This window comes from Miniopterus natalensis, chromosome 12, assembly GCF_054644295.1.
Source record: "Miniopterus natalensis isolate mMinNat1 chromosome 12, mMinNat1.hap1, whole genome shotgun sequence".
NCBI classification, from domain to species: domain Eukaryota; kingdom Metazoa; phylum Chordata; class Mammalia; order Chiroptera; family Miniopteridae; genus Miniopterus; species Miniopterus natalensis.
Genome location: NC_142092.1, coordinates 47,684,198 through 47,736,065, shown reverse-complemented (window position 1 = coordinate 47,736,065; position 51,868 = coordinate 47,684,198). Strand labels below are relative to the sequence as shown.

Genomic DNA, 51,868 nt, shown 5'->3' with positions numbered 1-51,868 from the left:
AGACTCATCCTGAATCCCCCAGATAAACCTGAGAAGGGAACCTGAATGGGACTATGTTTGTGTGGGGCTCTAGCAAGGTTAAGGGTTGCTCTGGGCATGGAAAATGGGGCCCAGAGTAAGGTTCTTAGGTTCCATTTTCTTTTCCCTTCCCCACACTGCCCCTCTTTACCCACTACTTCCACATTTGCTTGTCTGGACTAAACCTTAGAAGGGTTGGTAGAAGGGAGGCCTAAAGTCACTTTTTCTTGAAATGCTGTAACATTTATCTGGGAGCTCTTTCTTTACCTTTCCTTGCCTTACCTGGGCACAGCCTTCTAGGGAATTCAGAGGCTGAGCCCCTGAAGTGAGAGTGGAAGAGCAGGTTTATGCTGTTTTCCCAGGGACTCTAAGCCCTCATTACTAAGTTAGGTAAAAACAAGGGAGGAAGAGCAATGACTGAATCCTTTGGGGTTTTCCTAAAGGCCTCTACTTTTTACGAGAGCAGCTGTTTTTTCTTGGGCCACTTGGACTTCATAAACTTGCCAGAAGTGATGAGGGGCCCAAAGCCCTGTTTGTGGGAGAATGCGTAGGCAGAACGTCGAGCGCCTGTATTTTTCGTTTTCTTCAGGACTGGGAGTGGCAGCGGATGTTTCATGCCATGAATTGTGTCAATAACCTATAGCCAGAGCAGGAGGAACAGGGTTTTTATCCAGAGGCAAAGGTAAAGACGGTCATGATTTAATTATATCTCAATAGATTCCCTGTTCCACTCACCTTATCCACATTGAAGGGACATAATAGTGGTTTGAGAAACTGGTACCCAATGGCAGGCAACATACAGAGGACCAGGCTGAGGACAACACTTAGCCATAGTTGTGGCACAGTCACAGTGTTCTTTACCACACCTGTAAACAATGAGCCAGAAGGGGAAAGGCTGAACCAAAGCCTAGAGGAAGGGGGCTGTCAGCAAGAACTTAGATACCTCTGCAGTCCAAAGAAGGAAGTTACTGATTTGGAGACAGTTTAGCCTGCTGGGAAATGATATAAATGCAAAAGAATTGCAGTGAGGTCCTTTACACTGAGGCCCTACCACTGTGAATTCACATGCCTTTGTCTCCCTCTAAAGGCCGGGCAGGGCAGGAGAGGTGGGGGTTGGTTATAGGAATCGAGGGCATTGGACTGGACACAAAAATGGGACAGAGGACTTTGGAGGGGGAAAGGAATGGCTTGAGGAGAGGTGGGCGCCAGCTACATCTATGTATTTGCTCCCTCTGTATTTTGTCTTCATCGGAGTGGAGAGAGAGACAGGGAAATTAATATGGGAGACAATACGCAGGGTGCCATGGTGGCAAGGATATTGGACTGGGAACCAGGAAACCTAGATTTGAGTCATTTAAATTTTAAAAACCTCCAGTCTCTAAAATGGTGCTAATAATTCTTGCCCTCACTGACCCAGGGGATGCTTGTAAAGATCAAATTAGGTTAAGAAGCTTGAAAATATCTTAAAACTCTATAAGGTAAAATATTTCCCCTAGCTAGATTTTGAGTCCTTTTAGGGCAAAGACCATGTCTTATTCCCATCTATCTCCACAGAGCCTAGTACATAGTAATAGCTTCTCAGTAAACATTTATTAAGCAAATATACTTAGTTCACACTTCCCACCCCTGCCTCCCAACCCCTTGTCGCATCCTGAACAAAGCCTTACCTAGGAATTGGAAGATGTTGGGGAACATTAGGCACAAGCCATCACTGTGCAGGAAGAACAAGATGCAAAAGTAGAAACCCAGGCTACCCCAGGTGAAGAAGTGGTTTATAAGTGTCCAGTAGGTTGTCTGCAGGGCGATCTGTAAAACACCCTCTTATGTACAATATTCTATAACCTGGGACCTATCAGCCGTCTCCCTTCTCCAATTCTGTAATAGAGGATTCTCCCTTCCCACCTTCCCTCGCTCTCTTCCAAACAGTCTCCTCATCCAATCCCCTTACCCCACCACTACTGTCCACACCTGCATTGTGACCACCCAAAGCAAGGAGGTCTGCACCATCAGGGAGAAGGCCTGGTAGTCAGAGATTTCCTTCCCATCACTGCGCACTGAGTTGAGAATGGTTCCCATGGGTATAAAGAACAGCACGAAGGAACTGTAGATCCCATGCACTAAACACTTCACAAATTCCCTCTTGTTGAAATAGAGGTTGTGCTGGCCTGGCTCATACAGCTCTGGGAAGCGTAGGCTCCATGTTTCATTCACATCCTGGAAACACCAGAAGGTAAGGAGGAAGGCTCAGGAAGGTCCCATCTCCATCAGAATAGAGGCTTCTCCCCACACTGAGTCTGCTGCCAGGCTGCCTAGGACCTTCCTCATGGATTACTTGAGAAATGGAACCGGTGAACAGATCAGTGACCACAGATAGTTCTTGAAGTCCTACTTTCTAGGCAAGGATCTAGGTAGTGGAAGAAAACTAGGAGAAGGTCAAGATGGTGGGAAGGACCTAGAGGCAACAAGGATTGGGGACTATCAGAAAGGAGGCAATTAGGATTGGGGCAGCTAGAAGGGAGGATTGGATCTTGGGGTGGGAAAGGCAGTTGGGATATGAGTCCCTAGTTTTAAGTGCTCCAGTTGGAGGAGAGGGGGAAGTCAATGGGGACCAGTGAGTTGCTTAGAGGTATCCATGTTCTGTGATGCTCCTCCCATTCCCATGATGTCCCCTTTCTGCTACTTTATTCCTCTTTGGAGACTCCTTTTCTATTCCATGTGCCCAGGACTGGAGGTTGGGGTAGAAGAGGAGGGAAAGGTAGGGCAGCAGGACCCCCCAATGCCCAGGAAGTTTCTGACAGGGACAGATGGCTCCTCTGGGGTAACTCCCTATAATTCAAAGGTGTCATACCCATACTCCCAAGCTTGGCCTTCAAGAACCCTCAACTAGGCCTCCCTGCATTGGCTTATCTCCTTATCTATGGATGGGTCTTTCCTTTCTTGAAGCCCCTTGCTTTACCTAGTCCTGCCCCAATGACTCTATTTCCTTTTACTACTTTTGTACATACTCAATTTACTATACAGCACAATTTCCATGTTTCTCTCTACAAAGATAAAATGGTCCCAAGAAAACTTGGATTTCTAAAACTGATGATTATGCTATGTGGAGGAAGATTCTTTACTTTCCCCCATGATACCTCTCTAAGTGATGAGCTCCCTTCCTTGCTCTAGAAATTATTCCATTTACACTTGACTTTGTAGACCTCAGCTCTTTCTGGCTTCTTCACTTTTGGGAATACTCCTCAAAGGCTCAGAGGCTTCAGTCCTGACCAAGGCTTGCTGCTAGTCTTACCTGGTCAAACAGACTCAAACCCAGGATGGGGAGGCAGGTGTAGACCAGGTTGTAGAAAGTGATAAACCAGGTATCATAAACTGTCTGGAAGAATACCAAGGAGATTTCTTAGATTCTGCTCTTCTCCAAAGTCCCAGCTCCACCTCCCAGGTCCAAGAGAGCCCCTTAACCTCCCCCTACCCATCACTACACTAACTTAAGAGTAGCATTTGAATTTCAGAAATTTGACTGAGAAGGCTGACTCTAGTTTGTATTTGGTCCTACTCTATTTAGAACTCTGGCTACCAGGCTGAGACAAGGCTGTATCAAATCAAGTTTGTTTGTGGCCAACCTTACAAGGCTGATTTGGACTAACCCTACCATGACTTGCACTGCCCCTCCCTGCACAGGAAGGACCCAGAGTGGGTACCTGGGGATGCTAACTATACCTCTGCACTCCCAGGCATGTAAGCTTCTGGTCTTTTTTCTTTATCTGCTTTATGGCATTCAGTAGCTTCTATAACACTGGACACTTTTTAACACTGGCAAGCAGGATAGGCCTAATGACCCTTCCCTATCTAGGTGCTCCATCCTAGGGCTGAGAGAGGGCTCCTTTCCTTATAGTCACAGGAGGTCAGCAGCAACACATACATACACACACCTATACATCCCACAACCCAGACCTGCTTTGTTAGACACTGTGGGTATACAAGTCTACTACTGTCTGCTGTCAGTCCTTTTCTTGTGGAGCTTAAGGCAACAGAGGTAGTGGGGATCTCCCAAGAGAATTGTTCCTGAGGTTATTTCTCTTTGAGAGACCCCTGAAAAATTTCTCATAGGAAAAGGAACAGCTTGTGGAATGTCGAAATCCAGGTGTCACCTCTCCCCACTACCTAGAGGGAGATTTCATATTCAAATGTGGAATTAATTCATTAGAGCAGACCTAGATGCACAAGAACAATAGACAGAGCTTGCTTAGAAACCTTTCATTAAAGAAGTTATAGGTCTGGGGTGTGACTACCCACCATGACCTGTAGTAGGCAGTTAGGCATGAGCTGAGTAAAAACAATAGGCCAGGGGCAGAGGGTCACCAGGGCAGAAAGCCCTGGGTGCCTAGCAATGGTCAAAATTACAAGCCCTTGCACAACCATTCCCTTAACTGTTAACTCCTGGAGATGACATCTAGCCTTCAGCTGTGTTTCAGCTTCAGACCCAGAAAAGCAGCAAAGCCAGACGGAGTAATTGTAGCCATGGCTGACATCAGGACCACCTGCATTGACTAATGACCACCCCCCCCCAGCCTCTGGTGCTGACCAATCAATGGAGACTACGACCCTGAGGAGGCACACCTGGAAAGCTGATGAATATTTTATAGAGATTCTCCCTGTAAGACTTCAAATAAAAGTCCTCAGGATGGAGGACCCAGTGGGGCTCTCTCTATGGAGCACTCCCAAGCTTTTCCACACCCCCTTCCCCCCAGGTGCTCCAAGAGCCCTTCTTTTGCCTCTGTAACTTGTTCCTGAACCCATTTCTTCTACAGCTCACTTCTTTTACCTCTGAGACTCTCTAAATAAACTTTCTCTTATAGTTTGAAAAAAATTTATTAGAACAACAATAGCGTGTGTTTTCGGGGTGCTGGTGGTGGTGGCGGTGTTGGGGTTGGGGAAGGAGAAATAAAGGAAACTGTGTTTCCAAGTATGGCTATAAGTGAACACCATAACCAGCCTGTCTAGCAAGACCCAGAGGCTCCTTGAGGCTTAGCCTGTTCCATAAAGACTACTTTGGATGCTTAAAAAAATAGAAGGAAGAAAGAAAAATCCCCATTACATATGTCTGGAAACTCTATTGTCTCTATGTCAGGGAAAAAGTGAAAATATCTTATGGGAAAGTTCTGAAGGAGTTAAGGCCAAGTCAGAGCCAGGCCAGATAAGTTAAGGTTTGGAAATCTAAGGTTAAGTGTAGGGTTAGGAGATGGGATAAACATGGTGAGGAGTTTTACAGATGGGTGGCAGCATGTCATACATTTGGTCTCTAGAGGAGAAAAAGAGTCTGAGTTGGCTGAAGTGGGGTGACTAGAAAAGACCCAGTTGACCAAAGTGGGAAATGCCACCTGACCTCCTACCTGTGCAGAGAACCCACTGTAGAAGGAATACCAGAAGTGCACCAGAGTGAAGGCAAAGTTTTTGTAAAAGAAGTAGCTGAGAAACTTGCACATGCGATTATAGGACCAGCGGCCATGGACCAAGAGTAGACGCTGAAGATACTGGAACTGGGAGAAGGCAAAGTCGCTATTGAGCATGGCCTGCATTCCTTCTGGGCCACTGATGCCGACCCCAATGTGGGCAGCTGCAAAAGAAACCCCAGAAGCTTCTCAGCCACAGATCTTGTTTGCTGGGCCCCCAGCCTGTAAAGTGTACAAATCCGTACAAATACGGATGCCGTACAAATCCCTTATTTTACATTTGGAAACACTGTTAGGCCCATCTCAAAATGGCACTTAGTGGAGCCTTTTCCCCTTAGTGGATTGCCCCTCCCTCACAAGTCAGAAAACAGCTCCATCATCCTTGCTTCGTTTTGGATGCTGCTGCTCAAGAATGTCTGGCATGTCTAGTTCTGGAAAGCTATCCTGAATGGCTTTTGCACCTACTATAGCCATATGGGCTCTGTCTTACTCTCCAGATGCTGAGATAAAAATTTCTTCATATCTCTTAAAGCCACTTAAATTAACTAAAAATGCAGGATGGCCCATCTGGTGCAGCTCAGTGGATTGAACATCAGCCCACGCACCAAGAGGTCCCTGGTTTGATTCTCAGTCAGGGCATGTCCCCAGGTTGTAGGCTTGATCGTCAGTAGGGGGCATGCAGGAGGCATGCATTGATGTTTGACTTTCATAGATGTTTTTCTCTCTCCCTCTGCCTTTCTCTCTCTCTAAAAATCAATAAAAACATTTTTTAAAAATGCAGGATAGATGCCAATCTAACACAATATTTAAGTTTTTCTAAGGAGCTAAAATCCAATTGTTGGGAGGAATAAGTGATGTATTACTTTGTTAGTGTTCTTCAGGAGGTCTAAGGTGACTTTTTCTAGATAAAGCAAGGATTACACTTGATAGAAGATAACACTTAAGTTCCTAAAACTTAGTCTGTTGTAGTGCTGGCCAAATTCATTGATTTTTCTGGCACATACCTATTGCATTGCTTAATGGAATAAATGAAACCTCTAAGGCCCTAAAAAGCAAAAAAGTTCTAGAAACTGGGGAAGATAGAAATAACACTTCCTAGTATTGAGGTGGAATATCTGCTAGTGTTTCCTGTATGGAGAGAGGCTTGCCCTGACTCCTCTGGCTGGAGGACCTTGAGATGTTGTCTGTATCTCACAGAACTACAAGTTGCTGGAGGCTAACAACATTCAGCTGAAATTAAAACCAGTTTTCACCATTTGCTTCTATTGGTCTGAAGCACCCGTGAGTCTGCTCTTCTCCTCCAGCCAGGGGAGTCAGGGCAAGGTCTCTAGAACACTGCCTTAGGGAGGAAAAGATCCCCGCATTGGGCCTCACAGCTAATTCCCTAGTTGGGCTGCCCTGTCTTCAGCCTAACTCTGCTCAGGCCTACAGCTTTCAAAAAAGGAACAGATTATGACTCCCGCCCCAGGGTCCCTTCTATGGGCTTTGATGCTATCTCAGAAAGAAGGTGTGGTAGTAGCACAGCCTGTTGTTGTGTATATATGCACGGGTTCTTATGGGAGCTGTGTGTGTGAGTGTTAAGTGAATGAATCTAAATGTGTGTGCATACCTGTGGGTATGGGCTGATATATGCATGTGTAAATAAATGGGAAATGCAGGTATAGAGGAGCATGAATGTAGGTGAAAAACAGTATCAATGTATAATATATGATATGAAGTAATGTGAGCCAGTAAGAGTGTCACCCAGATCAGTTCTGCCCATAGAGGAAGGAAAGGGCAAGCCCATGCCTGGGGCTACTGCCCACCACCCCTCACATGCCTTTGATCATGGAGACATCATTGGCTCCATCCCCGATGGCCAGTGTCACCACCTTCTTGTACTTCTTCACCAGCTCTACCACCTGGGCCTTCTGAAGGGGTGTCATCCGGCAGCAGATCACCCCTTTGCACATGCATGCTGTTCGTAGCAGTTCCAACTCCAGGTTCCCTTCTAGAGCACAGGCCTGCAGCACCAGAACACACCCACACTTCAGGCTTCCCAAAAAGGTTCTCAGGACAGGACCTTCCTAGGCCCCCCTCGCCCCCCATACTCTCCTGTATTACAGAAGTCAGGCACAACTATTCCCAAGGTACTCTACCCCCAAGGGAGGCCAAACCGCCATGCCAGTTCTAGGCATCCTCACATCTGACCCAGCCTCCAATGGGAAACCGGTCAGGGTCTCTCACTGGGTCTAATCAGCTGACTGGGTGATAAGGCCAAGTTTCCTTTTGGAGGACGTGGTTCTGCTCACTTCCCCTCTTCCCCTAAGTGACAGGTCACATCAGTAGTGAAGAATTTGGATAAGGAAGGAATATGCTCTTGGCTTCTCTTTCCTAATTATTCCTGCCTAGAGAAGGCTTGGGAAAGGTGTTTGTCAGGCAAGGGCACCTGAAAGGAGAGGGAATAGGGTGACTCAGGGGTCTTGAAATTTCCCTGAAGTGGGCTGGATCTAGGAAAAAAGTTCCTTGGAAGAAGAGAACAGAGTTGTAGCTCTGTGTTGCCCACCAGACTGTAGCCATTGATGATCAAGCCATAGTTGCCATTGGGCACCTCCTCAGGTATCTTCAAGGACATTTTGTGCTTCGTGGCAAGGTAACTGTTTATTGGGTCTGATTCCAGTAGAGACTCGGGTTTCATCTGGTGCATTGCTGACCTGAAAACCAAGAGTAGTGGTTAGTGTCTGACCTGAAGCCCCAGAACTTAGGAAGGAAAATGTGCCCCAGAGTGAAAGTGGGCAAGGTGGATACAGAGCCTCTGAAAAACACCAGCTAGGACCTCCGATTTGACTGCCTCCTGAGACCTGCCACTGCCTTAGGTCCCTGACCATCCACACACCACACTTCTCCACCTCCCCACCCCCACACTCCAACCTCTTGAACTCTAATGCTTATTCACAAAATTCTCTCAAATATTTTTGTGGTTTTTTCCCCCTCCTCCATTTCTTCTCTATTCCTTCTGGTAGTGTGGGGGTCATATCTGGTGAAGAGGCGGGTGGGATCTTGTGTCCAGGGGTGGGCTGTGGCAGCTCTCTCATCTGTACCTGAGTTCTTGCTGAACGGTCTGCTCATCCTTGCCTTGGATGATAAACAGCCCATCCATTTCATCCTCAAGTATGTTACAGGCATAGGCAATGTTCACAGCAGTTTCTGCAGGGAAGGGGGAGCCCACAGGTCGCATTTTGGCTAGAACAGGGTGCTTTCACAGTATACAGCTACACAGACACTAACAGTGGGCTGCAGAGCCCATTTGTCCATATTTGCCATGGATGCAAAGTGTATTTTTCATGAGTCAGTGGAGACCATATTCAAACATCCACAGCAGACTGTCTACTTGGTACAGACTTGTGAGTTATTTATCGATTAAGTAGGATCATTCTGGTTTAGCCTTCTCTACAAAGCCTTTCCCTGTTTCTTAAAGCAATTCCAGTTTGTATCCACTTCTCTAGGCAATCAGGATGCATTTCCTTGAATAGAAATCGTACACATTTCTATGCTGGATTTTATGAGAGACTGAGATATGTTTAGGTTGCAGTCTTTCCTTTACATCAAGAAATCTGAAATTTAGAATAAATTCATACTAAAGAAAAAAATTTTTCTTAGATTAAGTCCTGAGCCCTGGTTGCAAGTGATATTAATATTCAGAAGAGAGTTGCAATTGTCAGAAAAACTTTCCTGGAAAAAGGATTTGAGGATGAGTAAGACTTGTCTAAGGGGGAAAACCCCCCACATTTCAAATGGTGAAACAACCCAAACAGAAGCCCTAGAGCAGGAATTAGATTGTTTTGGGACATACTGAAGATAATGGTCACATTAGGATGGAGATAAGAATGTGTAGTAGGCAGCAACATTATCAAGATGTTGAGGGCCAGACAGTGGAGTCCAACTACCACATATAGTCACTGTAGGTACCTGAGCAGAAGAGTAACATCATAAAAGTAGAATGTTTTAGGTTGTTTGTGGGCTATACTGAAATAAATAAGGGCAAGAAACAAAGAAATCAGTTCAGAAGTTTTTACAGAAGTTCAGCCACCAGGGGACAAAGGCTGAACTAGGATGGTGACATAGCTAAGGGAATTTTCAGAGGAATCGGTGCGACATGGTGGGAGAATAAATCTTTGGGACAACAGAGAGGATATAATCAAAGGCAACTCAAATTTTTAGCTTGTGAGCTCTGGATGACAGGCATCTGTGTTCTCCCTGCCTAATACAGTATCTGGCATAAAATATACAGTTAGCAAATTGTATGTATGACTGGGAATGGAATTAACCTGTAAGGACTTGACCTGGGTTATAAGGTACTTTTCAAATAAATGGATAAGAAAAAAAGACAAGGGAGAAATGGCTACGGAGACAGGAAGGATGGCCAGTGAGCTGCGGTACTCCCCTTTACCTTGCTTATCTCCAGTTAAAACCCAGATTTTAATTTTGGCTTTGTTCAGTGTTCTGATTGTCTGAGGTACTCCATCCTGCAGCTTATCTTCTATGCCTGTGGCCCCTATCAGCTTCAAACAGAGACAGCAATGAGTGAGGAAAAAGGAGAGTCACAGCATTTAGTGCTACCCAGCAATTCCACTGGCACTTCAGCATCCTCTTTAGTAAGCTGGCTCTGTCCTGGCATGAGGACCCCAATGATATAAAACTCAGCACACTCTACCTCTCAGTAGATGCAGCTTTTCAACCACATGCTGAAATCCTATTTGGAAACACAGAATATTAGGGACCAAAGAGGGAAGAGACTTGCCCAAGTAATACACGACGCTGTGTGTGCCACTTCTAAACCATCTGTTTCTCAACACTTTCACTTCTCCCTTGATTCATAGCATGCTTCCTGGCTTTGATCTCCAAAAGCAGTGGGTTCCAGATAAAGGATCCCCTACAGCCCATTCCAGTTTTTCTTTCAGTCCTACAAGAGCTTGGGTGAATCTCTTTTGTTTGTACCTACTGCAGCCTTCTAAGGTTTTCAAGGCTTTTCCCCATGAATAGGGAAATAACTAGATTAAAAGCTTCTCAGTCCAACACAGTGCTTTCTCTCTATGACACCCCAACAGTGCTGACTACAGGGATGGGCACCAGAACTGAGTCTGAGGAACTGACAAACTACTAACTAATTTCTGTTAGGCCTCTAGACGGACAGTCTAGAAATACTAACCACAGAACTGACTATGGAAGGAGATTTGTAAACTTTGGTATCTCTAAATTTTCCCATTTGGTATCAGTAATTTCTTCTTTTATAGCAGAGCCAGCCTATATCAGTCTGGTCAAAAACTTTGGGGTCATTCTTAACTTCTTTTTCTTATATCCTATAATCTAATCCATCAGCAAATTCTGTTGGCTCTACCTTTTAAAAATGTACAGAACTTGACCATTCCTCACCACTTCCACTGCTTCTGTCCGGTCAAGCCATTATCATCTCACAATTATACTATTACAACTACCTTCTAATTGGTCTCCCTGGGTCTGTGCTTGCTCCCCTTCAGTATAATCTCAACATGGCAGCCAGAGAGACCATTTTAAAAGCTATCACATCGCTTCTCTGGGTGAACTCATCAGTGGTTTTCCACATCTCAGTATAAGTTCTCATATTGGCCTATGAGGACCCTCTACTACTGTCTCATGTCCTTTCATTCTCTCCTCCTACTTGCACTGTACCAGCCACCCTGGCTGCCTTGCTGTTTGATTAACAAGTGAGGCCTACTCCTGTTTCAGGGCTTTGTTCTTGCCATTCCTTCTGTTAAGCTAATCCCCCAGGACCTGCTTGACTGCCACCTCAAGGTCTCTGCTTAGGTGTGTCCTTCACAGGGAAGACTAAGCCGCTATGCCTTGTCCTCTTCAAAACACACATGCACACGCCAATACCCCCAGCTCTCTTCCTGGCTTTGTCTTTTCCCACAGCACTTTCTCCATCTAACATACTATATATGTTACTTTTTAGTCTGTTTTGTCTACTGCTATGTGCTTAGGGCTTAAAACAGTGCCTGGCACAGAGGACGCACTTAATAAATATGTCAAATGAATGAGAGAATATTTTGTCTTGTGTATTCCATCAACTGTCCTGGATTATCTAATTGTGCATTATCCAGATCCTGATTTCTCCCAGATCACTTAGCTTCTGTAAGCAGATTTGGGATAAGAAACATTGCCAGAAAAACAAAATTTATAACTAGTGCATTTTTTCACTATTTATGGATTTCAAAGATCCAGGATAGCCTGAATTAGCTTGGATTCCAGTGTCTAATATCCAGAGAGAGCCTGAAGCTATTGATTTTGCTGGCAGCCCCTGTCAGAGCCCTTGCTCAGTCTGCTGACCACCATCCTCATTATGCCCCAGTCTATTCCTCGTTTCCTCATACTAACCATCAAGTCTTTTTCGATCTCTTCATAGACACTTGATATTTTATATTCCCGATTCTCCACAGACAGGCAGGCTTCACTATGTTTCTTGTTCCAGTCGTGGAAGAAAGAATTGTCCAGTTCTCGGTAGGCCACAACAAGGGTGCGAAGGCCTTCACTGGCAAACTCCTGGAAGACATGTGCATGCACTGAGTGGACCTGGGCTGGGTTAGGGCTGAGTCAAAGGAGTGGCAGACTCACCCCACAGGCCCCATCTGCCTGCAAAATAGGGATTAATGATTACTACCATGCGGCTAGTACCTAGCCTAACCAGAAAGCAACGGTTGAGCTTTCTCAGCAAAATGTCCTAAGGATTGGGCCAGCGTAACTGGGGTAAAGTATGAGAGTACTTCTGACAGAAGGTTTTAGCTTCTATCTGTAATTAGGGAATTTGCTGTGTGACCGTGGGAAAAACCAAGCCTTCTAGATTTCTTTCTTCTAAAATTGGGATAGTAATTCAGCCCCTACAGAAAAGTTAATGATGTCTATAATATGAGAATGGAGTAAAAAGAAAGAATTGTTATAAAAAATAATGAAAGGTATTACTATTTTTTACAAGTATACATTCATTTTTTTCTTCTGTCTCTGCTTTCCTTCATCAAGTATTCAATGGATATCTCAAATAGCACACATATTATATATTTGTCTCCAGCTGGTTGACTCAGCACTGTTAAGTGAGGCCACTGCTGAAATGCTCTCTGGGTGAGCAAGCATCTTTCTGCCTCTTGGCCACTGAGATATATCCTAACCATAGCTTGCTATCTTGCAGAAGTATATTCCTGCTCACAAGGAGGGCTAGGTGAGAATGTGGGTTGTTTAGGGCAGAATTCAACTGCCCTAATGTGGGTTAGAAGCACATTTTATGTATTGAGAATTGCATGTGAATAACAGTTCTACATAACTGTTTTAGTGAGCTTCAAAACAATTCACTTTGGCATTATAAGAACAAAGAGAAATGGAATTTATCATCTTGATATTTTGCTCTTAGTTCACTGTTTAACTCCTGAGTGTTGGATGTTAGCTGTTGGGTGAGATTAACATAAGGCAGTATATGTAAGGAGGGAATGCCATTTTTTAAACCTCTGTAGTGTTGGCCAGTGAAGCTATGAAACAGAAGCCTAAGAGAAGACCTTAGAGAATTCTTAAGAAGGAAAAGATATGGCAGAAACTGATTTTGCATAGGATACTGGTAACAGGAGTTGGCAAGCTTAAGAATACACTGACAGATTCTTAATCCTTCAACAAATAACTTAGCAGCCTGTGTCAACAGTATTTCTTACATATCCCTTTTGTTTTTTTCTCTTCTGGTGGTCAAACTAGGGCCCTGGGGCCAGATTCTGACTGCCACTTATTTTTATATGGTCTGTTTGCTGATCCCTGTCCTAGAGGTCCTGGAGCTATGCTTCTGCATGAGTGGGTTTTTGGAGCTTGACTCATAGGTTTATCATCAGTGGTTGACAAATTGTGGTGTAGTCAGGCTCTACTATGGGTTTCTGTTAAGGTTGGTAGTAGGAAGCAGGTTGAAAGATATGAAACAGTTTTATGACCCCCCCCTTTCTAAGCAAGTCTATGGAAATGCTCTCTGAGAAGATAACCTTCAGTGTTCTAGAAGGAAAAACACTTGAGATATAATGTAGATACCATAAAATTCAGCCTTTTACAGTATATAATTGGTGGTGTTGTTTTTAAAATTTTATCCATAAAGTTGTGCAACCATCATTACTATCTAATTCCAGAACATTTTCATCACCCCCACAAGAAACCCTATATCCATTAGCAGTCATTCCCATTCCCTTTTCTCTAGCCCTTGACAACCACTAACCTACTTTCTGTTTCTACAGATTTGCCTATTCTGGACATTTCATATAAATGGAGTCATACAATATGTTGCCTCTCGTGCCTGGCTTCTTTCACGTAGCAAATGTTTTCAAGGTTCATCCACATTGTAGCATGTAGTACATCATTCCTTTTTTTTAAAAAAAATCCTCATTGCAGAGCATGCTTATTAATTTTAAAGAGGGAGGAAGGGAGAGACAGAGAGAGAAAGAGAGAGAGAGAGACATCAATGTGAGAGAAACATTGCCTCCTGTACATGCCCCAAGAGGAGGATCAAATCTGAACCCAGGTATGTGCCCTGACCAGGGATTGAACCTGCAACCTTTGGGTGGATGGGATGGTGCTCCAACTGAGCCACACCCGGCCAGGGCTACATCATTCCTTTTTGTGACTGAATAATTCATTGTATGGATATACCACATTTTATTTGTCCATCCGTTGCTGGGCATTGGGGTTGTTTCATAGAACATTCATGTACGAGTTTCTGTGTGGATGTATACTTTCATTCCTCTTGGGAACATGCCTGGGAGTGGAACTGCTGGGTCACAGAATAACTCAATGCCTAACCTTTTCAGGAACTGCCAGACTGTTCTCCAAAATGGCTACATCATTTTACATTCCCATCAACAATGCATGAAGGTTAAAATGTCTCTATATCCTTGCCAATACTTACTACTGTCTGGTTATCTTTGCTATTTTAGCTATCCTAGTGATGTGAAGTAGTATCTTATGGTTTTGATTTGCATTTCTCTAATGGCCAATGACACTAAACATCTTTCATGTGCTTATTGGCCATTTGTTCTCTGACTTCTGACTATGTGTTAATATAGAGGCAAGCCAAAGTGCCCTAATTAAATAGCATTTTCTCAAATCTCTTTCTTCTTTAAAACATTTTTTCTGATCTACCTCTTCCTCATCCTATTCCCTGTCCTATTCCCCCAACCCTCTATATATCTAGGTATAAGGGTAGAAACCCCAGAGACTATGGATCTGGTTTTCCTTCCTAGTGCCAGCACACTGGAGCCACTCTCTTTCTATATATCTCAAATCCTAGAGGGTGGAAGTGGAGTAGGGTAGGTAGGGGGGAGGTACCTTTGGGGATTCTAATTCTGTAGATAACAAAGCATGGTATCAAACAGTCCCCTACAGCTCAGGCCTTGTGCTTTCCGCTCCATACCCTAAAAGCAATCCATTCTCATCATGGCTCATGGGGTGGGGCCTCCCATACCAGCAGGCCCTATTCTGAAGCAAATTCTAGGTCTGACCATGGGAGCTCCAAAGCCAGGAATCAGAGAGAACTATTCCAACTGTGTAAGTGATCCCAGAGACAAAGTCCTTGTCATGCCCCTGGGATCCTGTGCCATCCAACTCCTTGACAATATGATCAGTGAGAATCCCACAGAATGAGGTAGTTTTTATTCTTCATCAATTTAAGAGACACAGACACCAATATATACCTACATGGAAACACAATGACAGAGGGACACATGTGGACACATATCCAGATACACAGAACCACCCATAGCTTCCCTCCCCTACAGCCTACACACTTACATCTAAATGGTCCATGGTCACATCTCTGAGGGATGTACAGGATGGATGAAGCCGCTGACAGAGGATGGTGTCTGCTCCCTTGCAGAACAATATTACCCGATCTTCAGGTGTCCTCACTAAGGATAAGCAAACCAAGCAAAGCAACCATATAGGCCCACTGTTACAAGAACTTGTCTGGGCCACTGAGGGATGGCAGGAGGCTGTTCCCATGACACTTGTTTCTGATACATTTTGGGGCTAAACACAAGATAAGTGATGTGGTGAAGGCTGGTGAGAGTGAGAGAGCACCTTATGGAACCAGTTCTTCCATTGGTTCAGTATCACCTGTGGAAGACTGATGCAGAATCACGTTTAGCATCTCAAGTCCAAGTTCCATACCAAGGCTCACACTTAGTAAGGACCAAGGATGAAAAATGACCCAAACTAATTTAGAAAAAGATAGCATAAATTTCCCCTATATTTCTGCCCCCCTCTTACTCCAAGTTCAGGCTTTATGGATTTATTCTCTGTTCGTATCTTAGCTTTAGGGGTTCTTACAAACCACTACTCAGGAACACTACAGAAGGACCCTAGCATATGGTAGTAAGCCCCCACTGTGTATAAAAGAAAATATAAAGATATGTGACAGAGAAGGTGGGAATGGCTGTGTGTTTGTATTTGAGGCATAGTACCTGTGAGAAGGCATGTGGGTGGGAGAAAACATCTGTGTGTAAAGAGAAAGTCAATGTACAAAAGTATATGAAAGACAAATACGGGGGGGGGGCCTATTGGGAGGGGCACCCACCAATAACAGACATCCTCTTGCGCACATTGCTGAAGTCCAAAATAGCCAGCAGTTGGTAGACTTTGGTTTTTCCCATTTCGACTATAGTGATTGTCTCAGGCGTACGGGAAAGCAACACAAAGCCAAAGTTCCTGGCAGCACTGACCAAGGCACCTTCATCTGGGGACTGAGCCTGGTACACCAGCTCACCTGGCAGGAGAGAAGAGGGCAGCCAGAGCCCACAGAGATGTGCAGCTGAAGTCCACCCAGAAGTGACACTGTCTTCCAAATGGTTTACATAAAGATGGAGCCCAAGAGGGGCATCTTTCTTCAAAAATTCCTCATGGTTTGGCCCTAAAAGGCCAGGTTGTATAGAACAAGTCAGGTTTTTTTCTTTCTTTCCAATATTTTCAACTCATTTTACAGACCTGAATTAATATTACAGAGGTACATGGTACATGCAATGTATACAGATGAACAAAACTCTCCAACTTTAGTGGGTAAAGATGGCCCAGATAGCTTGTTAAATATGCAGATTCTTGGCTCTACCCAAGTTTACTGCATCCAGAATCACAAAATCTGGGAGGAGGGCCCAAGAAATAGAATTTTTAACAGATTTCCTGGATGAGTCTCATGCAGGTGGTCCTGCATAAAGTGTTCCTTTATAAGACTAGCCAAACTTTAAATAAATACCACTAAGACATGGTAATATTGATGTTTTAATAAACAGTTAAAAATTTATATGAATGAGTACTGCCACTTTTGAAACTCTTATCCTGGGGTGCTAAATGACTCACTTTGTTGAATTAGTCTTTTAATCTAATATTACTCAAGACATTTCTTGAGCTTCTCTTTTAGAATATCACCACAACCTGAGATCTATTTTAGATTATTTCTCTTCAGAAGGACAATTTAATTTTTAAAAGCAGTTTCATAATCAGAGTCTTATACTTGTGAATGAACTGGGTGGGGGAGTATAATTTTAGGTCAGACATAAGATATATCTATGGGACAATAAGACTATTTTCTAGTGTGTTTTCTACCTTGTCACTCAAGGTAGTAAAGAGACAAGTCCAAATATGCTTCAAATAATAGGAACTTGTTGGAATGTGAGGCCCAGAGAGGCCTGTGGTGGGGCGGGAGCTCACGAGGCCAGGAGACATGAAATTTAAGTTCTTATCTCCGCCATTCTTAGATATAGGATTTTAGGCAAGTCCTTTAATCTCTTTTAGCTTCAGTTTCCTTCAAAACTGAGATCAGTTTTCATTTTCTGCTTACCTCAGAGGGCTGTTGTGAAGATTGTGGGAGATAATATAAATGAAAACAATTTATAAAACTGTAAAGTAAGCCCAGCCGGCGTGGCTCAGTGGTTGAGCATCGACCTATGAACCAGGAGGTCACTGTTCAATTCCGGTCGGAGCACATGACTGTGCTGTGGCTCAGTCCCCAGCAAGGGGTGTGCAGGAGGCAGCCGATCAATGCCTCCCTCTCATCATTGACGTTTCTATCTCTCTCCCTCTCCCTTCCTCTCTCTAAAATCAATAAAAACGTATTAAAAAACCCAAAACTGTAAAGTAATATACAAATATAAGGTGTAGTATTATATAAAGAGTATATAGATTTTAAAGGATGTGATTTATTTGGTTACCTAAATTCTTGTTAAGAAAAGAAGTCCTCTTAATTTATAATTGGTCATTTCTCATTGTTTCTAAAAAAAGTTTGGGTATCATGGATGATATAGCTACACAGGGTGGAGCAAAAGTAGGTTTACAGTTGTTTGTATGGAAAATAATACAATGATTAATAAATAATAATCTGTGTTTCACATACTCACATCTACTGTTTCCCCACCCTGTATTTGGTTACTAAAGAAACTAGGATGTGTGGGGATACCTTTTAATAGTAAAGTAACAAAAGGACAAATCCATTCACGCTTCAGGAAGTCTTGTCAGAGACAGTGGAGCTGATCTTGGGGATCATTCAGATGGACTCTATCACATAACATCACAAAGTTTCAAGATCAGAAGCTCCCTAGATAGCACCAAGTTTGACCCCTATCTAATGACTGAATCTTCTTTAAGACTAAGAGGTTGTTTTCTACTTGAATATTTCCAGTGACCAAGAGCTCACTACTTATCTTGACTGTCCATTTCGCTGCTAGGCAATACTTCCTATTAGAAAGTTCTTTCTTAGATGAAGCCATTACAAATGATATCAAACCACCCCCACCTCCAACCAGCCTAGACTCTATGGCATATTCTCAGTCCCTAAGGACTTAGGTCCCTTCTCACCTTCTACTTTCTCTTCTGACATCACAGTATGACACAATGAGAGTGAGAGGAAAAACAAGTGTACCCAGCGATCTCCCCTTTTTACTGCTTCCACCAAAGTCTTGTCATAAAATGAAAACTTAGGATCAGCCCATTTGTTGTAGGAGAAGTCAACCTTTTCTGTTTTCTGGAATATATAAGCCAGAACAAACTTCTCAGCAGCAGCTTAACATTGTAAAAGGTCAATTTGGGAGCAATTTCTGTAATGTGATAAGAACTCTTAGGAGGATTGGAAGAGAAAAGTAAGATAAATGAAGGAGACCCTGTGCTGGTTTCCAAGGCCTTTTTAGCTCTGACTTGGACCATCCATTCATTTTGGGCCAGAAAAGATCCATCCCACAGGAGACAAGCTGAACACTGCTTGGCAGACTCTTCTTACTCCCTTTCCCCCCACCAGCTATCCTGAATGATGAATGGCCAGCTTCAGTCTCTACTGTTCCAAGTCCCAAATCCATGATAATCAAACCTGAGGATATGAGGGGGTAACTGCTCCCTATTAGTAAATGGTATCTGGAAAAAGTCTTGTCTCTGGCTGTCCTCTGCCTGATTTTGGGAGCTGGGAATGAAACTGAATACTGATATCATACCAGTTACACTATTCCTATTTAACTTCACAGGGGACTAGAGAGGAATACTGCAAGATAGAGGCAAGGCTGCATTACAAATAATCTTCAGTACATAGCACTTGTTCCAGATTTCATTTTGAACCATTTCACTTGTCCTGTCAGCATACCTGATTCCTTTCTGTGTCTAACTCGCCCCCGTGGTACTTGACTTTGCCTCAATCTTTGGACTTCTTATTAACTACCATTTTCCTGGCTATGACCTTGGCTTCTTTAGACATTACTTTCATTCTCCATTTCAGCTAGGCTGCTGGTAGCCACCTTGGGTAAACATTTTTTTTCTGGTTCAATTTGGCTTTGAGGCTCTCTCATTCCACCCTGGAGTGTGACATTAATAGATTTCTTCAGTCTATACCAGAACTCTCAAGGATATTTCTCTAGTTCTTTGTAGCTGTGGTACTACTTGGGCTGGGCCCCAATATGTCAAGTACAGACACAATTGTCCTGCTGGTGTTATGTTGGGGTAAGGGAAGTTTGTAGTTGAGCTATATGGGCTCTTTTCTATATTCCACATAGAGTTTTGTCATAGCAGCAAAGAAGTATGGTCAGGTTCAGAGCCAAGCCCTAGACCTGGCCAGCCACGGAGTTGTAAGCTCTGGAAAGTTTGTGGGTTCAATAATTTAAGATAAATCATTATATAGCATCCCCTGAGGCTTTTCTAGAATTGAGCTCTTGGGCATATTCTTTAAAACTGGAAGCTGGTGAGTGGTGAGAGATAAACTGAAGAGTCAGGCATGAGGCTGATCCTGCGTTAGCATCTAATATGTAATAGGGAGTCACAACAATTTTCTGCTGGAAGTGACATAATTATATTTGTATTAGAGAAAGTCCTCTGGTAGCAGCATGGAGAATATATTGGAGCTAGCAGACAAAGAAAGAGTTGTTATTTTTACTATATAAAGAACACTTTTAAGTTTAAAAAAAAAGGCAAAGAATATGAATAGGCAGTTCACAAAATAAGTATAAATGGGCAATAAAGTGATTGGGAAGGGGAAGGAAAATAAGCACATAAAAATGATTTAACCTGATGAGTAATCAAAGAAAGGTAAATTAAATGAGATATCATTTTCACCAATTAAATTTCTAAAGATTAAAACACTGTTAATACCCAGTATTGACAAAGATAGGGGAAAAAAGGAATTCTCATATATTTTTGGTGGGATTATATTTTGGTGCAATCTATCTAGAGGGCAATATGGTAATATTAAATACATTTAAAAATGTGGGTACCCTTTGACCAACCAATTTCACTTCTGGCTTTATTCTAAGGAAATAATTATCAGAAGAGGAGACAAAAATGTATGTACCAGGGTGCTTACCACAATGCTATTTATAATAGCAAAAGAAAATGGAATAAAAATAGGTCTTGATTAAATTAAGGTATATCAATACAATTGGATACAACAGTCATTCAAAATGATGGTGCAGACTTTAATTTATTGACATGGAAAGAGGACCACAGTATAGTGTCAAGTGAATAAAAAGAGGCTGAAAAGAGCATGATTCTTTTCTCCCTCCCTCCCTTCCTCTCTTTCTTCTATCTATCCATCTATCTATCATATTTAGATGTATATGTATGCATATATATATATATATATATATATAAAAATAGGAAAAGCATATTTTACATTGGTTATCTAAACAGGATTAAGTGATTTTAACTTTATTCTTCATACATTTCTGTATTGTTTGGTTTTTTTTTATAGTGAGCACAGATTACTTTTTTAAACAGAAAACACACAATAAAGCCATTTTCATTTTAAAACACAAACCCAAATCTCCTCAAACGTAGGTCATTTATATAATGATTTCTGATATTATGGGACCAATAAAAGCTTTAATATTTCAGGGACTAAAGGAGTCCCCACTTGTGTTAAGATGCTGCTGTGCAGCACAGCCTCACTCAGCTCCTACATGCATTTCACAGGGAGCTGTAATCACTCACCTCAGAGACTTCCACCTTCTGTCCATACTTGTCATAGACAGCACCTGTTGGTAAGTAAACAGAGGAGAGAATTGGGTTTTAAAGAAAGGCTTAACTTTTTTTTATTGTGGTAAAGTATATATAACATAAAATTTGCCATTTTAAACATTTTTAGTGTAAAATTCAGTGACATTAATTACATTCACAGTGTTGTGCAACAATCACCATTGTATTTCCAAAACTTTTTCAGCATCCTAAACAGAAACTCCCTATTCCCCGCCCTTGGTAACCTCTACTGTTCTTTCTGTCTCTGTAAATTTACCTATTCTAGACATTACATATAAATACAATCATACAGTATTTCCTTTTGTGTCTGGCTTATTTCATTTAGCATAATGTTTTCAAGACCATCCATGTTGTAGCATGTGTCAGAACTTCATTACTTTTTTTAAATTGTTGACATCATTACTTTTTTTGACTAATATTCCATTGTATGGATATACCACAATTTGTTTATTCATTCATCTGTTAATACACACATGGGTTGTTTCTACTACTGGGATATTGTGCATAGTACTGCAATGAACACTAGCATATATCTATTTGTTTGAATCCTGTTTTCAATTTTTTGGCCTCAGACTGTCAATTTTTTTTTTGGTATATACCTAGGAATGAAATTACTGGGTTATATGGTAATTTAAAGAAGGGTTTTTAAAAGCTTTTTTCTTTTGATTTTATCATCATAGACTTGCAGTTAAACTGCCTTGAATTCCCTCAGGCTACCTAGCCCTCAGGCTATTCTTAGCCCTCAGTGCTACAGTAAACTTCTTTCCCCAAGCCAGTGGTAAGAAGTAGGCATCTGCTTGGGTCCCAACTCATCTCCCTTAAGTGAGAGTGAGGTGAAGCTGGAGGTTAGTCACTGGATCTGAGAGACTTCATACCTCAGGAAGCCCTCCAATCAGAAAAGTTATCTAGAAGAGATGTGAAAAGAGGGCTAGAATGTTTAGGATCTAGGCCAGTGGAGAGTATAGGACAGACAGAATTGGGGTGGAAGACAGTCTGAGGCCAAGCACAGAAACACCCATGACCCTTTTCAACCTTACCCAGATCTTATAATAAGTCAGAGAATAAGATCTTCACCCAAATCAATTCATCCAAAAATAAACCCTGTTTGGCAGAGATAATAGGAATTATTAGAGTGCTCTAGCTTTCTTTGAAATTTAAAAATTTTAATTATTTTTTAATTGAGGTGAAATTCACATAACATACAATTAAACATTTTAAAGTGTACAACACAGTGACATTTAGTGCATTCGAAATGTTGTGCACCTACCAATGTTGTGCACTAGCTTCAAAGGTTTTTCATCATCCCAGAAGAACATCCTACATGCTCTAGCTTTTTAGATGTGATTGCCTTCCTCTGCTAGTTAGTGCACTGGGTATGAATGCTCACACACATGAGGCCTTAACACTATCATGAAAACAAACTTATGATTAAGGAATGAAATAAATGAGGAACTGGGCATAGGAAATACTGAGCAAACTCTGACTACACTTTGATAGCTTCTCTCAAGACTGTTTATTGGTCTGAGGGAGAATCAGGAAATTAGCAGCTTCAGTAATAAGCTGGTTGCTCCATCTGACTTAATATGAGTAAACTGACATTCCCAAGACATTAGAAATTCCTTGAGGACCGAGATTAAGCTTGTATATCTTGGTATTTCCAATGTCTGCATGATGGATTGCATCTACAAGGCACTAAATGCTTTTTGAATAGAACTGAATGGGCTAAATGATCTTTGTCTAATGAATAGAGAAGGCTATGAGACTAAGGCAAATGTGACTTAGAGCTTGATTATTCTTGAAAATAATCTGCAAAAGTGATTAACCAAAGAATTTATGTGCATATATGCATAACCCATGGACACAGACAATAGTGCCGTAGGCCTGGGGGGGGGGTAGGATGGAGGGGGTCAATGGGGTGAAAAAGGGGACTTTGTTGATACTTTCAACAATAAAGATAAATTAAAAAATAAAAATAAAACAATCTTTAAATTGGTTCTCCAGGACTCAGGAAAAGTGGGAAGACGTGCATACCATATAGTGTCCCATTAATAGAACACTGGTTGAAAATCATGATGTTCTGAGTCAGGGTCCCTGTTTTGTCAGAGAACACATATTTGACCTGGCCGAGCTCCTCATTAAGGGTGGTAGTACGAGCCTGTGCTGGTGTGTTCTTTAGTGAACAAAACATCTTCTGATCCCAGTTGATATAACAACTGTTGCCCAATCTTATTATTTCAACACTAAGGAGAAAGCAAGAAAAAAGGGTCCTGGGTCAGAGCAGGACAAACAAATACAGTATCTTGGTTTCCTTACTAGTCTTGTGGTAGGCCAGGACCAGCATCTGAAAATCACATCAGAGTATCTTACTTGGGAACTTACAATCAATCTTGGATCACAGGACTCTTGCCACCAGCCAACCCATTGTAATTCTGACTTTGACCATTATCACACAAGGCATTACCATCTGGATCCAGATATACTTGATTACCTTTGCAGGGGCATTTCCCCTTTCGCTCTTTCTTCTTCCAAAACATATCTAGGAAAAGTCACAAATTTTGAACTTCTGCAGTAATGCAAGGCTTGATAGAATTAACAGCTAACTTATAAAAGGCTGACGAGGCTTAATTAGATGATTATTACTGCTGTCAGGTAAATCAATTGATGAGATTGAGAGAAAGTTAAAATACTCAGAGCTTCTTTGTTTCAGAACAAGAAGGGAAGTATCAGTGGAAATCAGGAAAAACTTACGGGAGCTGACCCTCTGATAAATTCCCAGGCAGAGATACCTACCTTTGGGGTAGCTTCTCCCCCTCATAGCCTCCTATTCATTTTTTTTTAAATCCTCACCCAAGGATATTTTTTCCATTGCTTTTCAGAGAGAGTGGAAAGGAGAGAGAGAGAAACATCAATGTGAAACAGATACACCAATTGGTTGCCTCCTGCACGTGCCCCACCCGGGGTTGAGTATTGAGCCTGCAACCGAGGTATGTGCCCTTGGCCAGAATCAAACCTGGGACCCTTCAGTCTGCAAGCCAATGTTCTAACCACTGAGCTAAACCGGCTAGGGCGCCTCCTTTTCATTTTATCTGACTTTTCCCTACTGCCTTTGTCACATTCCTCTTCTGTTGCAAATAACATTCCTTACAGATTCTTTGTGGTTAACATAAAGCATCTTCATTTTAATACAGTGAAGACTTTTAAGGGGCCTTCTTCCTATTATCATTCATATTTAATATGTGTTAGTTTAGATTGCTTCATTAGTAACCCCTATCTGAGAAAGGTGCATTGAACAACATGGATTTTTTTGTTTGAGCTGAGGGGAGTGGTACTCATACACACATTGATGACTCTCCTCATTTGTTGTGATCTCCCTTCCTTTGCCATACAAGCGACTATAGCAATCTCTCTAAATCGAAACATTTAATCACATTATTTCTTTCCTTAGAAAGATCTTTGCTGCTTTTAGGATAAAATCCAAACTCCTTGGCTTGACTTTTAAGTCTTTCTTGGATCTGATCCTAAATTACCATCTAACATCTGAGTTTAGGCTATTCACTGTTCTATGGCAAGATTAAGCTTAAAAAACCCCTCCAAACTTTTGCACATGCTGATCTTTCTGCTTACAATATTCTTTTCTTATTTTCTGCTTGGTGAATTCTACTCTTTTCTCAATTATGAGTTTATTACCTTTTTCTGTAGACACCTAAGCCTTTCCAGGCAGAACTAATCCATTCCTTTTCAAGGCTCCCATAGCATTTATATATATATTTCTATTACCTAATTTTTATATTGTACCATAATTATTCATTTAAGTATCTGTTTCCATGGCAATGTTGTAAGCTTATTTAGAGAAAGGGCTGCCTTATTAGTAATGTTTCTTTCTCTAGCACCTAATACAGTGGTTGGCTCATAGTAAGTGCTCAACAAATATCTGCTAAATTAACAAGATAATTTAGTTGTGTAGGGTGCTTTTCAGGTTGGAATGCCACAGTGCAGGATTTAGGAAACCTGGAAAGAAGGATGAGAAAATGTGTTTGGGGTGTGTGTTTGTGAAAGGAAATGTTGAAAACAGAAAGAGAAAATCAGAGTAAAGACTTATTTTTGTATTTCAATTTTTGTCCATGGTGCAAGAAGAAGAGGAAACATCCATCATCTTCTCTTCTCCAACTTTTTTTCTTTTTTACTATGTCTTAATTGATTTCAGAGAGAGGAAGGAAGAGGGAGAGAGAGATAGAAACATCAATGATGAGAGAGTCATTGATCGGCTGCCTCCTGCACACCCCCTACTGGGGATTGAGCCCGCAACCCTGGCATGTGCCTTGAGTGGGCACTGAACCAAGATCTCCTGGATCATAAGTCAATGCTCAACCTCTGAGTCATGCTGGCTGGGCTCTTCTCCAACTTTTAAGAAGCAGAACTTGGGTCACAATTACACCTATCCACCATTTTCCACATTTTTTTCTATGGGAAAACGCATTCTGAATTATGATTAACTGATTTACAAATGAATGTTTGTGCTCTATCTCAGTGATAAATTAGGGGCTGTGTGGCTGATGCTTTAGCATCACAAAATTTGTGTGTATTTTTTCTAATTATTTCATGTGCTTGTACGTCTTATTTGTCACTTACATTATAAGCTATTTGAGGGCAGGGACAATTTTCTTTTTGTATAACCCACACAGTACCTAGAACAGTATTCTGGATATGGAAAACATTATGCAATCTCTAGATATTTCTCAGAGTGTTTATATACCAGGCATTGTGGAAAGTAGTGGGTTAAAGAGCACACAGTCTATGCTTTCTAAAAGTTCCCATTCTAGTTGGGGAATTAATCAGGAATTATGAAGTCAGCTCCTCCACCTGTAACCCAAAGTGATCGAAGAGGCCTACCTGACGTAGAGTGAAATAGGCACCATGGTGTTGAGAATAATGAAGTAGGACCAGAATATGAGGATGGCAGAGACAAATGATGAAGAGACATATTCATTCCATGGCAGAAAATTCTGGAAGTAGAAGCCTTTCTTGTTCTCCCAAATGCCATGCCCAACTGCTAGGACAAAACACATGCTACCTAAAAGCAGAAAAATCTAGAAATCCAAAAAAAAGAATTAACATTTCATCCAAGGCATATGCTACTTTAGTTCTGCCTTTTGGAGCCTTATCTCTCAACAAAGCTCCTCTCTCTTCTTGAAGGAGAGGGGTCTGGGAAGTTTATAGGCTCTAGGCAGTAGTACACAGGACAGAAAAAGAAAGCCCACCAGGAGCTGGGATTTGAAAGTATATGATACTGGATTTGAAGGTATATGATAATAACTAAAATATATTAAATATTAATTAAGTGCCAGGAATTGTGCTAAGTGCTTTACATATATTATTTTATTTAATATTTATAACACCCCTCTTTTAATAATAGATGAGGAACTTGATATTAAGAATGGGAAAGTATTTTGCCTAAAGTCATTTAGCTACTAATTAGGAGAGACAGATTTGAACCAGTTCCAGAACCCAATCTCTTAATCACTCCATTATTGGAGTAAGGTAATGCTTTAACACAAGTCTAAAATGTGTGGCATTGGCTTAGCAGTTGGGGGTGGGTGGGTGGTAAATTGATATAAAAGGCTGAAAGTATGGCAATCATGTTAACAGTACAGAATTTGGTAAAACTTAAAGACAGACCATGTGCCTGCTGAGCCTACATAGCTCTAAAGGAGGTGGTTAGAAACAATTAGAATATTAGTGTGTGTTGACTGCCTTTGACAAAGTATTAAAAGAAAGAGTTTAGGGAAATAATTGGCCAATTTATAAACAGAAATGGGGGAAAAAGGGGGGGGGAGAAATTTGGGTCATCTAAGGACTGACAAAGTTCCTTACTTTTAGAAACTAAAGAGAAAGAGATAAGATTAAGATCTTAAGCACTTAAGGCCCAATAATTCTTTCCAACTGAATTTTACCTCGAGGCAAAATTGAGATTAGAGATACCTTTTTACCCAAGATTACTGTCCCAGATAACTGCAACTTTCTTGCCATGAAGTTGAGAGAGAAAGGCATGGAGGGGCAAGGAAGCAAAGAAATAAGACAAATTTGAGAACTATGTCTAGAAAAGAACTTTGGGGAGAGGAGATAATATTCCAGAACTCCTTTTACAAGGCCAGCAATGCCCTGGTACCAAAGTCAGACAAGGACACTACAAGAAAAGAAAGCTACAGGTCAATATTCCTAATGAACATAGATGCAAAACTTCTCAACAAAATAGTAGCAAACCAAATTCAATAGCACATTAAAAGGATCATATACCACAATCAAGTGGGATTTAGATATTAATGAAAGAAATTGAAGAAAACACAAAAAAATGGAAAGATATCCTATATAGGGTTCATAGATTGAGAGTTAATATTGTTAAAATGTGCATACTACCCAAAGCTATCTATAGGTTTAATGAAATCCCTATCAAGATTTCAATGACATTTTTTACAGAAATAAAAAAACAATCCTAAAATTTGTATGGAACTACAAAAGACCCAAAATAGCCAAAGCAATCCTGACAAAGGAGAACTGAGCTTGATGCAACACAACTTTCTGATTTCAAACTATATTACAAAGCTAAAGTAATCAGAACAGTATGGTACTGGCATAAAACCAGCAAGTCCACTTTTGGGTGTAAAAAGCTAGGAAGATTCCAAGACAAGCGGAATAGGAAAACTAAGACAGATAGTTAAATATCAGTTTGCAGCCCTCTAGAAAATCTAGATGACAAGCATTTTGCAGCCATCTAGTAAATCCTATCTTTTCTAAACCAATCAGCTGCAAACTAATGTTTAACTGTCTTAGTTTCCCTAATCTGCTTGTCCTGGAATTTTCCCAGCTTCTTACTATTCTATAACATATCCAAAGAAAATTAAATCACTATCTTCAAGAGATATTTACAGCCCTATGTTCACTGCAGCATTATTTACAATAGCCAAGAAATGCAAACAACTTTAAAAAAGTGTCTATCAACAGATGAATGTATAAAGAAAATGTGGTATTATATATACATATAATGGAATATTATTCAGCCATAAAAGAAGGAAATTCTGTGACAACATGGATGAACCTTGAAGGCATTATGCTAAGTGAAATAAATCAGAAAAAACCAATACTGTATAATTTCACTCATATATGAAATCTAAAAAATACAAACTCACAAAAACAGAGAGCAGATTGGTGGTCGTCAGAGGTCAGGGTTAGTTGAGGGGGAATGGGTGAAGGTAGTCAAAGGGTACAAACTTCCATTTATAAGTTTTGGGGATTGTAATGCAAATAATCAATGCAGGGGAGGTTCGCACTAGATCCGGACAGTCTGAAGGAAAACCGTGGAGCTGAAGGAGGATGAGACATGACTTTATTCTGCTGCGGCCAGCCAAGAGACAAACCGCACTCTTGTTCCTGGTGGCGGCCAGCTGAGCATACACAGGGGACAAACCGCACCTCTGAAAGTCCCTGGCCAGTCTTATACGACCCAGAACAATAGTGGCCCCCAACCAAAGATGGGTCAGGCGTTATTAGTCAGCTAACATGGCATCTGTTATGGCTATGCTGTATCATGTGTACATAACTGGGGCCTTCGCAGGGAGAAGGTGGCAAGAAAACCTAAGTGTTTTCACTTTCCCCACAGGGAGATAATGTACAGTATGGTGACTATAGTTAACAATCATTGTATATTTGAAAGTTGCTAAGAGAGATCTTATAAATTCTTACCACAAAAAATTATAACTTTGTGAGGTGATTGATGTGCTAACTAACCTTATTACGGTGATCATTTCACACTATATACATATATCAAATCATTATGTGGTATACCTTAAACTTACACAATGTTATATGTCAATTATATCCTAATAAAGATGGAAATTTTAAAAAATACTATAAATGGAATAATATATATATTTTTTTGTCTGGCTTTTTTCACTCAGCATAATTATTTTTGGATTCATCCATGTTTTTGCATCTACTAATTGCTCATTTCTTTTTATTGCTGAGTAGTATTCTACCACACAATTTGTTCACTAATTTAGTTTTTATTGGACATTTGGGTTGTTTCTAGCTTTTGACTATTACAAACAAGCAGCATTAAACATCTGTGTACAAGACTTTGCATATGTTATAGGTTAGTAAGAAGCTAGAAAAATTCCAGCACAAGCACAATAGGGAAACTAAAACAGTTAAACAGCAGTTTGAAGCCACCTAGTAAATCCTATCGTCCCTTAAACTAAGGACATTTAAGAGTAAATGGTTTATACTTCTCCTCCCCAACCAGAGAGTAAATAGCTTAAATTACTCTACTCAGGGAGACAGATAACAGAAATCTAATTAATGCCATTTGATAACCACACCCAAGGACAGACAAATTAAGAGAATAAATCTCACTTTGGTACTCAGCATAAAGCTGATGAATAGTCTACTGACCCTCCCCTAAGACTTCCCCTAAACACCTAGCCCTTAAAACCCATGAAATCCAAGGTACCAGTGCTCTCTCCCTCCAGGAAGCATGCCCATGCCAATCCGTTTCCCCTCTCCTTCCCCCACAGGCATGTATCTCCTAAATCCCAAGGGACCCCACAAGATATGCAACCAGGGGAGCAATCGGCAGGGGCAGCTTGTCCTGGGCTTACCCTGAACTTATCTCCAAGGCCCCCTTTTTTCTGACTTCCCAGTGATCCAAGGGGCCCAGCCTAGGTTCTCCTGTTGCTGCTTCTATGCCCTTCCTTGTTACTCTATTTGTTCATCCTTACCCTCCTCTCATGCTTCTGATTTCCTGCTAGTCCACTGAAAAATATGAGTAAAAGAATAGTTTGTTCCTTTGGTTGGTTTTGTTTCCCCAACAGGCCACTGCCTTGCCTGGGAGGATGGCATCATGAGTTCTGTGTGGGTAGGCAGTATGTGCTGTTCTACAGGTTTCACCCTGGATTACACAAGGAGCTTGCAGGCAAGCTTGAGCCCTCAAATTTAAAATAAAGTGTTTTTTATTCTTAAGTGATGATACCCATATTAGAAGATAGCACTTTGTTTGTTTGGGACTGGAAGACGAATACATTTCTTATTGCTATATGTATGTGATAGGATGGTACAGAGGGCCTACTGTTGCCCATATTGTTTTGTGGGCAATTTTAAAATTAACTATCCTGATTATTAGCGCACATTCCACTCCTGCTCTCCATATCTGCTGACTCTAGCATGGAGCTACTCTTGAACTCTACCAAGAAGAATGTACTTCCACTGAAACTTTCACTATCTGGTTTCTCTATTAGTATAATCTATTTTCTGCCTTCCAAAAACTCATCAACATTTCAGGTCTGCTGATGGTTCCTTATCCTCTGACATGGCGGTTAGGTATTTATTTCCTGCTTGTACTTCTTTACAGTCATTTCATTAGGCTTCAACAGGAAATCTCAATGTCTGTCTTAAACTGGATGCCCCAAAGTGAACAGGGTACCCCAGATAATATTCCATACTTTCTGAGGGAAACAGTGCATGACCTCAAATATAGGAATTCACAGCAACTACTCTACCAGCTTAACTGCTCCTGGCATTTACACCACCTCTCTGCTGCCTCCACCTTGTGAGAGGCTGAGCAGATCCCTTTATACTCCTGCTCTAATCTACACTGGTGTTCTCTAGTTCTGTTACTCAGCTATCATCGTAGGGCTTTCTTTCACTGCTCCCATGTTTCCTAGCTTCCGTATCTACTTTCTTGAGTCACTCTCTTGTTTTGCTTAATTATACACTAGGAGCTTCCTAAGAGAGGATACATGATGAGTAAAATTTTTATTAAGTTTGCACATAGGGAAATTTCTTTACATTAGCATTTTGTTGATAGTTTCACTGGATTTAGAATTATAGGCTGCAAATAATCTTCTGGCAGATTTTGAGGGCATTGATATTTCTGTTGTTGCAGGTGATAAGGCCAATGCTATCTGATTCCTGATCCTTATATATGATCTTTTATTTCTTCCTGGAAGCTTTTAGAATCTTTTTAATTTTTTAAAAAGAGAACTTTCTTTAAAAAAAAAATACGTTTTTATTGATTTTTAGAAAGAGGAAGGGAGAGGGATAGAGAGATAGAAACATCGATGAGAGAGAAACATCATCAATCAGCTGCCTCCTATACGCCCCCTACTGGGGATCGAGCCTGCAACCTGGGCATCCCGGTGACCTTTTGGTTCCTAGGTTGACACTCAACTGCTTAGCCACACTGGCCGGGCTTCTTTTTAATTTTTATGTTCTTCACATGTGGTCAATCTGCCATGTTAAACAGGGCTTGTCATGTGTTTTAATTTTGTCTCCCCAGGGAGACAGCAAGTATAGCAGAAATAGTATAGACCCTGAAAAGTTATGCCTAGATAGATAGATGTGACAATTAAATAAAATCATGTATGTAAAGTATCTGGTACATATTGATCCTCCAAAAATGAACTTAAACACTTGAGGCCTGGACCCAGGTCTTATACATCTTTATGATTCTCACTCACCACATCTGGCATGTATTGGCTACATAACAGATTCTTAGTAAATATTACTTGATGACTTGATGAGTCATAGACCTGTCTTTGCCATTATTTTTCTGTGGAATTTTATTTATGATATTTATCTTTACTGTGTCTCAATTTGCTTGCTTACTGTTCATGGATATAGCGAGGCTGCAGTTAGTGAGTAATGTGAAAATATTCTAAAAAGTTAAAATCCCTCTACACATGTCAAGTATTATTACTACCCTTAAGATAGATAAACAAGTAGTTGAACCTTCCTATGTATATGACAGACATCCTGTTTTGAAGACAGGCCTAGGCTAAATGACCTAGCTTAATGTGTAATGATATATGTTCTTAATATTATCGAAGCCATATTTGCCTATGTTGCCTCTCTAAATTCTCAACTGTGACTGTCTCCCTCATTAAGAAACCAGGAAATGTCACTATATTTCAACTGTGGAAAGCTATGCAAACAACAGTAGAAAGAGAAAGACTGGATATGCGTTTTTGGCCTCAAAGCTGAATAAACTTTCCTCATTTTCTAAAACCCATTTACTAAATCCAAAGGAGTTAGAAAAAGAAACGTGATTCTTCCCATAATAAATAATGGAGAACAGGCAGTTTATAATCCAGATATTTATGAGAAATATACAGAAAGAAAAGGCATTTTTTAATTTTTACATTCTAAGCAATAGAGTAAAACTAAAAGAGATATTAATTGTAATTCTCTTACAGTAATTGTACTGTAATTAAGTATAGGCAGTGCTGGAACTGCTCCGTTATGCAAAGAAGTTGTATAAATGAAGAAATTAATGTCTATATCTAACAACAATAAAGACAACCTATATATGATAGCATGGGAATAAAGTAATTGATTAGTCTTCAATTTAAACTTCTGTTATCAGGCTGATTATTTTCTACTGTAGTGCTTTTCTTTTTTTTTCTTTCTTTTTAAAAGGATGTTTTATTTTTATTATTTATTTATTTATTTAAATCCTCACCCAAGGATATTTTTTCCATTGCTTTTAGAGAGAGTGAAAGGAGGAGACAGAGAGAGAAACATCGATTGGCTGCCTCCTGCATGAACCCTGACCAGGACCAGGGATCGAGACTGCAACCGAGGTACGTGCCCTTGGCCAGAATCAAACCTAGGACCTTCAGTCTGCAGGCCGATGCTCTAACCACTGAGCCAAACCTGTTAGGGCTATGGTGCTTTTCAAATTTAATTTCTTAGCAGCAGAATCTTCTATTTTCTAACTGAAATCTCACAAAACAGATAAATGTGAAGCTTCTCTTTTTGAAGCAAGAACTTCAGAATGAGGAAGCCAGAACAAAATTCAGTTGATCGCCTCTCTTCTCCCTGCAGCAGCCCTTAGATTCCTCTAAGGAAACACAGTTTGAAAATCATCAGTTCAAGTAAGGTATTCTATTAGCCAAGTAAGGTTTCATTAAAGTGGTCATGAGCAAAACTGGTTGTGAAAAAATAAAAACACATCTTAATTTCTAAAACAGGGTACTTGATCCACCTTAAACAAATCATGACTATCCTCCACAATAGAGTATACACTAGAGAATTCCTTATCACTTGGATCTGTTCTTTTCTGCTTCCAACATTAGTATGTGGGGTCCTAAAGACTGCTTGAGACTTTCAAACAACTAAATTCCAAGTTGGAAATACCAGCTACTCCCGCGGAAGGGAAGTATGTCTATTCATAAAGAAATAGAAAAAAGTGTTTAACTTACCCAGAGCACAAGGACATTCATGAGATGGTCCATATGTGTCCGTTTAAAGGAGGACTTTCCACTGTTCTGCATTAATTTGGTGTCTGGCCCTAAGTGAAACAGGGAGACATCAGCTCTTAGAATTATTGAATATACTCAGAGGCTTGAAATTGGGTTGGAATGTACCTTTATGATCACCTAATCAAACCTCTTTCCAGTATTAGGATAAAGCCCTGGAAAAGGATTCATAGTTGGAGCCAATAATTCAAAGAATAGAAAATTTGTATCTAAGAATAATTCCAACTACCTCTGCAAAATGTAGCAATGATAACCCCTCTAATTGCGGCACCTTAGATGTGTAGTCTTTCACAGATGAGCTAAATCAGAATAGGAGTCGCAAGTTTCTCTCCCATTACCACTGGGTTAATTATCTTAGAAAAGGGATTTTCTGATAGAGGTTTTTTTTTTTAGGAAACCCACTGATGGACGAGGCTCTATTTAAAGTTTCTAATTGGGAAAGGGAGAAAAGAAACAGCAATGGCAGTGAATTCTTCTGAGGTGGAAGCTGGGGATCTGAGACTTCTCTGGGGCTGAGAGACAGAGAGTCCACATTTCTTCATGACAGGGCAGATAGTAAGTAGAGGTAAAAAGCTTTTAATGACCACAGGCACTAGAGTTGAAAATCACTGACCAGAGAGATATGGCTGCAGAGAAAATAAGAGGTTTAGAAGATAGTGTAAGTAGCAATTTCTCTGGCCTTTTACCATCTGATTATTATTCTTACATGTACTCTAATGAAGGAATTTCATCAATGTTTACATATGAGGGAGCTGGAACTTCCCTGGTATGTGGACAAACTCTGAGAATGTGGTGCATAAGCTATGCCATTCTTTCCTCTTAAGTATTCCTTAAAGGGTCTGAACTAATGAGAAGTTTGGCTGAGAGACTGAAAGCTACAAGGCACAGTATCTTGTTGATAGAAAGACTGCCCCTACCCCAGCTTTCAAGAGGAATGTGGCCTGGCCAGACATGGCTCAGCGGTTGAGCATCAACCTAGGATCCAGGCAATCGGGGTTTGATTCCCACACAGGGCACAAGCCCGGGTTGCAGGCTAGGCAGCCAATCAATGACTCTCTCATCATTGATGTTTCTATCTTTCTCTATCCCCCTCCTTTCCTCTCTCTCTGAAATCAATAAAGACATATTAAAAAGAAAGAAAGAAAAAAAAGGACAGGTAGGTAACCCATCCTTAATTACAAAAAAAAAAAAAAGAGGAATGTGGAGATCACAGTACACATAATGTAGCAGGAAGAGTAATTCATTTCTGCACTGCCTCCCTTGAGACGCTCTTAGGTGGCATCAGTTCTCCTCTGTCCTGAGCTTCTCAAAGCCCCCAGAGAGATTTTTCACTACCATGAAACCAACCAAGAGTCAGAGGGAAACCTTAACTAGATTTGTGCTGGTTGGCAACCTCCTCACTGCAACCTCACTGCTTTGGGGAGAAAATACTTTGCTGAAAAATGAGCTTTTTATGTGTGGCAATGTGTGTGTGGAGCTGCTTAAGTACAGTGAAAAAAATAAGTCTACTTCAAATCTTTTGAGTTTGGGACTAGGCAACTTAGAAGCTGTCACTTATAGGTCAAGAATCAATGAAGAAAGTTTCACCAAGGCCTCCCTGGATGCTTAAGCATCTCTCTAGGGCAGGGGTGGGGAATGTCCAGCCTACAGGCCATAATCATTTGTTCTGGCCCTGCCAAGGCAACCGCAGGAGGGACTCAAAATTCAATAAATCTAGGAGCTTTTTTCATAGCTAGTTTTTAAGTTGATAATTTTGTATGGCCCTCAAATGACGTTATAAATATCCAAATGGCCCTTGGCATCAAAAAGTTTCCCTATCCCTGCTCTAGGGCTTGGATTCCATTATTTTCCACATAAGTGAGGCATCTAGGATCCTCAGGTCTAGGAGAAAATTCTCTAGAAGGGGAACTCTGAGTTGAGTAGAATTCACTGTAGCAAATTTTCCCCGATTCTATCTTCAGAATCCCCGTCTTCCTATGGTTGTTGTCAGCAATGCCCACTGTTCCCAAGGCATAGGGTAGCAGAGAAGGTTCCTCCATTTTCCTGAACCACATCATAACCCAAGAAAATCCCTCACTAAGTATAAGGGACTATGGTTCTAAGTGACATTTCAAGAGAGGCCACTGCTAATGATTCACATGTGCCTTTTCTCTGGCACAAACCCTTCACATTATAGTCTGTATTCTCCATAATGAGCACTGTATTTACTCCCTCTTCATGAGTGTCGTCCACATATACACTCTCCCCTTTCACAGGCCAATCCTATGTGTACTTCTATATGTATTCATTCTCTTGGGTCCAGATATGATTGGAAAGACTCATGAATGCAGAGTTGATATGTTGGCAGCTAATCATTGCTTGGAAAAAAAAGTCATTGTTTTCCTAAAAAAAAGGTTTTTTTTCTTAAGTCATCCATTCATCCATCCATCCATCCATCCATCCATCCATCCATCCATCCATCCACCTCCCTTTCTATCTGTCTCAAAGCAATAGTGTTCTGATATATATCTGAGTACCATATCTATACCCTGAAACCTAAGTACCCATAGCTTGGCCATGAATTGAATCCAGCAGGCTGGGGGTCTAACTGTGGCTCCAGGGAGACGTACCAGTATAAATCACTAAGCCATAGCACCAATCTGTATTCCTGATGATGCATCCTCGGAGCAGCAGCTTGTCATGGTCCAGGATGTAGTTTTTTCCCTTATAAGTCAGCATTCCTGTGAATCTGCCCAACTTGTTATTGGGAGATTCACACCTCACTTCTCCTGGAAAAAAAAATGAAGGAGTAAGAGTGCTGGCTCTGCAATTTTAGGCTTTTCCTAACAGGATAGAAGGAGGCTTAATATAAAAGAGGAAAGAACACCCTCTTTCAAAATCTATACCCAGATGCTGCCCATTTCTCACCAACTCGCTTTAGAAAGGCAGACCATTGTTTCTGGGCATCAGAGAAGAGTAATTCTGTTTGTCATGTGGGTTATCCAGAGAGAGTCATGGATGAGAAAAACTCATATGATAACTTATCACTATCAGTACTGCTAGATCATATGAGCTCTGAATCTGAAAAAATTAAATTACTTAACTTAAAGCAAACCTAGTATTTTTTTCAAAATAAAAATAATTTGATTTTTTCCTGATTAGTAAAGCAAAATATGCCCTTTGTAAATATGTATAAAATATTAAAAGAAGTAAAAATCACCCATTGCCTAGAGATAAGTGCTATTAACCTTTTGAAGTAAATCCTTCCAATTTTTTCTATACATGTACACATAAACATATATATTGTAATATTTTCTCCACTTACTAATATGTTGTATTTTTTCAATGTCAATAAATATCAACTTGAATATTGTTTTTAAAAAGCTATATAGAATTCATTGAATATACCATACTGTAGTTAACCAGTCCTCTACTGATAAAAATTTGGGTGGGCAAACCTACATGCTAACTTACCATCAAAGGCAGAAAGCAGCTTCAAGTTGTTTTCCATTTCACTGGTAACCTGGATGGCCTGCTTCACTTTCAGGTTGGTTTCACTAGAGTAAAGGACACAGTTACCAGTATGCAGGGTACATATACAACAACAGTACAGGTCTAGTTTCTCCTACTTCTTCATGGAGTTTTAGAAAATAGATGTTGCCAACAGAACTTGGGCAACTGGTTTGAGCCATAAGAGTTACTCCCACTATTCTCTCTCAAGGACAGTGTCGAGGTGGGATGGTTCTAAAAGGAAGCTAATGTAAGCACACTATCTCCCTTCTCTCACTGCAACACACCACCATTCTTTTAACCAATCTATGAGATCTTGCTGAACAGATGCTCTAGAGAAGCTGAAGAGATACCACAAAACAATATGGAAGAGGCACCTTCTCTCTTCAAGAATAAGGAACATGTCCTGATAAAAACCTGCACACACCTTCAAGTAAACATACCCGTCACTTCATAAATATTTAAAGGACTCATGAGGGGATCTCAATTAACCATTTGAGGATACAGGGATGCACAGAGACAGAAGCAAAAATAGAAGCCACATTTCAAAAAGCTTGTGGGCACCAGGAGGAGTGGTTGTAAGGCTGCAGATCCATACAAAACTCTGCAGGACAAGCTCTCTGAAGATGGCTTCTATCATCCTAAGACCTTAGCTTTTGCATGCTAATCAATTTCTACCTTAAATCCTTTATAGAACATGGTGTTTTATCAGTAAATAGTTACCTCCAAACTCATTTCCACCCCCCCTGGAAACTTTGAAACTCTCTTCTGAAATTTTACAGTTCTGTTAACCTCTTTACTGTCACTCAACATTATTAAACAGACAGACAGCGTGTCTCCAGTTTAGAGATGGAGAATATAGAGTTTATTTGCCTAGATTCTATACCCAGTGAATGCTCAATTATTGCTGTCAAGAGCTTAGCCTTAGACTTGAGGTCCCAAGAGTCTGGCCTCCTATCTTCTCATAGCTGGATATTTCTAGCCTCTTTGGTACTTCCACCTGAGAATAAAATTCATTCTTAGCATCATGTTCTCCTTCAGTGAAAAATCACTCTAAGCTGGCTCAATCACCTTAATGAGCCATTGGGAGGGAACACTTACCCATCCAGTTCTGCTGTTTCTATATATGTCATACTGTAGGGCTCACTGCTAGAGAGTAATAGTATATCAGCCTGTGGTCAGAAAAGTCAGAAAAGATAAGGAAAGCAGGAAGGCAGACTTTTAACATTACAGTGTGACAAGAGCAGTTACCTCAGGAACAGACAGATGTTCATCCTAAGAACTGATAGACATTTGGTTTACTTTCTTTGTCTAGGCCCCATCATGGCTACCGTACACCCCTCTCCCAAAACTAGCCTCACATTACCTGTAGCTATAGTGAGAGATGGACAAGAACAACTTTCTTATCACAGAAACTGTTGATTTCTGGATTCAAAGTGAGGCAGATGAAAGTCACCAAAAGCAGTGGTAGTAGAAGTGCTAAAAGGGTTCCATTGTACCCACTCAAGCCACAAGAGAAAAAGCCACAGCCCAAAGAGGTACTCACCGTGACAGGCTGATTATTTTCTAATTTTATTATATTTCCCACTTGGATATTCATCCATTTTTTGTTCTCCATCCTGTAAAAGAATAACCCTTGAATGCCTGTTCTGAGAATTCCCCCAAAGTTCTGTTTTGACAATCAAGGGGAAAAGAAGCTGAGATGAAGTCAAGGATCCAAGGAGAGCCAAACCAGTTTGTGATGCATCATTGCCACAGTCAAGAATGGGGCCCATTCTATTTTTAAAAATTCCAGGGTTATATGTATTTAAATCTTATTACAAATTCAATTTTCTTTGAACATTATAATATAAACATATGTCCTTGTTACAAAATCACTATTTATATATCCTTAAACCTCTTTCCTTTGGTTTCAAGTATCATCTCTATGCAGATAAATCTCAATACATTTATTTTGTTTCTAATTTTCAAATCAGGGTGATAATAGGGTAGTAGCTATAAGCTTTGGAGAAAAATATCTGAGTGTTTTATTATGTCTTGATTTGACATTCACTTTTGTTAGTCCTCTGGCATTCTGTATGCCATGATTTTTTACCAGCAGAACAAGACACTACAACACTCTGACTTCTCCTAGAGATTTAAAAGCTTATGTAAAAGCTTACATACATAAGTTTTTAAATGTATGTTTTTTAAAACAAAACTTTTAAATGTTGTATCATGTATATTTATATTATGTTTGTATTATGTATTGTTATATATGCTTTTAAAACAAAAATTTATATTTTGTTACATAAGGAGTTGTTAAACTATTACTATTTTGTTCCTGGACATTATAACAATCATGTGTCCCAGATTTAGGAGAGTGGAAGATTTTCCCTCCCAATTTAAAATATTCAATCCTGAAAAAGCTGCTTGGATGGTAAATGTCTGCCTGAGAGAGATGTCCTCTGCTGCATGGGGGAATGACTCAGCACAGGAATCCAGATGACTGCCCTCTGAGCTCTATCCCCCAAGCCAGCATCCATAAATTCTCCTCACACAGCTCTGGTCCACTCTGCCCTCCCTCCACTGGAGCCCAAGAATGGAGCCACAATTCAATGATTGGTGTTGTTATAAAAAGAGGAGAGACACAAACAGACATAGAAAAGAAGGAGATGTAAAAATGGCAGCAGAGATTAGAGTGAAACATCTACAAGCCAAGAACAACTAAGGAGTGACCGTAAATGCCAAAAGGTTTCTACAAAATATTATGGAAAACATGACTGTGTACCTGAGGGGACCAGGGACCTAATTTCAAGACTGTTGTAGCATGATCTAGCCAATGGCCAATGCTGGGAGAAATATCTGAACATCCTAGGATCACAGCAAATTCATCAAAAGCAAGTAGCCAAAAGAAGCAAAAGAATCTTGAGAATCTTACAGGTGGAAAACCCCTTTGGCCAGGACTTCTGTATAATCTGGCAAGAACAAGCTACTGACATTAATGTTACTATTGACTAACTGCCTTCATTTTTTTTTTAAACTGAGCTGGAGCCAGGGTATGAGGATGGAGGGTAGTTTAGCCTGCCCATTCAGAAAGCTCCAACTCAATAAACACAGCATTCTGAAGTGAAAGTGGCCACAAGAATCATACCAATTTTACTGGCTTTCTAATCCTGAGGCAAGGTTAAACTACAGCACCTGCACAGTCTGTGCCATGCAAGGCATCCTTGTGTATGATAAACATGGGTCCAGTTGTAGGAAAAGTGACCATTTTGCCTTGACTTGACCAGTTAAAAAGCTGAACAATAACCTTCCAAGTACTCAAGTGTGTGTGTAACTTATTTGGTGGCCAAGCCCGATAAAGCTGTTGGAATTAATATATGTGATTCTTTCTTCTAAACATTAAAGATTTTGTATAGGAAAAAAAATAAATAAATAAAATATTCAATCCTGCTGTGTCACATAGTACATTTTTAATTTCTAAGCATTGCATTCTAACTTTTGGCTGGAAAATTTGGTCATATAGCTAGAAAAGGCATTGCTTTGACTCCAGAGGAGATCATTCACATTATATTTTCTGTTTTGTGTGAATGATACCTCCTGTAGTTCTGTAACACTCTGGTACTTTTCCTAATACAAATACTTAGAAATGCTAGATAAAATAAAGCCAACATTCTTTCAAAAGCAAGGCTATATTTAACACAAAATGAGGAGCCAGGAAAAAAGACAGGACTGAAATCCAGAACAGAAGCATGTTCTGAAGCTGTTCTTGCCCTGAGTGGGGCAGGGGATTGCCAGTCTTCATATTAACTTGAGTTTTACTTTAGCCCACCAAAGGGACAAAAGATTAAGCCTTAGGATCTTGAGAGGCAGTGAGTTGGAACTAAGAACCCCTCATAAGACCAGGATTCTGGAAAAGCCAACACCATTAGGAAAAATGTGGTCTAAAAAAAAAAATCAACTCACTGGTAAGAAAGTTTGTCTATCTTACCCTGGAGGGCTGGGGGTCAGGGAGTGGAGGACTCCCCTGGGAATTTGTAACCTCATGAAGTATAGGAGTAGGTGATACACATGAGTTACCTGGCAGAGCAAACACAAAACTCCTCAAGAGGGATACAATCTGAACTCAGGCCACTTAGAATTCCCATAAATAAAGTTCCACTAAAGATGTGCTTTAACCAAAATTATTGAGAAATGAAAATGACAGAAATCACAACTTACAAAACTGACAAACTTTTCAGTAGCGGCTCTGCTCAGACCTATGTGTCCTAGAAGGAGAAAGCTACTTTCTGGAATATAAACTGTTTCAACAAGCCTCACCTCCTGTTCAATTAATCAGACAGTCACTGGGTTACAAAGTCTAATCAGGTCCCTGCTTGTGAACTCCCACTATAAAACCACTCTATGACAAGTTCTTCTCCAATAATCTTCCAAAATCCAAATGCTCAAGTTACTTGGGGAGCTCATTTGAAGAAATTCATTTGATCAGTAACTCCCTAGCCTTGGAAATTTCTAAAACATTTACTTTTGTCTTTTCTATTTCTATTTCTTTCTTTTCTTTTTAATCACAACTGACTTTTTTGGTGGTACTTAAGAGAGGCTTCAACAGATCAAAACACTTGAGGAAATAATACACCTTGGGTAAGGATCAGCAACCATAATAAATAAAAGGATTAGATATCCAAGAACTTCATGTAATAGAATTATATGATTAAAACTATAGCTATTGGGGTGTTCCATAAGGCCACCATGAAAAAAGACTGGACCTCAATCATGAACTCCTTCAGGTTTGTACTTCTTTGCAATCATGCTTCTACACACACTGGTCACTTTTCCTCTCAAACAATCTCTACTTGCTGAATTCTTCTAAGGCCTAGCACAAACATCACCTCCTCCAGAAAGTCTTCCTTGATTCTATTAACCAGCTATGATTCATTTTTATTAATTCTTACAATAATTTGTGTACCTTTTACAATAGTCTTCATATTTTGCTTTATATAGGAATTATGCCTGTTTCTCTCCTTTCCTGCCAAAGATGAATTGCTCAAATTTTGCAGCACCCCACCGAATATAAACATTGACCTAACACTTTAATAGCTATGACCAACCGCCACAGTAATGGAGTCAACGCCAATACTTTCTTTAGATTGTTAACAAAAAGATGGTCTGACCAGGCTATAGAAGCATAGCTAATGAGCCATGTTAGAATGGCCAATAAGCCATGTTAGAATCCATTGCTGTTCTAAGACAGATGTCTCCATGCTGACCACTGCACTAATAATAACCACTTGCACATTAATACCAAGTTATAATTTATTAATTGCTTAAATATATATTTATTCATTTTTATTTTCATAAGCATCCTCTAAGGTAGAGAATATGATCTCTACTTTATAGACAAGATATATGAGGTCCAGAGAGGCCTGAGGTCAGATGATGCATTCAGAGTACGCTAGATCTAGAAACAAACTCTTTTATGTCAATCCGAGGTTCTTTTCACTGTCCTGAACTACCTTTCCAAAGCTCCCAGCACCTCAAGTGTTCACAAGGCCAACCCTTTCCCAGAGCACGTCCTACCTAAACTAGCTTCCCTAGAAGAACTTACCTGCCATTCATCAGGACCAGAACAGAACGGTTGTTGACCTGATTGTCATTTTGGTGCCTTTTCTAAAATTATACAAGAAAATGTTCAGGTAATAGAATTGAGCAAATTGCACATAAAAAGTTAATATTTTGCCCAGCCGGGCATGGCTCAGTGGTTAAGCATCAACCTAGGATCCAGGAGACCGAGATTTGATTCCCAGTCAGGGCACATGCCCGGGTTGCAGGCTCGATCCCCAGTCAGGGGTGTGCAGGAGGCAGCCGATCAATGATGACTCTCTCATCACTGATGTTTCAACTCTCTCTCTTCCTCTCTCTTCCTCTTTCTGAAATCAATAAAGACGTATATATATTTTAAAAAGTTAATATTTTGAAATATTATTCAATGTAGTTCATCCTCTTTGTAATTTTCCTCTACCCACCAAAGTCCTTCCACCATTAAAACCAGGCCAAGAGGCTGACTGTCTCTGAGAAGCTGAAAAGGAAGGTCCAAAAAAGAACCAAGGGAGAGGAAAGAGAGAAAATATTGGCTTTAAAGATCAAAAACCAAAGCCTAGGGGATGAGAACAAACAACTTATATCAAAGGCCACAGAGGAGAGAATGCAAAAATAATGGGCAGGATGAGTCTCAGACTCCTTGGTAGGTGCAGGGAAAGCTACATATCCTCAAGCACACTCCCATCTCACCCCCAACCATGGTCCACATACAGAAGCCTATAGAGGATGCAATGAGAACTCCACAAACTTTTTCAATAGCAGCTCTGCTCAGTCATCTATTCAAAGACCAAATAGAAGGGGGGCAAATATAGGGTATTTCTTGGTGCCAGGACTCACATGAATCCCTTCCTTCCAGTTGAGATTACTCCCTGGGAAAAGGGCAGGACTGGGAAGGAGGAAGAGAGAATCCTGAATTTGTCAGAATATTTATCCTAAAAGAGACTGAGTTCTGAACCACAAGTAACTGGGTTATTGTAAATTGGCAAGTTAAGTTTTTGGCTCTTTAAAAAGGGTTGGGATGGTGGGATGGTTGTTATGAGCTATATTGAGTTTAGTTCTAGAGAACTAAAGTAACATTTTTGCATTGTGACTTCAGCCACAACTGAAATTTAAACCATGTGCTAATTCTGGTTTAAAGAGTTACAGAGTTAAAGAGCTGGAAAAACACCTTTGTCTCAAACTTTGGTCTAAATATCTATTCTGGCAAAATCAGGACTCTCTAATGGAAGATGCAAGCAGATCAACAGTACTGGCTTCCCAAATCCCACAGGTAGGCACGGCACTGGGTCTTCACCCTTTCCCTTCTATGTAGGGCCTGCTGTAAGGAGCAAAGAGGAAACCATGCAGCACTCATTGGGAGCCAGTTTCTCCGTCCAGGGCCAGGAAGAGTCAGCCTCTGCTTAAGCATGTCATAGAGCTTTCTAAAACCAGAGGGTTCCTGGCTGTGCATACCAAATAGAACTGAAAGTTGAAAAGGGAAATAGGGAGAGTTGGAGAGGAGAAATGAAATGTGCAAAGGGAAGATATGACTTGGAAAAAGAGGGAGGAGACTGAGGGGTGAAGGGTAAACGGATATAAAAATGAAAGAAGAGGGGACAGAGACAGAAGGATGAGAGCAAATCCAGAGAAAGCTAAGAGGGGAGTGAAAAAAGAGGTGGGTTATTTAAAAAAAAAAAAAAAAGATGGAAGGAAGCCTGGAAAAGGGGCTAAGAGAGGTGGTAGTAGGAAGACAGAGAATGGCCATACATAGACCACCAATCTGGGGCCTATGAAAATTACATATTCCTCTGGGATAAAGAAACAAGGAAAAGACACATCTCTTTCCATTCAGTGCTTCTTCCTAGCACTAGATAGTTCTGGAAAGTCCTTCTTGCCCCCCTAGCCTGACTAGGTACAGTGAGGAACTAAAGGACCAGAAAGCCACTTTACCAGGTCATCAATGGCATCTTTCACTGCTGTTATGGACAGCACCACAATCAAGGGTAACACAGTTGTGTACCATGCCAAGGAGGCGATCTGGGGAATCAACTGTGAAAGGGAAGGGGAGAGAAACTTGGGTCAGAAAGCTTAAAGGACAATATACTTCCCCCTACCCCAACACCATTTTTACCCCCATAGGTTCATAATAAATTCAACTATCCTAGTTGCTTTTTACTGCTTGCAGCCTTCATATAACCCCCCCAAAATATAAGTAAGCATCTTCCAAGAAAGAAGGGAAAAGGGAGAAACTGTAAATTGCTATCTATCTGTCTTGAATTCTAAAACATTTGTCTTAATGGCAAAAGGGCCATTTCTCCTGTGATAATGAAGGTGCTGGTGGAAGGGGGTAAGAGTGGACATGGGAAAACCACATACCCTCCCACACCTCTTCAGCACAAGGGAAATGAGATGATCTGTCCCTCTCTCCTAATTTGGGCCTACTCTGACCTGCTTCCTTGTCCTGTGCTGGTGCTCTTATGTTCTAGACCAGGCGTGGTGAACCTTTTCTCTGCCAAGGGCCATTTGGATATTTATAACATCATTCATAGGCCATACAAAATTATCAACTTAAAAATTAGCTATGAAAAAAGCTCCTAGATTTATTGAATTTTGAGTCCCACCTGCAGTTGCCTTGGCAGGGCCAGCCCAAATGATTATCGCCTGTGGGCTGGACATTCCCCACCCATTCTAGACCATTCTCCTTCTTCATCACTCCTGCATTTTAACTTTCTGTCAGGTAAGCTGAGACAAGAAGAAGGAATGGGGTTGTAACTATGGTTGGGGTGAAGAGCCTGTAGTCTCCTAAGCTCAAGGTGAACTGTTGCCATGCAGTCATAATGAGGGGGGCGCCCCTTCTCTGGAATCCAGTGACCTTGTTTCCTTCTTCTTGTAGAGGCCTGTTTCATCCTGGCTAATCCTGACTACAGCTACTCTAGAGGACTGGCCTGAGATTCCAGCCATCCATTTGCCTGTTACCTAATGAGAGAAGGCATGTCTCAGTTTAGGGAGGAGGACTGATTATACAACATGACCTCAGAGAGGTTGATAAAATGTTCTGTGGAAAAGACCCCCCAAGGCAATACCTGTAGGATTAGCAAAATGAGAAAATAGGCATTGGCGAGTCTCTGGAACTGTTCAAATAGGTTCAGGGGCAAGAAGTTAAAGACATTATATTTTGAGGTCTTGATGGTATTGTTCTGTGAGTAAAAGAAAACAAGCACAGTTAGAGAAACAAAAGACCCCCATCTCCCAGTGTTAACAAAAAGGACCAAGGCCACACCTGAAATGGTAAAAAGTCACAGTTCCCCTACCAAAGGAAGGGAAGAAGTATTTGTCTCCCTTCCCACCCCCACCCCACCCCCAATGTTTTCTTTGAGGCCTAGAGAGGTCTAGAGGATGCAAAGATGTCAAGGCTGATCAATATGTAGCTTTTCTGGGAGACAGAATGTATTTCTGCCATGGATAAAATTCTTTGTTTATTGATAATATTGATAATGATAAAAACAGTAATAAAAAATTACACTTACTGAATACTTATTACATGCAAGGCATGGTTCTAATCATTTTATAGGTAGCAACTTATTTAATCCTCAGAACAACCCTATGAGAGAGTACTATATGATCACTTTTTAAAGATGAGTAAACCGAGGCACTGAAGTTACTTGCCCAAGACCACACTGTTAGTTGCAGAGTTGGAATCATGCTGTCCCCTGAGACTCAGTCCACTGTGTAGCCATTCACATACTTTCCTTTCTTAGAATCATAAAATCCTTCAGTTTCATCTTACCGTCTGGCCCCTAAGGCCTTCCTCAGTCCTAAATAGGCAAGTTATTTGTGTTAGCTCCACTCCAGAGCTCTCTAATGAAGCTTTCCTTAGTCTGGCAAGCTCATTTGCTGGTTTCATTGCTGAAGATGTCAATGCCAAAAGCAAATTACTATCTTTCAACCTTAGCCCACTGAAGGTTTCTACAATGGCTGATGTCAGCATTAGAAAATCATCTGCCCCTTAATTGTCCTGAGAGAGTTTGAACAGTTTTGGCCTACATCTAAGCTATTATATTGCCAAGTGAAAATGGGAACTTGCTACCTCTTCAGTCCTGATCTCAAGATGTTGACAAGACCATCTTACTTTCTATCTTTGGGTCTGTAAACATTTGACCTAGGATGTCAGAGCTTGAATCTAAGAGCTCAAGAAAAGCAGAAGAATGAGACCAAATAATTCCCTACAAACAGGGCTTCTGCTCCAGCTATAAGGCCTAAACAAAAGAATAAACTCAACTATAGGCCTGGAGTACAGATACTACTCAAGTATAAAGAATCTTGCTGGGCCCTGCCCTGGGAAGGCATCAGAGTCCTCTTGGAGAACCAAAATCATTCGGTCCTAAGGCTAAAACTTGCCCAGGAAAGCTAGATAGGCTACCCAGCCAAGACTTGCTCAAGGTCTACTTCCCAAGGGAAGAGAAACTGGTCAAATAGGTTAACACGTAGGAGTTTAGAGATCCAAGCCAAAACTAAGATTTCCTTGGTGTTTTTCCTTTATTCTCTCTGTAATTTTTCCACTTAACAATTCATTGAACACTACACGTTTCTCAAGGCTTGCTCTGTTCCCAGCTCCATATTGGGCTATACGAGTACAGGTTGAAAAAGAATCAAACACGATGTACCCAGAGAAGTTCACAGGTTTGCCTTGAATGGAGTTCCAACTAAATGATCTACAAGGGCTATTTGAGCTCTGAGAGATCGTTATTATCAGGACTTCTTTACTAACTTGGCAACTAGAGTCTTTTGTTCTGCTCTCAAATGTCAAACGAGAAGTAAATCTCAAGAATGTAGAACAACTGCTTAACTATGAACTTCCTCAGTGTTTAGTTATTTGGGCACATGTGATTAAATTTAAGCATCACAAAGGTGGTGGATTTTGTTTTGGGCTATTTATTTATTTTGACAGTGTACTAGATTGATGGCTAAATGGCGGGTAGAGAACAGGAGGCCAAGGACAGAATAGCAATCAGTATTTAGGGGATGGGAAGAGAAGGAGGAGGAATGGAAGAAATTAGAGAAATAGGAGGAAAATGAAAAATGGGTAGAGCCAGGGAAATGGAATCAGTCAAATCTGTCTATTTATTCATTAACTATTCAGCAAATATATATTGAATGCCACTTATGTGCTAAACACTGTGTTAGAAACTGTGGGTAAAGACTGAATGAGATGTGTTCCCCTTTCTCAAGGGGTAATAGTTTCTTGGAGAAAGAAAACTAACATTTTTCACAAGCACACTTAACTCCTACAACCACCGTGTAAGGTGGTGAACATTATTATGCCCTTTTTATAGACAAGAGAACTGAAAATCAGAGAAGTTAACATACCTAAGGATGCAAGGCTAGTAAGGAGTAGAGCTGTGTCCAAACTCTGGTTTGTCTGAGGCCAAAACCTAGTTTTACTGCACCACAATGCTCTTTATGCAGGTCTAGAAGATAGAGGGGGGGGAAACCTGCTCCTATGGCTATAGCCTGAACACTGTTATTTTCCAGAACCTCTCTGACTCAGAAATTATAAACTAATATCCTATGGAGACTACAAATATGTGTGGCTATATACATTTTTACACAGCTATACGACAGTAAACCCTCGCTTAACATTGTTGATAGGTTCTGCAACTTTAAGCAAAAGATGTATAATGAAACCAATTTATTTATTTTAGAGAGAGGAAGGGAGAAAGGGAAGGGGAGAAAGAGAGAGATTGATTTGTTGTTCTACTTATTTATGCATTCATTAGTTGTTTCTTGTATGTGCCCTGACTGGGAATAGAACCTACAGCGTTGGTGTATCAAGACAATGCTCTAACCAACTGAGCTACCTGCCTGGCCAGGGCAATGAAACCAATTTTACTATAGACTAATTGATTTTAGTTCCTTTGGCATCTCATCAATGTTATAATGAAACAATATTATTTGAGGACCTGCTGTATATATAGTTAGCTGCACATGTACAAAATAACATATCTATAAAAGCACTGCTTATAATTGTGAAAGATTGGAAACAACCTAGATGTGGATTTATAAGGAACTGGTTACATAAACTATGCTAAATCTGCATAGGAAGTACTATGCAGTTGAAAAAAGAAAGAGAAAAGCTATTTTAAAATTATAATTACTGAAACATCTCTAGGACATATTGCTAAGGTTCACAATATTGTAAGAAAGTAGGAAAAATAATATATATTTGTATTTGCCTTATTTGCACAAACACTGATGACTACACAAGAAATAAAGGGGATTCCCTACAGGGAATAGATGTGGGCATGCATGGGGTATTGGAGCATGACTTTTCAATATATATCTTTTTATGAGATACTTATTCATAAGTGAAAAATGAACAATTCAATAGAAAATGGGCAAAGATCGTTAATAGGCAGTTTCCAGAAAAAGAAATACAAAAGGCTAATTAACATGAAAAGATTAGTGATCTCACTCAAAACTAAGGAAAGGTAGATAACAAATGTCATTTTTCATCTAAGAGCCTAGGAAAGATGAAAAACATTGCTAATACCCAGTTTGGCAGGAATACGAAGCGAGCAATCTCTACAATAGGTAGAAATATAAATGAGTATAATCTGGCAATATGTATCAAAATTTTTAATGCGTTTTCCTTTTGACCCAGCCAATTCACTTCTAGGAAACTCTCATAAGACATATTCATACTAATATGCTGAAAAATGTGTGTAATGGTTCATTCAGGGCCATTTATCATAGCAAAACACTGGAGAAATTTTTTTGGATGGGGTATAATTGAAGACATTTTAAATGTTCATCAATAGGAAACTGATTAAATAAATTAAGGTATATCAATATAATGGAAAATTATGCTATTAAATAAATTAGGTAGATCTATATGTATTGTAATAGAGTTCTAAATGAAAAAAGAAAACTGTGGAACTATGCTTTCATTTGTGCAAGAAAAAGTTACAGTATTTCTTTTCTAGGAGTTATATATAAAACCCCAAATCTGAGACATATTATTCCCTGAACCTAGGTCAATGGATTAATTTTGGTTCTGAGCCCTCACTACACCAGCCCTCATAGTATAGGAGAGTGAAAAAAAGTTGAACCTAAGTTATAGGATCTACAACTACAATGAAGTTCCTGCCCCACCAACAAAGGGGAATATTAGAGGAAAATTTCAGCCCCCTTCCGAAATAGCCAGAGACCTGATACTCACTGGATATCCAAACATAGTGTTGAATTCTTCATTGTTGGCTTGTAGACACCTCTCTTGTTCTAAGAAAGAAGAGAGAAAAGAGAAGGATGCTCCAGATCAGCATGGGATGCTGGCTGCTGGCTGCTAGTGGAGACTTCACTATCCCACACTTTCTTGCTGAGGATATCTGTCTACAAATGGGATTTTGTCTCTTTGGTGAAAGAATCAAGAAAGCTCTGGCCAGTGTGGCTCTGTTAGTTGAGTGCTGTCTCACGCACCAAATCATCGTGGGTTTGATTCCCAGTCAGGACACATATCCAGGTTGTGCTTTCAATCCCCGGTCAGGGTGCATATGGGAGGCAAACAATCAATGTTCCTTTCTCACACTGATGTTTCTCTCTCTCTCTCCCCCTCTCCCTTCCTCTCTATAATCAATAAAAACATATCCTCTGGTGAAGATGAAAAAAATAAATCAAGAAATAAAAATGAAAATCCTCAACAGTTTAACCACTATGCCTCCCATGTGATCTTTCTTCATAGCACTTAATGTAGATATAATTTTATATTTCTCTGTGCTATTAATGTGTTATGACTTAATCAAAGGCTATCCCTCACTAAATCATAATCTCCATAAGAGCAGGGATTCTGTCTAGTTTTTGTTGCCACTGTATTGCCAGCATGTAGCACAGTCACTGGCATTCATTTTGTGATCAATAAATATTTGTTGAATAAGTAAATTGGTCTTTATTGATGATTACTACATTCTTCATTTGCCTTGAACTTACTACTCCATAAAGTATTCTGCTCTCTATATGTTATTCTGTTCATAAGAACACACAGGAGAAATTGGACAGTTTGTTTTCCTCAGCCCTTTCTCCTTTAGCAGTTATGAGAATAGGAGAGAACTCCCTGGTTTTCCCTTGGTTGGGAGTTCACTGACTTTCTCTTCCTAGAACTAGGGCCTGTACCCTTGGAATGAACTTCGTATTTCTGGAACTAGGGTCTGTGCCCTTGGAATGGACTTCTTTCTGGAACTTGCGTCTGTGCCCTTAGAATGAGCTCCCTCCAGGAATCAGACAACTGCGCAATGACAGAAAGTAAAGAAGGTACACTGTGGCCTTAAATCAGTGACCTAATTTCATTCTCTGCACCTTCTCTATTCCTCAAAAGAAAGCTGAAATATAGAACTACATTCTGGCTTGCTTTTTCGAAATTTTATGTCAAAAAAAAAAATTTTTTTTTTTCATATCAGGCAGTTTCATTCTGAAAACTGGTTTGGGTGTAATGACCCCAGTTCCCTTTAGTACTTGGCTTTACCAAAGGAAAGCAAGGTAGTATGAAAATATTTCCTAACACCATAGCCAGACCCATTAGCTCTGGCCACAAAAAGGCCGCAAAGGATAACCTTATCTTCCTTGGCAACTTCTTTTCACACCAGCCATTTCTTTTTAGCAGGAGGGGATTGTGAAGGATGGAGAGAGGAAAAGGAACACGTGCTTTCACGGTGAACTTCCAAATGAAAGTACAAAAGATGAGAGATTATAAGTACGCCAATTAGAATTCTCAGATGACAGAAAAGTAGAGCCTATACTAGTGACTACAAATAATTTATTTCTGCCCGGCCGGGCGTGGCTCAGCAGTTGAGCGTCGACCTGGGATCCAGGCGATCAGGGTTTGATTCCCGGTCAGGGCACATGCCTAGTTGTGGGCTTGATCAATGACTCTCTCATCATCGATGTTTCTGTCTCTCAGTCTCCTTTCCTCTCTCTGAAATCAATAAAGATATATTTAAAAAAAAAAAAAAATTTATTTCTGCAAAGCATATTTCCTTTCCTGGTCAGCTGTTTGGTTGATTGGTAGGTTGGACAGTCTGTTTATCTGTTACATGGACACACACTTTTTAAAGGCAATAAAAATGACATACAGACTTAGATATCTCTTACTGAGTTCACCTACCTCCACTCTGTCTTCCCCCATTCTGGCTATCAAATATAGACATTGTAGAATATATAGATATTGCAACTATAATTTGACAGAATTTCTGTAAAGGAAAAAAAGGATTCAGAATGAGAATTTCTCATGTTGATAATATTTCATTTAAACATGGTCTTAAGAAACTTGGAACTTAGTTTCTGACACTGAAAATAATCTAATTCTAAGATACATATGCTAAATTTTAGAATTCATCTCATATGTCCTCAACATAAAGTTATATATTCAAAGCTTGGGAAACAGATTCTAATTCTTGGCAACCAAGTCTAAACTAATGACTACAATCTGTCAGAAAAATTACCGAAAACTTAAAAACAGGTAAAAGAAAT

General features: G+C 40.3%; 1 protein-coding gene across 1 annotated transcript; it reads right to left on the bottom strand.

Moving 5' to 3' along the window:
* Window positions 1-472: 472 nt before the first annotated feature.
* Window positions 473-51,546, bottom strand: LOC107544855 (phospholipid-transporting ATPase FetA-like). Its single transcript, XM_016222779.2, has 27 exons — window positions 51,504-51,546; window positions 49,569-49,627; window positions 45,433-45,546; window positions 44,300-44,398; window positions 42,378-42,439; window positions 38,337-38,409; window positions 37,892-37,962; window positions 36,755-36,837; window positions 35,911-36,069; window positions 33,245-33,333; window positions 25,884-26,080; window positions 23,025-23,233; window positions 20,949-20,992; window positions 18,342-18,507; window positions 16,072-16,260; window positions 15,288-15,403; window positions 11,862-12,026; window positions 9,898-10,009; window positions 8,549-8,654; window positions 8,014-8,161; window positions 7,288-7,471; window positions 5,409-5,632; window positions 3,308-3,391; window positions 1,987-2,232; window positions 1,686-1,824; window positions 754-884; window positions 473-655 (listed from the first exon to the last, which is right to left on the bottom strand). Exons 1-27 carry the CDS (start codon window positions 51,544-51,546, stop codon window positions 473-475), a joined length of 3,495 nt encoding a protein of 1,164 aa, XP_016078265.2.
* Window positions 51,547-51,868: the final 322 nt, after the last annotated feature.

Coding starts and splice junctions, on each gene's coding strand:
- LOC107544855 (XM_016222779.2), bottom strand. CDS start 51,546: ATGTCTATATTTGATAGCCAGAATGGGGGAAGACAGAGTGGAG. Junction 36,838..37,891: donor GAAACAGCAGAACTGGATGG/GTAAGTGTTCCC, acceptor CCTTTACTCTAG/TGAAACCAACCTGAAAGTGA. Junction 15,404..16,071: donor CAAGAGGATGTCTGTTATTG/GTGGGTGCCCCT, acceptor GCTTATCCTTAG/TGAGGACACCTGAAGATCGG.